Below are 52,795 nucleotides of genomic sequence, written 5' to 3'. Positions count from 1 at the left end.
CACTTTAAGTGGCTATAGGGGCCTGTTCCAGCCCGACGTTATTATTTTTTTGCGAGTTGACGGAAAAGCAGTGATCTCAAAGACTCAGTCCGAAAATGTCAATGGCTACGGACATCACGTGAGGATCGTGATGGCTCGCTATTAAGCGTTCGATTAACACGGTTTTCATGGCTAACCCGTCTGCCTTTACCCGAGTCGACCCGGGTGAGCTAATCGAACGCACCCATACCTTGCGCAATGGTCTCCACTGATGAAGGGTGACTCATGTGTGTATACAGTGATCACATGCCTGGATTCGTCCATAACGAGAAACAATAACGAGAAAGATGTAATTTTGAGCGACACGCTTTAAGGTGTTTAAACTGTCCCGGTCCCTGCTATATTTTCCAATTTCACGCCGGAAATATATGAATGCTGCTTATCAAATAAAATAAGTCACTTTTGAATAAGACCTCGACCAAAACAAAAATGCAGCCCACGTTTAGTAATATGGAATACCTTACAAAATTCGAATTTCTTACTTCCCGCCAATAACAAATCATTCAGTTCTGGCAGGGCATAGTCAATAATGTGGGGACCGAGAACTGGTCTATATTATTATACCCGTAGGGCGCATTTTGTTTGTGCCGGAAGCGACCCAAAATAAGTTCCTCTTTGCACCGAGGGTTACAATCAAAGTCAAATGCAGGATGCAGCCCTGACTGACACCTGAGGTGGTGGGGAAGGAGTGGAGATGTCGTCTCCGACGCGCACGGTGGATGTACTGCCCTCGTGCACGTCCTGAATCAGGTGAAGCAGGAATGGCGGGACCCCGGTTGCTTTCAGGGCCTTCCTTAGAGTTTCCCAGTCTACTGAGTCGAAAGCTGCCTTGGTTTCAACGTAAGCAACATAGAGAGGTATCTCAAACTCGCGGTTACGTTCTGACAGGACCGGAGTCGGAGGGCAAGCACCGCATTCATGTTGACCGGCCTCTCGTGACGCCAAATTGCTGGGGGCGGCGGTGACGGGTGAGTCGGGGCTCTAGCTTCTAGGCGAGATTGTAGAACGTGGCTGATGAATACCTTTCCGGGGATTGACAGCAGGGTGATGGGCATGTAACTGCTGCACTGATTTCGTTGACCTTTTCTTTTGTATAGGGAGATGATGACGCCGTCCCTCCATTCAGCAGGAACCCTGTCTGAGGACCGGACTTTGAGAAAGAGTTCGTGGAGGGCCACACTAATTGGGACCACTGCACACTTGAGCAGCTCAGGAGGAATGCCATCAGGCCTTGCAGCTCGTCCGTTCTTAAGCTTCCTGAAAGCGCGACGTACCTCAGCCAGGGTAGGCCGCGTCCGAGGAGACATCCGCACCAGGGACTGCGCAGCTGATGCCTGTGAAGTGAGGTCTGGGCAGGGCGTCGCTATATAATGAATGAGTGGTTCTAGTTGATTGTAGAAGCCATCCTTGTCGGCGGCAGAGGCTAACTCGTTCGGTGCGTAGACCACGATAATGATGATGTATCGATGTCTACAACGCAACTTGATGAATGATCCGGTTAGAGACCAGTGCCCATTGTACAAGGGATTAGCTGACTAATTTTTGTTGAGGAGCAAGGCGACTCCCTCCGTGTAGCCTGTACCACCTGAGTGATACATCATGTACTGGTCGAAAAGGCGTCCTCCACTTCCTGGGATACGAGCTTCAGTGTGAAAACGTTCCAGGTAGCGACACGGCGACATGATCTTAGCTCCAGCTTTGGCCCCGATTTGGAGCCCACTGTCGGTCTGGCACCCTCCCCTGCGGAGCTTGAGGTGTCAGACGTCATGCATTGAATCACGGCCAGACGGGGCATGTTGTGATGTTGTTCCTTGTACGGGGCCGGGGTAAGCAGGGATGTTAACCCCGGGTGTTTACTTTTGTGCAATTTCATCGTTGGTTTGGGTGATGCCCCTTGGTGCTCTGCCTCCTTGGAAGTTGGGACAGGGGAGACGTAGAGTGCACTATAAACGAGGGTCGCTGCTGTTAAGTCAGAGCGCCTCTCACGTTGTGTCTGACAGACCGATAGGCCGTGTTACGACCTCATCCGCTTCGTCAGCGTTGTCACGGCTGCGGCCCCGCGCCTCATCACCAGAGCCTAGTTGGCTGGCTGTCAGAGGGTTCGGAGTAGACCTTCACGGCTCATGAGGTGGTTAAAAGGTACAGGCCCGGCAGCACCGTGCTTCATCCTACCAAGCAATCCCCTGCTTGGGCCGTTGCTCGTCTTCCACGCGTGTGACGAGGACATGAGGGTGGACTTAATAATGTCAACGACCGTGAGAAAATGGCGGTCGCGCATCGGCTGAAGAATTTTTCAACACTTGATGTTTCTGGGTTGTTTTTATACAAATGACTGTGATATTGTAGACTTTAGGACACCTTGCATAATCGCCATTATTATTGTACAATGGTGACAAAAGCGACAGAATCGTAAACCAACATGAAAAAACTATGCAATGAAAATTAAATTCAGCAGGCACAATTGCAGAATACCCCGCCACTATTCTGCAATTACTCCATTCAGCACTCACAGTTTCGTTCTTCCGTTTGGTTTATATTACTTTACCACACTACGACAAAATTCTAGCGATGGGCTGGTCCTGAATAGTCGACCAGTCTAGACTGTCCAACCATCGTCGACAAGCTGCGTGAGTTCGATCAGGTGACAGCGGTTAGTTGTGATAACGCCCTCTTTCGGCGTGTGATCGTGTATCTACTATACAACAACAACGTATTGAACCATATTCTAAAACGACCAAATGTGTTTCACCTGATGTTCTAATTTGCTCAGTATAGATTACCACGAACACAAGATGGCGCCTTATGAACAATTTTACCACACACAACACGATTAAAAGCACCACACTCCCTGAACTTTCTGACCGCAAACTTTGTAATTGAACGCATGAAAGGCCAAAAAAACCACCCAACAACAACAACAACAACAACAACACAACGTTAATGCATAAACATAATTGTGGCGTATAGTGGTTTTAGATGTCTTTGTTAGAGACTCATTAATATACCAAATAAAGGAGATCAATGGACTTATCAGACGAGCTAGCAAACGAGGAATTGTCTTTCTTTAGCCATGTTAAAATCGGTGAGGGTGTCACTTTTATTTCAGATTCATGGCTGTGGAGGATTTTCTTTTAAGGGAAGTAAATTTAGTCCGAGAACAATGCCGTCAACTGCACTGACGCATGTACGAACGTATTTACTTCGCTGTAGAAATATTAATCGCTCATGATTATTAGCGTAGCGTCACATCAACCGCCCTATTTATTAGGTCAGAAGTAAGGGGTGGGGGGGGGGGGGTCCATAGCCTTAATACCCCTAAGGAGCCTTAGTACCCCTAGGCAGAACCGGCAAGATAACAGGAAATTGAACTAAACCGGCCCTCATCCCTGTGGAACTTTTTTTCCTCTTTCGAAGTGACCAACGGCCCCGCGTTTCACATAAATCGTGTTAATTTTCGGGTCCTAAATATAGCACCGGACTAATCTTAGTTGTGCTAACAAGATGCGACGCCGAAGAACTGCGGCAGAGAACGCCCCTTTTGTTAATCGTGATAAAGCCGTGAGAACGCGAAGAATGTAATAGTTGATCTTCCAAATGGGGGCGCTCTTCAAAACTTACCATTATTATGTATACTATATTCTTATATGGACAATTTCACGGCGCATTGTAATGGTTGTTGAGCGGGTTTCTTTGGTGGGATTGATGTCAGAACAACTCTATAAACACTTCAAATCATTGCTGACAAAAAAACATTGTCCTCCATTCATAACACCCATAATCCCGTCTAAAAAAAATCGCCAGCGTTGAAGTCAGCTTATAACTGTTTGGTGTAGTGTGGCATTTAGACTTTATGGCATACAAGCTCATTGGTTGTATTAAGCAATGCTTAAGTGAAGATAATTGGGACCGTAGGGTCACGTGTGAGGATAAGGTAAAAGCAACCAGATTTTACAGGAGACCACATTTCATATAACACCGGTAATTCTACAAACTTTCGAGCGCTAAGTTTTGTCCTCGTAATTTTCTCGTACACCTCTGAATCGACTGATGCATTCGCTATATATCATCGCCGGCTGACTCAATGAAACGTCTATTTTTAGCGCTTATGTGTGTGACAAATCATTAGCGCCGTTTCCGAACTGAAAAAAAAAAGAAGCACTGTTGAGTGTTGACAATTTTAAGTATTCAAAACGCTGGTAACCGGGTTGCATGGTGCAAAGTTAGACTTGATATCAGGCTTTCGCTTTACTTGATCCTGAATTTCTTTATAGGCGCTGGCAGGAGCTATACATGTCACTTAGTCGGTCGGATGGTCTGTCTGTCTGTCAGTCTGTCCCCGGAAAATTGACCAAAAGTATGTTGTTCCATAATTGAGTGCCATCGGCGTCGCATTTTTTTGGCGTCACATTTTTCAGCTCTGGCAGGAATCGTTTCGATTGATTTCATGCACGACTTCTTGCAACACGGCCAGAGCTTATTGTGCACTCACACTTTTTGGAAAGAGCAGTGCCCTATTAATGTACAAAGTCACAATGCACAGTAAAACGCCGTTATAACGAAGATTTGGCTATAACGAAGATTTGGATATAAAGAAGATTTGGCTATAACGAACATTTGGCTATAACGAACATTTGGCTATAACGAACATCCCCTTTTGCTCTCAGAGCTAACGAACGCCTACTATAAGGAACTTTTGTTATGGACCCCATATCGTGTTCGTTGTAGTTAAGTTGTATGAGTGGACAAAAACTCTACTGAGGAAGCCATTTTAAGCATTTATTTCCAAAACGCAGTTTACCCATTAAAAAAACTTGTAAGTGAAAAAGTTTCACGAATTTGAAAACTTATAGAACACGTCACAGTTAAACAAAGCTGTTTTCAACTACATTTGTCACTTTGGAACAGTGTTTAAGACCAGCTAGCCATGTCTTTATCATCCGTTTATAAGACCGGCCACGTGACAGGCTCTGGACCAATAGGAATGGGTAGAACTGTCTTAGGTATTTATGAATTGTGTTTAAGTATAATTATAACAGCCATCGAAACTGACTTTGGACGACCATAGAGGGCAGGATTCTAAAAGATAACAAAATAGAGCTTCGCGTTTTGGACAAACTCTTTTTCTTACAATTTTGGAACTAAATCAAAGAGCAGTATTCAAATGTCATTGGCAGAAAACAAAACAATTAAACAAGCATTTTTTTTCAGGTATTTATCGTCATGTATGAATGACTTTCTCTTTTATTGAAGCTCGGACAGGTATTAACAATGAACATCATTCGACAAAGCGTTATTACAAAGGCACAGATTATATCTAACAGTCACAACGAAGGGCAAAATGCACGGCTTACGTCACAGATTCGTGGAGAAAGGAAACAACTCGCAAACAAACCCATATGAAGTTCAAGGTGGGCATTTCCCAAGCCTCGTTTTTGTTTAGGGTTCGGCTCTAAGGTCCTGGCTCCAGAATCATTGAGACGACTTTAAATGTTCAACTCAATCTCAGTGGCCTCATTTCGTAGAATTCGACAATCCCGAAGCACACAACTGACATTACATTTAGTCATAGTCCCCCAATTCAGGGGCTAAATATCATGAAGTCGGATCCGAAGCCCAGAGAAAAAGCCGTCGTTTGGTAAACCATGGTAAGCCTCGTTTGGTAAGCCTCGTTTGTTTCCCCATATAATAGCGCATTTTTTTTCATACCAAGAACCACGTACGAGCTGAGACAGTTGGCTATACAACAATCATACGTAAAATTACCAAAATTTATCAAGGGGCAATGCAAGGCGTAAAAATTACCACTATTTTTTTTTTTTACACGAAAACATATACACATTTACAATAGACTTGTTGAAAAAAAAATACCATAGTCTTTGTTTTCACTTACCAGTGCCAGCACCGGTGCAATTATCCGACAAAGCTAGAAAACAAACCCCGAAAAAAGGACAAAAAAAAATCTTTGAAATAATGTCTTTTTCTTAAGCAAACAGAGAATCAACATTTTGATTTCTCGCCGTTTAAACGTCAGAACCATAAACTACAATTACAATTTGCAAACACCGATAAACGACTGGTACATACACAATGTATGTCATCATTACGATCCACAGACAGCATAGAGCAAGCCACATAACTGATTATAATACCGCACAAATTGTCGCAAGATGTATAGACGTACACGGTGTCTTCCAAAAGTGAGGCAAAAACCAATCTATACTACAACAAGAACATTCGGCTAAACAAAAGAAATCTTGCCATCGATTTTTTTTTTAAGCAAAATATGTCAACATTCAACAGTCTGGCTGTGAATTTTTTCTTTGTACAAAACTTCGTGAAAAAATTTCAGACGAAAAAATAGAGCATCGGTGTTTATATAATTGTATTGAAAACCAGTTGTAAAAATATGAGCTTTTTCAAAAAACATCACCAATCACCATCGATAGATAGTCTCTCCTACAGTCGTTATAAATGACCCCTGACCTTCTCTACACTGATCAGAGGCAAGAAGAACAAAAAAATTACAAACATGTACATGAAACTTGTAAGAAATGCCACGAGAGGGCGCACTGTAATGCGCAAGTCAGGAGGCGGAAGATTTCCAAATCTGCTTCAGTTTGGCCCGCAAAATACAGATTTGAGATCGTCGATACTGTTTTCCCTTTCTTAAGTTGATACTACAACACCTCATACATATTCATGAGCAAGAGCTCATGTTAATATGTAAACTTACTTATTAATACACAAAACTGGACATGTATTTGGAGCTTAAGTTACATGTGATTTGACTCGCAAAACTATCAGAAAATACAAGTGTGTGATACAATTACATTCCATCGCAGTTTTTTTTCTTCTGGGCGATTATCATTTTCTAAGAATTCATCCACAAAATTGTGTTTTTAGCATCTGGCTTAACTGTGGTACACTTTGTAGTGTCGACGATTAAAGGGGTGCGACACACTTCGAAAGGTCACACAGATATGTCTCTTCAACTTATGAACTAATCACTGGCCAAACTCTTCCATGATTTTTGTTGTTGTTGATTTTTCGGGGCTCAAATCCTTGACCTGTACTGCGATCATAAAACTGTTTGGACAGAGAAATTTGTATTTTACAAGTACATCGATTAATATGTGATTTTGTTCGTTTACGATTCAGTTTTCAAACTAAAGACTAAGTACTAACACTAGAAAGGAGTTTATTTACAGAATAAAACTGTACAAGGTTTCCATGGCAACCACCAGTCTCCGGTAAAAACCTCAAACACTGTGTTTGAATACCCACATGGAAGCTAAACGGCTATGTCGCTAAGTCTAATAAAATCTCGGAAAGACAACGAAAATTTGTGATGTGCAGAGGAAAATCAGTCTGCATAAAATAAAATTGACTTTTTTAAAAATAAATTAAAGACACTTTGACTACTTTTTTTTCAACTTCAATATAAAAGAAAAACTAAAAAGAAAAGAAATTACACTTTGTATGCTTTCCTGCTCGAATTTACAGTACCAGTAGAAAAATAGTTCAAGCTAGAAAATGGAAAATCTCTTTTGTTATTTCAAAGGAATGCCTCTTGTTTCATAATTATATCATTAAAAAGCACCATTCGTTCTTAATGTTGTTGTTTTATGTGAAAAGTACATGAACTTTTCAATAGTTTCCCTGGATTTTGACAGTTGCTGCCAATATACCGGTAAGATGCATGAATAAGGTTCTCTCAAAACACTGTATCAAACAAGTACAGAACTGCTACAACAAAACTTAAACAACTGTTATATCCATACGTAGAATCCAAAAATAGCTGCCGATTTTTTGTGCAGGTTTTGTTGTTTTCGAGACAGCAGTACAGTGGAGAAAGATCTTGACAAAATTACTGTGCATTACAAAACACAACACTTTGATTTTCTTAATGAAGACAAAAATAGTGAAGTACATATAGAACATGTACATTCTTTCCTTAGCACCCCTGTTTTGGTAATTACTGGTTGTCACATCCCACCGCTGCCACCGTTTTAGCATGTGGCCTGAGGAACGGGAATGCGCCCATGCTACTTTCGCGTCACTTCTTTAGATCAGCCATTCTGGGAAAGTGTATAGCGCCCTCTTGTGACGGTGGAGATGTGACACTGGTCAACAGTGGCACAGTCATAGTCTTCTTTTAAGATTATATTAATTTTTTTTTTAAAATTTAAAACAGAAATCCTCCACAGAATGGTTTACACCAGGGAAACATGGCTTTTAAGGCCATCCGGCCATTTAGATCTGTCAATGAAACGGTCCGGCCAGCAATCATCTGGAACTGACCAATACAAATGACCGGCACAACTGACCGATACAACTGTGCCGCAAAGGACGTACATGTATATATATATACACACACAAAACGCAACTAGCTGTAGCCAGACAGATTCTGGCCAGCTGGCATGGACAATAAACATCAGATAAAGCACCGTCTATCAGAGCAAAGAAACAAATCAAGGTTTACTTGGAATGGATAAACGCAAATGGTCGCACAGTGGCGCTGTTTCTGCTTTGACCGACCTCCCCTCCAAAAAAAATTAAAATTACCAGAAGAAACTGATCAGCTGAGTGTCTTTCATCAACGACTTCCTTATCTTCTGCTATCCAGAGGAACACCGTAGGGGCAAAAGTTGGTTCTGTTTTTATCAGTCAGTGATTAAGTCACCTGCTATTCAATGAAGCTCATGCAGGGAGTACATCCCACAGATAAGTGGGGCGGGCTTCCCAAAAGAGCAAAAAAGAGTGTCCCATTCACCATAAGTGGGTTAGTCCAAGGATTCTCCGACAACTAGGGCCATAGCAAGGTCGCGCAAGGACTATAGTTGACCAATGGTTAACTAACATTTGCCCGAACTCTGTCTAGTCGACGGTGGTTGACTACGCTAGTCGACTATTTGGAACCAGCCTACTGGGGTCGGTTGCTTCGCTGGTAACCAATAGCCGCGCGCATTCATAACGCAAGCAGAGAGCCAGGATCCAGAAGTTTTGCGGCGGCATTTTGACCAGCGTTTGACTAGAGACGTTCGCACGTTGCTATCAGTGCGCAGGCATAAGGTACGTCACAAATCAACCACTGGTCGACTAATGGTCCTTGCCCGAACTTCGCCCAAGAAAACAAGAGTTACGACAAGCGCAAGGTGTAAACCCACGGCCTGTCCAAATAAGAGAATGGTGCTGGGATTAAAAGTTTCAACGATGCAGTCATCCAGGCTTCGGTGCCTCTTCAGAAGTGAGGAAAAGAGAAACACGTTGAGGGAGTTTTGTGGAGGAGAGATCGGTCTGCCGCAGCCGGGGCTTCATTCAGTCGTCATCCCGGGCCGGGCTGACGCCCACCATCTCGTGCAGCTCCTCGGGGGTGTACCCCAGCAGGCTCTGCAGGTCGCAGACGAAGCGGTAGACGTAGCGCTTGCCGGCCGTCTTGTGGATGATGTTCTTGTCGTAGTAGTAGCGCAGGCCCCGGCTCAGCTTCTCGTAGTTCATCTTGGGCTTGTTCTTGCGCTTGCCCCAGCGCCGGGCCACCTCGTCCGGGTCGGACAGCTTGAACTCCCAGCCGTCCCCGGTCCAGCTGATGATGTGCTGGCAGGTCCGGTCTGTCAGGAGCTCCAGGAGGAACTGCCAGAGCTGGATGGGACCACTCCCTGAAGAAAAGCAACAACAAGACAAAAATACATTAAAAGTTTTTGTTCCGAATTTCAAATATGATAATTTTCGGCACCACAATGTGACACAAACTGTTAACAGACTTTGTGAACATGAGAACAAAAATACATTAAAAGTTTGTGTTCCGAATTCAAATATGATAATTTGCGGCACCACAATGTGACCCAAACTGTTAACAGACTTTGTGAACATGTTCTCTACGGTGACTGCTCTATGTTCCGACACCCCTATGTTCCGACAACCTAGATTGTGTTACTCCCGGTTAGGGTTAGGGTTAGGAATAGGAATATGTGCAGTCGGAACATAGGGGTGTCGGAACAAAGAGGTGTAACCTTCTCTACTATGTGGTGCTACAACAATTCACAATATACAACTTTGCAGAAACTACATGGGGCAATTTACATCCCGAAAGGAAACTTTATACTTGGTTCATTTTTTACTTGAAATAACACCAGTTTTGTACTAATCTTCCAGAACTTTCCGGAGGATTTTAAGAAATCTCCAAGAGTTAAGGATATAATATTGGTGACAATTACTGACTTCCCCTTATTAATACAAAATAACAAGTAAAAAAAAAAAGATTAAATCCAAAACACTGTCCTTCAAAATAAAAAATTGTTTAGCAGGCACCGGAAAATTGCCCTTCACAGAAAAAGTCTCCAATTTTTTTTGGACAAAAACACAAGGTTTCCGGAAATCAATTCTGAAAGTTTTTTTTTCCAATATCTACCTGCATATGTAAGCAAAATATTTCTGTAGTTGTCTGAAAAATCCTTCAAAACTATTTTCTAATAAAAATCATACCATACCTAAAAAAATAATTGTTATCCACACCTTCCGACAAACAATGTCTAGACAGTACAAGCAGTCACTAACAAAGACCTACAATCATTGCCAAAAGACCCGCTGCAGAACAAAACAAAATCGGTCAATTTCGTCTCTTGTGGTTTTGTTTTTTTTCTCACCGGCGCTTAATGAGGCGCCCTCCCACACTCCCCAATTAAACAAAACACTAGGCCAAAATAAACTGATCCAGTCACAAACATGCACAAACACAAACCACAACACTTTTATACACAACAGGACTGCTAAACGGGGACCTCAGTGTGTCAAGGATACAACTGAAAAACCTGGCCGGCACATTGTTCTGGCCTCTGTTCCCCCTGCGGCTAGAAGCCCTACAAGTTTCAAGATGAAGCACCTTACATGCTTTATTCTTTTCCCTTTTCCAACCCAACAAAAAAAAACCTTACTCCATGATTTAACGAAGCAACACAGAGTGGTGCTTATGGTTAAGCTGTTTACTTCTTTATGGATAAATAACTTGTCCAATGTTTCCACACTAAGGGGGTACAAAAGTGTGACATGGGATTGGAAAATGAAGCAGGATAATAATATCAAGTAGTTTGTTTCTCTTTTCCACTTGAACATTCCCACCCCATTGTTGAGGATTGTAATTTTGAAAGAATTTAAGACTTTCCAGGCAAATTTGACAAGATATTTATGCTCACAGTGCTACGTACGTAACATGGACAGAAAATTTGTTAATACTGATAGAAAGTTATAATTAAAATAAATGTCTTTATCAAATATTGTGCCTTTTCATTCTTATCCCTACAGCATTGTTACCATTGTAAAAACCAAGACAATCGACTGTTTATTTCAGATGTTACAGAGTATAAGGTTCAGAATATTACGTACATAACATGGACAGAAAAAATGTCACATTTCCGTCCACGTTACGTACGTTACCTATAAGTGTCTTAAACACCAACACAATTGTGTTCATTGTGGCTATAGCACTCCTAAATGGGTTATAAATATTCATGCACATGATAATTAGTGTCATGTCAATTTGTAGCAAAATTTCTGTCTTTTGTTCAACACAATTTTTATGATGACCCCTGCAATTTCTAAAGTACCGATACAGAGAAGGTTTTCTATAATTGTTTGCACACATGATCATTAAGGTCTCAGGAATGCACAGAAAACAACTGAACAAAATATCTTGCTTTGCTGTACCCTCCAGTGTCCCCCTCTCAAATCCCAAATTTGCAGTCAATTGTAGCCCATTACTGCGGAATTCGCTAAATCTATGAATGCGTAATTGCTAAATCTATGAACTCTGCATACAAATGAAATCAAAACCAGTTCCACACGAGTTTTGAATTATCTCGCTAAATTTCGCCTTGAGAGAAAGCAGCGATAGAGGTTTGTAACGATTTGCGAATTGGTCATGTGCACTCGGCGGGATGCCACCATTTTAATTAAGTGCACAGGTGCTACATGTACATGTGCAAAGTAAAATCAACAACGAGTGCATCAAACTAATTACCTTGATGGTTGCATTCAAGATCAACATGTAGCACACATGTACATTTACATGTACAAGTACACTTGACACACACGTGCTGAGCATGTACATGTACTTCAACTGTAAACTCGTATTGTGTGTTAGCACTCTAAACCTCTTATTCTTTACATTTTGGGTGAACCCTTTTAAAATGGTAAGAATTAATCATTTCTGTTTCTTTTTTTCTTCTTCTGGACAATAAGTCTCAACAGGTTTTCTCCTAAACGGTTAATGGTATGAACTTGCAACTTTGAACATGTATCGACCCTGATCCTGAGTGGTGCATATAACTCTGACATCATGATGACGTCATCAGGTATCAAATTACAAGCAATTTTTGTTTAAAATATGACAAATTTCTGTCATTTAGAACTCATGAACAAAATGAACGATTGTTCCCATGAAAGAGTTTTCGGCCTGATCACCCAGCGTTTGTAACTCAACGCAAATTTCTAGTTTTTAGCTTAAACCTTTATCATTTTTTTTACTCTGGAGTTAGTTGTACACATATGTTATAATCAAACTGGTGAAGTTTATTTTGGAATATTTTTTACAAATCTCTTATTTGTACAAAGAACAATCAGTGACTACAATCAGTAAAGTTCAGAACAGTATATTAAAAGAACAGTATTTCCGGTTGAGATTGTTTGAATTCCACGATCATTGGAACCGTTGATTTCATTAGAAAACAACCACACGGTGTATCCCTTTTTTGTCGTCCCAACAAAATTCTACAGCATTTCCAAAACACCAAGAATTTTCTGTGTAACTGTATGTCAGTATTTTCCAGGACTTTGCAACACACGTCCAAATTCGGAAATCTTTTTGGTGCACGTCTAAATTTCCAGAATTTTCCACAAAATTATTATCTGCATTTCCAGGATTTTGTCAATTCCAAACCCAATTTGGCTTTTCTGTGCAATATCCATGAAAGAACTTTCATGGAAGAATTACTCGTCTTCCATTGCTCCATAAATTTTCAAAAACATGTTCAAAAATGACATAAAATTACTTAAAAAAAACTAAAGAACGAAGCTTGCTTTCAACAAATATTTGTCAAGTTTGTTTTGTGTCTATTGCATATTTAGGCCAATGACAGTTGACACTACATTGTATATTGAGAGAAAAACTCTCAATGGAACGGCGGCTTTAAGAGATGAGATTCTCATTTTAATAAAGGTCTGAATACTGGATGAACGGTCCTAAAGATGCATTTCTCTCTATATCAATGATGTCTTTCTCTCAGATTCAAAAAGTTTGATTTCAGACCAAACTCTGAAAAAACTCACGCCTAAATATCCAAGAAAACACACCTGAATAGCCAGCGAGCACAGCTGCAGGGATGACGGGGTTTGAGGGGCTCTCTAAGGGGGAGTTGGACCTCGTGACGTTGTGGACCAGTCCGTTGAGTTCGGAGCTTGTGCAGCTATCCGACAGCGACTTGCAGATGGGCACCTGCTGGTAGCCATTAGTGGGGGTGTCGAAGGCGTCAAAGCCAGCGAAGTGATCTGCACAGAGAGAAATTAAGTAAGAAATACGAAGAATTCTCATTAAAAAGTCTTATCACCTTATAAAATGGTAAGAATTAATCTTCTTTGTTTTTTTTCTGGGGAATAATACTCCGCCAGTTTTCTCCTAAACGGTTTATGGTATAAACTTATAACTTTGAACATATATCAACCCTGATCCTGAGTAGTACATATTATACTGACGTCATGATAACATCATGAGTTATCAAATTACAAGCAATTTTTGTTTAAAATATGACAGATTTCTGTCATTTATAACTCATGAACAAAATGAACGATCATTCCTATGAAAGAGTTTTTGGCCTGATCACCTAGCGTTTGTAACTCAACAAACGTGAATCTCTAGTTTTTAGCTTAAAACTTCTTTACTCTGGAATTAGCTGTACACATATTATCATCCAACTGGTGAAGTTTACTTTGGCCAAGCCACCTAACTTCTATGATAAATTGAAGTCGTCCCATGGAGCAGGATTTTAAAGCAGCTTCTAAATTTCTTACTTAAAAATATTTACTGAAATCAAACTTTCCATCTTTTTTTAAATACCTTGGCCTCAGGATACTAAGTTTATGAATGTGACAAAATATAAACAGGAGTTTGATATTGTTAACCAGCCAAAACTATTTTTTTTTCTTAATCACACAAGAAAATCTTAATACACAAATCTCGTTTGTCTCGCTCAGAGAAAGAAAATGTCAGACCAAAATTGTGTTCTTTCTTTCTTTTTAGACCTAAGGAGGTATTTTTTTTCAGAATGAATGTTCAAATAAGTTACTCTGAAAGAAACTTTTTTACAAGGTCAAAGTTAAAGACAACACAATGGCACTTTAAAACCCCCCCTTTGATAGAACATCTGCACAGGAAGAGACCCCTAGCCTGTGATGTCCTGCCCTAGTAAGCCCTTCCACAGCAAAGAGGAAGACTGCGGTTAGCATCAGGCACTGATGTCATTTCCTCTCTCAGGAAAAAAAAAAGAAGAGAAGCATCGGCTGACATTTGACTTAAAAAAAAAAGTTACTGTTAAAACACCCATGTCCTATGTGTGGTATTAACTGCATGCACCCACACGCGTACATGTACTCTAGTGTGTGCAATGCAGCTTGTACTTATGTAAACTTAAGTTGTAGGTCAGGGATAGTTTTTGTAACTTTTCTTAACTTTGTGCAATTCAAAACCAACAAAAATCCCAGTTTACATTGCCATATTATTTTGTGATTGCATTAAAAAAGGCAGTTTATCATATATTGGTTTAATTTGTTTGAAAGAAGCGGCAACATTTTGCAACTTGAGACCAACAAACAGAACAGTGTTCAGTGGGAATCTTCATGATTAAACATTTAACATTTCTTTAATTTCTTGAGTGCCATTTCCATACCAAATTTCTTTCAAAAGCACTGTACAATTCAGCATTCTGTTATATACACTTATTTATAGGACTGCACCAATTGAATACGGCAAAATGTTCTACATGATTGAAGTTAGAATTAACTTTCAGCTTGGAACTTTTATTCTGATTGCCACAAATGTGATTGAACCCAAGTCAAATTTTTGTCCAGAGAAAAAAACTATTGTTCATTTCATAAATTAATTCCACGCTTAAAATTGAAAACTTTAAAGCGTCAAAACATTGTTTAAGTTAAAAAAACCTTTAAATTAAAAAGATACATGTATATATTGCCGAAATTGTTTGAGTTATGATCCTCACAAGTCTCTGTTTAGCCTTGTATTTCTGTTAACATTTTGCTGAAAGTTGCATTCCATGTACTCTTCAACAAATTCAATTTTTTTTTTCTCTTAATAAATTTATCAACTTGTATGTTTTTTCTTCCAACCATAAAACTCCTTTTTTCTTTTGGATATCTGCAACCCTCTGTAAACAGGTTTTTCGTTTGGCCAAAAACTGTATCAATCTCCTTTGCAAACACACTGGCTCCTGGTTTGTACTACTGATTTGGGTGGGAACCAGCCTACCCTGCGAAAACAAAATTATTGTTGAGCTGCAAGTAATTCAAAATTTGCAAAGTAATAATTCAATAACTAAACATGCTTGACTCTTAGTTTTATACTCCCAACAGTGCTACCCTTTTCAAGAATTCATGCTTATTGATATCGACTTTGTTTCGCTGAAAAATAGATTCTGCATCTACCGGTACCAGTAAATTTTATTTCCCAAGATATTTTCATTGCACACAGGAAACCTGCCAAATAATCCTCGAAGATCTGATTTTCATGCGCATACACTGACCTAAAACTACAGTTAGACTGTGTTAAGTGACCATAGAGTGCATGCTTGTAATCCACTGATTTCTTTCAAACAAGAATTGAATACAGAAAAAATCTAATTTTTTTTTAATGAAAAGCTGTTCTGATTTTCTTTGGTCCAAATGTATCAACTCTTTGACTGCCTGTTCCCAGGAGTGCCCAACTTGATATTCGCCAGCCTCTGTGTCTATATGATGAAAAAATATACCATGTACTTTTGTTCTTTCATTTTCATGTTGTTTTACCAGAGTATTTTTCTTTTTTTGGAGGCGGAAAACTGTTTATTTTTCTAGGGATTTTCTGCTCGAAATAACCAACTATAATGAGGTTGTCGAAATTGTCATATGTTATGAACATGTAGGTGTACGTTCCATTGCACAACTATAATAATGTCGGGCATCTACTTGTACTTTCTATGTCTTTTTATTCAACATTTAATCTATTTTTCACTAAAGTATCTAAAATGTTGTAAACAAAATCATGTACTCATGCTTTGAAACTTTAAAAATGTGATTGTGGTGTCTTCCATCATTTAAAACCTTACTTACTCCAGGTAATTGAATCATTTCCATTGAATCATTTCCCAGGTTCTTAGCCCGTTCCCTACCCTTAATATGCCTTTTAAAATGTCATACATTGTTACAAAAGTGAGGTAGATGTATGTTCACATGCACTGCATAAATCTGATACACTGTGCCCTCTGGAGACATGCACACAATAGGGAACAAAAGATTGTATACGTCTCCACAGGGCAATTTCTATAGATGAATACGTCCCCACAAGGTTTTCACACAAATAGATATATGGATTTTACTCAAAAACTAGGAATTTCCAAGGTGGGTTGATCTGTCGCAAGTGGAAGAGTTTTAGAAAAGAGATATTACGTCCGAATTTCAGCCAAGGAAATTAATTCTGGTTAAAGTGAGAGCATTTTGAAACTACAATTTCAAACACCAAAACTTTACTACACGAGAACAAAGAAATGCCTCCACAAGGATACAAATTTCAATGTGGGTGAGTTCATAATTTCAAGTCAATTCTTTATTCGGAGGGGATGCAGCGTGACTAAGACGGATTGTTTTGGGATAACCTAAGTCAGATGACTCAACTGCTGATTCGGTTCTCACTCCCTCGCTCTCCCGCGCTCTCTCTTTTTTCTAAGCGCAAGAAAAACTTCCCCGCTGTGTTTGATGTTGGGCAGGGTCGCTTCCAACGCTAATTGAAAACTTCCAGGAAGGAGAGGAAGGGGGGGGGGGGTATTACCGAGTGCCATACATGTGCATGTACGCATAATCCTACGCGTACGTGTTGTGTGAGCGGACTGCTGATTTATGCGTAGGCTTATGTACTGTACGCTATGATATGGGTACTGGATAGTGGTCAGTTGAAAACCACTTTGAATTAGACGGAGCATGAATAATTGTATCTATTTTGATTACATGCACATGTATGTACTTTGCAAAAGGATATGTTACCCAATGAGTCACAGGTTTCATAGTTATTAAAGGCATCAGATTATTTGCATTTAGTCCAAAAGTAACTTGCAAGATTGTTATCAAAAAGCTTACTTGGATTAATGATTGTACTGGTACTTAAGACCCCCCCCCCCCCAAAAAGTCTCCGGTTTCTGGTATGCGCGTGCCTCGCCGTAGCCATGCGCGTCGGCAAAATGAAAAAGTTTTTTTTCAATGAAAGATGATGTCTCAAAACTGCCAAACTCACTGGTTTGACTGGAATCCTGTTGCTGCACAATTTTAACGTGTTTTTAGATTGGGTTATGGTCGAGAAAAAGCTTTATGTTGCTTCTCTGGACTCCCATATATTTGCACTAAGTTTAGTTGGGCACCATTTGCAGTCATCAGCACACATTTGAAGCAAAAAAATCAGGTAAAAAAAAAAAAAAAAAGCCGTGTCGCCGCACCACTTTTTGGGCAAGCTCCATACTACAAACCGGAGACTTTTTTTTTTGCCTAACACCACATGAAATGATTCCATCTGGCTTGATGTTATTTGTAGGAGAAATCAAGACATGTTGTGATTTCCAAGGATCAGTCAACTGACTGATTTTTGGAATAGAGAGTTTAAAGGTTTGCATAACTTTTCTGCACCAGTTAGCACAACTTTATATGCTGATATAGAAGGAGCGCCACTAAATCAGACCCAAGACATACATGTATGGGTCATTCTAAAACTTTTACGGGTCCAAAGTGTGATATTTTTCCTGTCCCTGTTACCTCTGAACAGGGACAGGAAAAAAGTTAAGAATGACTTCCAACCATTTTTTATTTGTTGGGTAGGAAGTTTGCTATTCATAATCACTCTTTGAAAACAACTGCATTAAAGGCAAATTACATTATTTTGCAGCTATCCAATAACTGACAAAAATAATTGTTGAAAAGCAAACTTGGTTTAAAGATTGAAATGGGACTAAACTCCCTGTGAAATGATTCTTTCTGGCATGCTGTCATTTTGAAGGAAACAATAAAAGAAGGCCATGTCCAATGATGCTCCAAAAGACGTAGTTCGTTTTTTAATTTGGCGAAGCTGTGAATGAGTGCGCGTAAGCATTGACACGATGCACACGCTCGCAGTTGCTACTATTCGTCAGTTTAGCGCGTGACATCGCGTAGCTGCAATCGACTGAATGAGAAAGTTTCCCGAATGCTGATTTTGGGCGAAATTCAAAACATGTCTCAGCAACTTTTGAATTGAAATCGAGATCAAGGAATGTTGTTTTCTCAGAATATACAGCATTCACGGAACTGAAACTTCATCAGGTTAGTTGTTAAGCACCCTTATTTAGATTTTGTGTACTTTTGTTGCTTCAAAAAAAAAATACACAAATGACAATTGATGTACTCTACCTTTCGGCCCCCCCCCCCAAAAAAAGGATCCGGTTTCTGGTCTGCGCGCATGTCGCGGTAGCCATGCATGTCGGCAAAATTAAAAAGTTTTTTTTTTCAATGTAAGATGATGTCTCAAAACCGCCAAACTCACTGGCTCGACTGGAATCCTGCTTCTGCACAATTTTAACGTGTTTTAAGATGGGGTTACATTCGAGTATAAGGTTTATGTGGCCTCTCTGAGCTTCCATACATTTTCCACTTAATTTTAATAGTCGGGCACCATTTGCAGTCACCAGCCGACATTTGAAGAAACAAAAAAGTAAAAAACAAAAAACAAAAAAAAACCAAAAACAAACTGGCGTCGCCGCACCACTTTTGGGGCAAGCTCCATACCAGAAACCAAAGACTTTTTTGGGAGACCTTAAGGACTGCATCCAGATTGATAAAATCATGTAACAAGGACAGGAAAAAAGCGGACCCCAAATTTATAGAATGATCCATTATAGAAAGAGACTCACTTTTACTGTAGTTGTTGTTCTGGAAGTATGTGGCGTTGGGGTCAAACATCATAGGGTTGCTGTAGAACTCGGGCGTGGCCGCCTCCAGGTAGTTGTTGGAGCTGGGCGAGGGCTCCAGGCTGTAGTAGTCCGAGCTGCTGCCGGGGTCCTCCTGCTTGATGTTCAGGATGTCCTCCGCGTTGAACTCGTTGAGGGTCTGCAGCGACTCCGAGATCTGGTACATGCCGTCGCTGAAGGTGGTGGGGGTGGTGGCCACGGGAACCGCCTGCGGTTGCTCCACCGAAAAACCTGCAGCGGACCAAAAAAATGAGACAAAATCATAAAAGCATATTTCATGGACCGTACATGTACATGTATATGTACACTGTACATGTAAATCAAATGAGGTTTTGCTCTTCACCGACGTACATGTAGTCAGTCTTGTACATGTATTTCTTGAGAAATATTCTGGATCAACTTTCACGATAAGATTGGGCAAGTCCGTCATTTTGGGAATAGATTCCGATTCAGTCCAGGAGTCGCAATTCTGTTCTGATTCAACTTAAAGGGAATGTACAACGTTTGCTTTTGCTGCTCTTTTCAGAAATAAATGGATTTGGAGGATTAGTATGTTATAGCAAGTATTGCTAAACTGACTTGTTTCAGGGTTTGGGCTTGTAGATGCTGGAAAAGCCAAGAGAACCAATCGTGTTCTTGTAGTCTGGTTCCTTGACCCCACTTAAGATGAAACAGAGCAATTTGTAGACTTGTAAGAGAATTGTAAGGTCAGAGAATCAGTCTGGCAGGTTTGTACCCCTTCACAGGAGTGTAATCAATTGCAAAGAAAATGTGGAATAACTAAATATGAAAAATTAGGTGCAGTTTTTGAAAAAAAGCCAGTTTTCTCCAACACTGGTCGGCCGACCAGCGTTGGAAAAATACAAGTTTTCTTGCAAATGGCAGCACACCAGGAGCCACGATTTTACAGGATGCTTTAGACTGTCATTTCTTAGCAATCCAGTAAGGTATTTCATGATAATTTGATCATTTCGATTTTTGATGTTTGCAAATGTTGTATCTTCCCTTTAAACTATATCGAGGAACAAACACACAACTATAGTCATACATGTAGATCACTATTGCAAGATTGTTACTCTCCCAGAAACGACACAAGTCTAGTTCTGACGAATCTTGAATGGAAGCTCTTGGGAACTGGGCAATAACAGTGACTCTGATCCAAAAACTGGAGTCAAAATTCTAGTTCTAAGTCTGAGATTGATTACATGTATATTTGGTTCCGGCATGGATTTGTCCACAACCACTTAGTTTCCACACCCAAAATTCATAGTTTGTTCGGAACTAATTCTTTCAGAATTTTGAGTAAGGCTCACTTGACCCTTAACAGCATGCATGCTCTCTTACCCTCTCTCAGAATTTGTCAAATTTGTTAAAACCTTCTTAATTATAGAACCTAAAACCCGATGTTGCCATTAAATGGAAGATATTTTTTTTACACTCACCGAGGTCAAACTCCATATTTCGAGGATTTCTATGAACGTTGGTCCACATTTGGGTTTAAGTTCTGTAAGTGTTTGATAGCGATCTGAAAATGCCAGGGGGGAAGGCAGAGATTACTTCAGGACTGATTCCCAACTGGATGTCGATCGGTCATCCACTTCTCGTTAGCTCTTCAGGGATCTTATAACCCGTTGGAAACCATTTGTTAAAGATGGTCCTCATGAATAACTCAAGGATCTCGAAGGCGTGGTCAATTTGATGCTATTTTGAACCTTTGTTGTAAAAAAACTGTGCTTAGCTCCTTAAATTCTTTGTCTTTGAACTCAAGTAAACCAGGGTCAAGGGTGAAAGTTGGGAGGTTGCACCGCCGAAGGATATTTGGTGATTCAAAGAGATTTGTTTTTGCATGGACAGTGACTGCAGTGGAGTCAGGACGATCCAAAACTCGGCGACTCTGATCGGTAATTTCCTGTTGAGGTTCGGGGTAACATCAAAACAATGGGGCCAAATCAAAGCCAGCTGGGCCCGGCACGAAGAAGACCGAGAGCTCGATCAACCGAGTAGAGAGCCTGAAGAAAAACAGATTCAGGATCTGACAGATCTTTTGTCGAGTATCCTTCGGGGAGTTGTTGCTTCGCAGAGCCTGACGGAGCTGACCTACAAACAATAAACTGCATGCCCCGGGCTACGTCAGGTTGTGGACTTGGATGTCCAAAAAGCGCATCTGTATACGAAAGCAGACTCCCGAGCGATATACTAATCGGCTTGCTGCGCTTCCGGTTGCTCTCCAAGTCTCCAACAATGTCCGGAGCCTCTCAAACCGTCGGATTTTCAGTGAATGCCCACGGTGTGATTTGAAGCTGTATTATTCAGCTGAGGACTCTAGAGACGGATTGAAGTTGAAATCGGGATTGCGACAGAAGTGTTTCCCCCTCCAAGTTCCAGAAGCTGCAGTAAATTTTCAGAGTTCAGCACCGATTCATCATTGACTATAATACACGTTTACCTAATTTCCTCGGATAATTTCAGTTTCTTCGGGGAGCCGCACTCGGATCGCCAACAAGTCAACCTGTTCGACCGCTTGCCCTGTTATCATCCATCCACAGGTTGTCGATGCATTTAACTCAATTTCTTGCTTACACCGACTGTCTCTTTCATGGAGAGCCACAGAAGTGGAGCAAATATCACAAACTCTGTACAAATCACAGGTGAACTTGGAGAAGCCGCATGGGTTCACTCCTGCGACAATGGGGCTTCATCCACCGCGTCAGTGATGCGCGTTTGTCAACTACAGTCCACCGACTTTAAAAAACTTATGTCTGACACCAGCTCTAGGTTGACGTTACAAGCGCGTACATGTACAACTGTGCACGCACTGCATGCACAACTTACACCGGTCGATGCAAACTTTAGCACTGGCTCTAAAACAACAGAGATCATCCCACAGCTTCCGGCTGACTTCTGGTCCCAACTTCTGGTTAACAACCAGTCACCCTGTGTTTTTTTTTCTCTTTTCTTTTTCAGCGAAACTTTTTTTTTCTTTTTCTTCTCTGAGTGGTATCTCTGGTGACGTGCAGGAAGTCGGGCCCAAAGGTGGCCGAGATAGAGTCGCTGAGGATGCTTTTCCAGCTCTACCAACAGGAAGGGGCTGGGCCTACCACCACCACGATGGTATCTCCGATCAGCATGCCACTCGGTATCACGGCCATACTGGCAATGATTGGCAGTCGCTGGCGGCTGTGTTACCCATGATTAGAGAGTTACAAGGACGAACCGGTCGATAATCGCTGGTAGAAAGTTTTCCTTTTTTTGTTTTTTGTTCGGCACGGACTGGAGCTCACAACTGGGCCCAATTTCATGGCGCTGCTTAAAAACAGTAAGCAGAAACTTTTTTCTTTAAATAAGGGGAGAACATTCTCAATAAAGACGACGGGGCTTACAAGCTCCATAACATCTATGATAGACTAGTCCAAACCACACCCACAACGCCCTCTATGACGACCAAAAAAAGGGTATAAAAGGCAGTTGAGCATTGGACACGGTTGCCAGTGGGTAGTCGCTAGTGTTGAAATTTCTGCATTGAAGTTGCCGATCGACCCTCTATAACAATGGACCCTTTGCCATTTATAGCAAATCCTCTTTGGTTTTGTTTAAATACTTTTTTTTTTATTATTTCCTATTCCATGAACTCCTATTTGTTTTGGCAATTCAAATAATCAAACATAACCGAAACTCAAATCATTTTTTTATAACAACAAAACATAGGTTGGGTTAAATGAGACTAAAAAAGAAAATTGGTTTTGGATAGTGTGTTGAAGTTACATCAAGTATTAATTCTTGTTTTAACTGGGCAGCCCATTCAGTTGCATCCACTGATCTCCCATGGGCCCAGTAAAGAGAAGACAATGTGAAGAAATTAACACATTTGTAGACGTGGGAGGAAACCTCAGAAGAATATTCTGAGGAAAACCCACGGAATCATGTAGGGACTGAAAACCCAATCCACACTTTGGCCCAGGCAGGATTTGAACCGAGTCACAGCGGTACTGGACAGTGCATAGTGCGCCCTCTAATGGCACAACAATTAGAATCTGTGGTCCTACTCGCACTAAACGTCTTGGCCATTGCTTATCAGCACTTTATTTTTTGATTTTCTGCCTAGGCTTAGGGAACGAATGAGCGATTAAGAACAGGTTCAATGGCTCGTCCAACGCTTGTAAACATATGCGCTACGTGTAGGCCAAGACTACACACCTTGAGCTGAGCCAACTATACCGAACAACCGAACATATTTGTTTGCCAACCGAAAATCAGAACAGCATTTTTTTAAGTTCATTTTTCTGATTTGGTGGCCAGGTTTGAACCCGACGCATGTCAAACTTGATCAGATCATTTGTAATATTCAATTATGCGATCAAGTCCAAGTTTATAGAACAATCAATCACTAAAATATTCGAAGAACATGCACAGCCCAAACAACTCTAAATGTACACCGTGTACGATGCGACTTGCTCAGGTGTCAGTCATGATTGATTACAATGACAAAAATGCCTCCTCCACAATGTTATGAAATGCTAGCATGACCAATCTGTCTAGGTTACACCACAAGCCAACACCGGTTGAAACTCCATATTTTCTACACCGCCAGCCTGGCTTATTCCATCCATGCATAGATATCATAGGCACTATTTCAGTGTGTGATAAAGACAAGCTACCACCCGCAGGTTGTGTGTGTGTATGCACCTTGTCTTGTTTGATTGGCACTGCAACAATACCTTCTCCTTACAAAGTTTTGCAGTCAGTTTATCAACCGCGTTGACAGTTTGTGCAGACCCGATAAATTGCCGCTAAGTTCAGATTTCAAAAACAAAGATTCCTGATCTTGGCTTACAGTGAAAGAGAAGAGATAGAAGCAACTCCTATGACCTAAATCTTTTGTTGGAATGTCACGATAATTGAGTTACATGTACTTCAAATATAGCTTGCACCAACACGTATTTGTGACAAAAATGCATTCAGTAATTTTTTTTTTTTAAATCAATGAGGTTTAGAAGATGTACATATACCGGTGGATCTGCTAAAACTAAAATTCCATAACATTAGAGTATTACTTATAGTATTACTACACTCATGAGGACAATGCTTTGTGTTTCGCTTTGTCCCTGTAATATATCACTCTCCCATAGACTAAGCACACAAACTTACTACAGAGGACTGTTTCCAACAAAAAGGATCTGTTGTTCTCCCTGTGTGTGTCGGTCCTCCGGGGTTATGTAGAACACATACAATGATACACATAATTTGCAGCAAGGAGCAGGCTGACCAAAACTCACAAACATGTTATGTGACCTAATTCAAACATTAAGTACATTTTTGTGGTAAAATAATAAACAAGTAGATTTGCCAAGTTTATTAACTTTAACTTTTGAGCTGAAAGCTGCATGCATGTCCGAGCAAGCCCAGAAGTCACTTTGTGTCCGTCCCTAAGACAGCTGGGCAGCTGTTGGCAAAGTGCAGCCCCCGTTGCACCGCGGCCTCGCTACTCCCACTTTGGTCCAGTGCCAAATGCCTGTCCTGAGATCTAACGCTCAGGGCACGCTAGAAGAATCAATTAAGACAAGTGTTTTTTCGCCGCCCAATAAACAACATCTTTGAGGAGGAGAAAAGAACGGAAAAAAAACCCACAAAACAAGAAGAAAAAAAAAGAAAAAGCAAAAAAAAAAAAAAAAAGCTGGCACTTACCATGACTGAGAAAGTCGTCGAAGCGCGGCATGCAGCTCGTGTAGGCAGATTCTAGCTTGACGTCTGCCTGTGTCGTTGTCACCGTCGTCGCTGTGGAAACCACGGGCTCGGATTGTGGCGGTGGGCTGGCACATTCTACAGATTTTCGAAGAGAGAAAACAAAAATCAAGTCAGACACAACTTTGCAAATACGTTTCAGAAACGCAAACTCTTCTGAGTAGTTTTCTTTTAAAGGTAGCGTAGACTATTTGCATCTATCCAAAAAGTAGATCCAGAAAGTTGTGTTTTTTTCCCAAAATATACAGCATTCACAGAGCTAATGCTTCATCAGGTCAGTTGTTAAGCACCCGTCTTTAGATTTTGAGCACTTTTGTTGCTTCCAAACGAAAAAAATGCACCAATCACAAATGGTGTACTCCACCTTTAGGCCCCCCCCCAAAAAGTCCCCGGTTTCCAGTATGCGCGCGCCTCGCCGTAGCCATGCGCGTCGGCAAAATGAAAAAGTTTTTTTTCAATGAAAGATGATGTCTCAAAACCGCCAAATTCACTGGTTTGACTGGAATCCTGCTGCTGCACAATTTTAACATGTTTTTAGATGGGGTTATGATCGAGAATAAGCTTTAGGTGGCCTCTCTGGACTCCCATATATTTGCACTAAGTCTAGTCGGGCACCATTTGCAGTCATCAGCCGACATTTGAGGCAAAAAAATCAGGTAAAAAAAAAAAAAAAAAGCTGCGTCGCCGCACCACTTTTTGGGCAAGCTCCATACCAGAAACCGGAGACTTATTTTTGTTGGCCTTAACTAAATTAAATAAATTAAACAAAGAATTGAAGATAATCCCCTGAATGCATAAAAAAAATGTAAAGAATCATCAAGAATCATCCAACACAGCTCATACATTAATATCGTGCATTTGGTACAAGTACACATGTATACAAGCTACATGTACATGTCTGTTGCCAGTGTACCTTTCAAACACAAATCAAACATGTCCCGTACCTTTTCGGAGCATGTCAATGTGCTCCCACAGAATGTCCCCCATGAAGGGCGGCACCCGACTGAGGAAGTCGGCCTTGTCCAGCGCACAGAGCTCGTGGCCCGGGATGCGCAGATTGGAGACGGAGACACCCTCCAGGCTGAACTCCTTGATGGCCCACAGGACCCACGCCACCACTTGGCACTCCGTCCATTGTGTTGGGTCTGTTGGAACAAACAGTTACAGTCGGCTCTCGTTAAAGGGAATATACATCATTTGCCTTTTGCTGTAATTTTCAGAAATGGATGGAATTTGGGGGTTGGAAATATATAGCAAATATAGTTATGTAATACACTGACTTTTTTGAGGTTTAGGGTTCGAAAATGCTATAAAAACCCAAGAAAAACAATCATTTTCCTGTAGTCTGGTTCCCTGACTCCATATATAAGAAGAAACAGAGCAGTTTACATACATTGGGGAATTGTAAGGTCAGGGAACCAGTCTAGCTGGCTTGTACCCGTTCATAGGTGTGTAATCGATTGCAAACAAGTGCGATGGTCAATTGGGGCCAGTTTTTGAAAAAAAGCCAGTTTTTTCCAACGCTGGTCGGTTGACCAGCGTTGGAAACTGATACAAAAATACCACTTTTCTTGAAAAACAAACAATTTGGCTCGGTTCGAACGAGTTTGTATTAACAAAGAATACATGTACTAATAATTTGGGGGATGGTTCATTATTTCTTTTTGCCATTTAATACTTTTAATTTGCAAAAGAATGTGCGAAGTGAATTCGATGCCAAGAAAAAGTTGCTAAGAGCCAAAATGTGTTATTAAAGTTTTGTTAATTTTAGCCTGAATACTTGCTATGGCACCAAAATTTATGATGAACTTTGGTTTAGCATGAACAGACCGCAAGACTTAAAGCTGATGTGTATTTTCAAACATGAAGTCTCCATAAATCATCTAAATTTGAGGAAATCAGGTACAATGCGAGATCAAGTGGCTTCAGTTTATGAGAATAAACATGAATGAGATTTTTCTGACATGAAGCGCCTAAAACCTCACTGTCTATTACTCACTTTAGGGTCTGTTGGAACAAGGGTATTAGGATAGAGAATACAATTCTCCTTACACAATACTGTTTGTTGCACTTCAATTGGACATTCCGTTGACAAGTTATGGTTGTTAAAAGTTCGCATTTATCAACATGTCAAACACTAAAATACTAAGAAAAAGGTCTTTAAAGTGTCCAATTTTGTATACATGAAAATGTAAGTTAAGAATTGTTTTCCTTAGAACCACTTTCATTCTATGGTTCTTAAACTATTTCTTTTAAAATATGTGTAGTAGACACATCACAGATTACAATATCAATCAATTGGAAAATCGGGGGGAAAAAAATCACCCCATTCGTTTTTTTTTTCTTCATTTTTCTCCTCAGCAACCTGTGCCCAGTTCCCGTCTCATTTTGCGACAACGCCTCACAAATATGATCGAGCTTTTTGACACATCCTTTTATAATAAAAGAGGCAACTGGTGATGTCATTAACAAAGATGACAAAACGTACGGACATTAAAAAACTCATAGTTGCACTGGCGTCTAAGTTTGCAATGCAAAACACTGACTAACTGATATAACTTTTGTACACAGATGGGAAGATGTGTAAAAACAGAAGTTCTATTTTGATTTCATTTTGCTTGTGGAAATAAAAAACGCTTCAATTTGTTTACTCTTTAGAGGCCCAAGGCAGTGGTGGGCGTGAGTGGGCAGGATCCTGAACTAATTTTGGAGCCCATTTTGTCCCGTCGTTTTTTTTTTGGCTTACCTCGGGGGATTCCCAGCCGATCTTGCTCCTTCTGGAAACTGCTGAAACTCTCGCGTAGACAGGCATTCATTAACGCGTTGGTGCCCGGAGTTGGGGGCGGCACGGCCGGGTGTAGATCTGAGAAGAGAAACAGAAAAGACGGGACATAAAGTTACAAAAGTCTAAATGCTTTGAAACAGTTTGTAATCACTACATGCACATGTACTGTGAATGTGAACTTGTTACTATAAAGTAACACAACGTCTATGTAGAACGAAACTTTTGTAGATCTGCATGTACATGTGTTCACATCCAAGCACACATGTAATTTGAAAGTGAATTTATGATAATAAATCATGACAAAAATTTCAAAGTGGTTCAGAGCTTAATTTGCGGTCAATTACTGTAACACTCGAATATGCAACTGAAACAAGCGGAGCAAATTTGCATGTTGGACTCGTGAAGACTCAAGTTTCAGATGTAATGCACGATTTTGTGTTCTTTTACTTTTGGTTTTCATCTGGCTTGCCCTGCCCAGTTTGCTCTCGAAGTTAAATGGCAAATGTTCAGTGCAAAAAAAAAAGGGCAAAAAACTACAAATCGTTGGACTTTATATCCCTTAGAAGCAAGTTGTGGAATGCTGCCAAGAGTGATCCAAAAAGGAAAGAAAGAGTGATCAAAAAAAAAAATAAAAAAAAAAAAAAATAAAAAATAGAAACAAAAAATAGAGAGAAAAAAAAAAAAAAAAATTGACAGGCTTCTGTCTAATGTGTTTACCGCAGAGCCAGTAATCAAATGTCTCACAGCAATTTGGTAAAGCTCCTACTTCTCCGACCATTTTCCCGCTTATTTTTCTCTTCAAGTTCTTCTTCGGGAACTTTTAAGACAAAAGAATCCCCAGCTGCGGTTCAAAGTGTGAGTCAACAACTCTGCTGGGCCCCAGCTCGTCTGTAAAGCTCTAACTTTCGGATTAAAACCAGCCGTGGAGTCTACACCGAATATAAGGTCACTTGGTTTCCAAACAACAATAGAAGAGATCACTACGATGTCTCATCACTAGCGGTCACCCAACGAACCCAACCCCAAACCCCCCTCCCGTCCCACACCTCACGCAACCAAACAGGTGCATTCTGTGTGGGCCAAATCTAGCTTTACAGGAGCGAGGACAATCGAACAACAGGGCGATTAAAAGATTTGACGGTGCACTTTTTTTCTGGTCAACTGTGATTATCATCGGAGCTGTTGCTTGCCTTTATTTTGTAAAATTAAACGCAGTTCTGTCCAACGCACTCGGACAGCTCTGTGATTTACAAGGTGTCCACAGATCACTCTAACTACAGGAACAAACTTCACTTTATCCTGTTCACACCTTAGGTAAGTCTGGTGTCCGTTCTGACAGGCAGACCCCACAGAATAACCCTTCAGTTTGCCGACTGCGGCATCTGTGAATTTTAACCCAATCTGGCATTTCTGAGTGGTCCAACTTAGGAGCAATTTGGACCCTTTTGTGGTATTGTCATGACCAACTAAATCCCATTCAACAACACATCATTTAATGGCACACCTCTTAACCATGCACATAATATTAGGGCTGTCCACTTTCAAAAAATTTGGTATTCGATTACTCGAAACTGTGTCTGACCGAATATTCGGATATTTGAAACTATCAGCGGCAACTGCGTGCCACGCCGGTGAAAAGTCACACGCAGAGCGCGCCAGTTAAACTTTGCGTGCGGCGATCCATATGGAGTGTTTTGCAGTAAGTATTATAACTGTCCAGGGTTTTAACCAGCTAAAAGGATAGAAATAATGAACAGCCGTCGACCCAAAAGTTACCATTGACAAAAAAAAAGGTGGCATCTTGACAATAAAATGCTGCAACTTTATGATAAAGTTACATCACAGTCGTTTTTTTGTTTTTGAATATTCAAAGCAGCAAAAATCTTTTTGAATAATCAGTTGATGATCGAGTATTCAAATATTCGGAATATTTGGAACAGTCCTACACAGAGTATGAATTATTCAAACGAGAAGGGTCTCGAAGGATTGCAGTAAACAAGACCACTACTTTACAAGAACATTAAAAACTCTATGTTCTCTATATACATACATTTGTACAATATTGAACACATTTTCAATGATGTCCCTAAATACAGTTCACTATGTGTAAAAGTGCATACACGCACTACATGTAAAACTGATGACTTCTCATAATCTCTCAGTATGAATCACAAGATTCAGACATGACTGGCAAATTCAGACAGTGACATCAACGATATCACAGCCAGATATCGGTCATTTGTAGTGCCATTTCCCCTCGATACTAAAGTGCTAAATCGGCATATCATGCGGCTGGGCAGAAACAGAGAGGGGGCGTCATTCATTGGGCAGAGTTTTTGTGATGCACTCCTTAACCCTTACCGCCCTGATTCCTTCAAAATCCTCTTTGCCAAAGTGGAGGAACTTTGAGGATTGAGGTTACATGGCAAAAGTGCGTTACTGATTTCATAGGATGCACTGTTTCAAGGTCTTGGGCCGGACCTTGGGTTGTTTTTGCTCAGCCATGTATAAATATAGTCCTGGATTATGCTTGAAATCCTCCGTACTGCTCCAGGATGTCACTGGCCAAGCCTCAACATTATATTGATGGTCACTGCCGCAGGATTTTGCAGGATTCAGGCAGTGGTCACCCCTCCACGGACTATACAAGAAATAATGGAAGAATTTGCAGGACTGAGGCTATATGCTATTTTTCCATGAGGCCAATTGGAGGATTTTGCAGGATTGAGGCTACATCCTAGCAAAAAGGCCTAGGGAGTTTTAATGCAGTTGTTCTCCAAGAGTGATTATGAATTTAGCAAACTCCCTCCGTAACAAATACAAAAATCGTTTGGAGTCTTTCGTAATGAAAATTTGGTTTGATAAATTGCCTACAATGTTGGCCAATGAATAAGATTTTCCACCTACGTGTACATTACTTGAATTTAACCTTTGCAAATAAACAGCCTTTACAATTCAAACTGAAAGTGTGTGTAGTTGCTTTTTATTCCTCTCAATTTGGCACTGCTCTAGTAAAATTTTCGACCTAACAATGTATCCCCGAAAAAGAAAAAAAAGGTTTTCATACTTAATGGCGCGTAACTCTTCCGCCGATTTTGTGCTCCAATAGGTAAGGAGCAAACAAAATTGGTTGGAGTTTGGTGTAAGGGAAAAAAAGCCTATAGATTTTTTTATTGGGAAATAGGCTTTGATAAGAAATAAATAGTAAATTTGCCTTGGGGAAACTTGCAACCGGATACGTTTTTTTTATTTTATATTTCTATAGGGAAAGAGTTCATCATGATACTGTAAAAAAAAGAGTAGATGCAATATTACATATCGAATTTGCCTGAATCTACAGGAATCAATTTGAATGTGGTTTCTATCCTCATGCAAAAACTGGATTTATTAAAAAAAAAAAAAAAGTACATGTCAATGTACGTCATTTGTGGCCATGGCAGCTTTATTAGTGGAACAGTTGCTGGGTATCCATGGCAACATGTAAGTCATTACTGAAAATGAACCGAACAACCATCCAACTGGGGATTCTTTTTTTTTTTTACGTGCAAACCCTCGTGATGTGGATGGGACATAGATCAGCAACGCATACTTTTTCAAGAGGTTCCACGAACACATATTGGATGGATGCACACGTACACGTAACAAGCATTTTGTGGTCACTTGAAAAAGATTTGATAAAAAAAGAGACTGCCTTTCAAACGTACGTAACTAGAAACGTAAAGGTGTATTGCTCTCAAGAAAAAAAATAAATAAAATATGTTACCTGTACGTTAGCGTCGTCCATGTTATTCGTCAAATTCAGTTTCAGATGTATTTGTAATACACTTCAAAAGCCGATTAATAACAGTATTAAGTAATTAACCAATTAGCCCTCAAAACACCTGCAACCACCCTGCCATTCACTCTTCAAATCGCCCAGACTGCCCCAACACAGTTTTATTGATTTTTGGAGGAGTAATTACAATGTGATATATTTATAATATATGATTTTGTGACTTACATATTCTTAGGTTTTGGTGAAAAGTGCTATTTTCATTTCATGCAAATTTATTTTCTGAACAAATTATCCCACAATAATTTATTCATTTGTATACTGCGCAAATTCCATATATGTATGAATATGTTTAAATGCGCATCACATAGACCACATACTCCGAACTGGATGCTCAGAGAGGGCGCCTTCTCTTTCACGATAAGTGTCCTGGTTGTTTTATGTGCATTACACAATGCAGAGGACCTACAGTTTAACGTCCCATCCGAAAGACTCAGGCTTGAAGGAGCCTTATCATGTCCCAGACAAGCCACCAACCAGGACAGTATACGGAACGGTCTCCCATCCGACTACTGACCACAGTCAATGGTGCTAGTAAGGCAGTTAAACTACTAGCTCTTCCATTGAGCTAACTGCCAGTACATAATATTTGTTTCATAATAAAGTTCCATACATGTACAGGGTGAGTAAAAAAAAACCGACACCCAGATGTTAGGCCCATTGTTTTAGTGAAGTTCTGCATGTAGCACTTTCAAAATCTAAGATATGAAAGCCCAATTTATAAGCTTTCTTTTAGTACAAGAATCATTCAAATCAGTCATGTAATTTTCAAGTTACGGAATTTTAAACACAACCACTGTGTTAAAGTTCTGTCCACGGATCACAAAAAGGTAAGTGTTCTTTCAGCAAAACGAAAACAAATCACATAGGGATGTGTGTGAAATGTTTTCGTTTTGCTGAAAGAACGCACACCTTTTTTTGTGATCCGTGGACAGAACTTTAAAATGGTGGTTGTGTTTAAAATTCCGTAACTTGAAAAGTACATGGGTGATTTGAATGATTCTTGTACTAAAAGAAACCTTATGAATTTTATCCTAGATTTTGTAAGTGCTACATATGCAGAACTTCAGTAAAGCAATAGTCCCAACATTTGGGTTTCGTTGTTTTTTTGACTCACAGTTTGTATGTTTCTCAGCTGTGATACATTCTCATCTTAATCTCTTTTTAGTACGAATTTTGGACAATAATTACATATTAAAGGGAATATACATCATTTGCTTTTGCTGTAATTTTCAGAAATGGATGGAATTGGGGGGTTGGAAATATATAGCAAATATAGTTACGCTGATTTTTTGAGGTTTTGGGTTCGAAAATGCTATAAAAACCAAGAAAAACAATCAATTTCCTGTAGTCTGGTTCCCTGACTCCATGTAAGAAGAAACGGAGCAGTTTACATTATATTGGGGAATTGTAAGGTCAGGGAACCAGTCTAGCTGGCTTGTACCCGTTCATAGGTGTGTAATCGATTGCAAACAAGTGCGATGGTCAACTGGGGCCAGTATTTGAAAAAAAGCCAGTTTTTTCCAACGCTGATCGGCCGATCAGCGTTGGAAATTGATACAAAAATACCACTTTTCTTGAAAATGACAGTATACCGGGGGCCATGATTTTACAGGATGCTTTACACTGTCATTCACTAACAGTCCAGCAAGGTATTTCAAAATGATTCGGTAGTTTTTTTTTTTGATGTTTGCAAATGTTGTATTTTCCCTTTAAAACAAATTTCCTCTACACATGTATATATTCATCACACAAAATCTTCTCACTTTTTTTTTTTTTTAGAAATCTTTTCCCTTTTTTGGAGGGGGGGGGGGAAAATCAAGGCAGGGGGAGTGGGGGAGCATTGTAAGCATTTTCACAATGGGGACTTTAAAGTGCTTCTGCTCATATTACCACACGACTCTCTGGGAAATAAAACACCTTGTGCCTCACAGGCAAAAGCACGGACTCGGACAATCAACACCCATGACAAATATTATTCCGCTTCTTTTTTTTTTTCTCTCTTCTAAATATGTATGGATCGGTCGGATCGGGTTGTCCCCGACACAACTAAAGCACCACGAACGCCCGTCGGTCGGTTATTGACCCGAGCCGAGGGGAGCGTGCTCAGTGCGATTAATGCGGCCCTGCGCTGTGCGGAGGGAATGAATTAAGCGACTTACATGTACGATTACCTGCAGTAATATGGCGTTGACTTTTACGGCTTCTCCATCAGTGTAACTCCGATTCTTTTGTGTTATTTCTTTTGTGAGGAGCAGATTGCTTGGGATTTATACCTCGATGAAAGTTTATCAGACTCTACAGTGAAAGGCAGAAGTGGTTTGTCGTTTATTTGTAGAAGCAGTGGAGATTTTTGTGCAAGATTGGTCCAAAAATTATAATTTGGGACAGGTTCAGACAAGCTTTTTCTATTTAATTCAAGTTTGAGATAGGCCGGGAAATTTCAGTAAAGGTACACTTGTAATATTTTTCGACAAGCGGTATTCAGGGCTGTCCAGAATATACAGAATATTCAAATATTCAATCGTCAACCGAATATTCAAATAGCTTTTTGCCGGTTTGAATATTCAAAAGATGAAAAAAAAACCATGCATTCACACACACGACTGTGATGTTATTTGTATCGTGAAATTGCTGCGCTTTATTGCCAGTTCCCCTTTTGGTTGACAGTAACTTTGCTTGGTCAACGGTAGTTCATTATTCCCCTCCGTTTAGCATAACTTAAAGCCATTGACATTTATAAACTGCTTACTGCAAAACACTGCTGCGGCCCATAACATCGATCACTGCGAGCTAATTTTAAACAGGTTGTGGAATGCTCGAAGACATTTCCGTCATTTTTGGGGTATATGTAGCCTAAGGTGTGATGAAATAAAAACGACTATTGTTTCTGTCATGAAATGAGTACAAAGGGTACTTTTGAGAGCTATTTTTCAGGTCCTGTTTCGACCCGAACGTGCAATTTGTGTAAAAGTCGTCGTTGCGGGCAGCAAACAAAACACAGTAAATCGTGACGTAATAAACAGGACTCCCGATGCAGAGTAGCATAACCGAGTCCTGTTTATTACGTCACGATTTACTGCGTTTTGTTTGCTGCCTGCAACGACGACTTTTACACAAATTGCACGTTCGGGTCGAAACAGGCATGACAGGACTTGAAAAACAGCTCTCAAAAGTACCCTTTGTACTCATTTTATGACAGAAACAATAGTCGTTTTTATTTCATCACACCTTAGGCTACATATACCCCAAAAATGACGGAAATGTCTTCGAGCATTCCACAACCTCTTTAACCTGCGGGCTTTCACATGCAACTTTTGACAGGTGTGGCATACAGTTGCAGCTGGCATATGTAAACTTGACTTATAAGTTCTGAATATTTGAGTATTTGGTCAAATGCAGTTTTGAATAATTGAATACTAAATTATTCGAAAATGGACAGCCCTACATAAAGCAGTGTCCAAATTATTTGTAGACCAATGGATGGCTTGTAATTTTAACACACATAGCTTCCCAAGGCTGATTCTACTTCCCATGGATGCATGCGAAACTGTCAGCCATACAACTTTATCATGCTGCCGCCATTTCAGTCATGTTCCCTGTATCCAATAACAGTACTGAATGATAATATTTTTTGCGCAAAAAAGGAACCAGACTATTTTTCCTTCCAGCCTCGCTTTGGTTAGTTGATTTGAATGGGAAAAAATATCAAGATGGCCGCAACATGATAATGGTCTATAGCCAGTAATCTGGATAGGTCTAGTTTCAGGCTTAGTTTGGATGAATCCTTAGTTTCATAACCAAACAATAAAAATAACAAACTACTGCTAATAAAAATGATTTTTGGCAGAATCGCTATGAATTGTAGATTCATAATGAACCTGAAAAAGTATATTTCAAAACAAACAACTTCAAAAGAACAAAACTATATTTCAAAACAAACAACTTCTAAAGAACTTTTAGCACAGTGCTTGCTTTCGGATGGCTGCACAATCATGCAGCTTGATTAAATCCATGGAAATTCACTCATTAACGTAATCCTTAGGGGACAGTCAACATGGCACCGTGAAAACCACAGTCTGCCAGGCCAATTTCAGGTCACTAGATTTTCAAAAACATGAAAACCAATGCATGTTAATAAACAGATTTTTCTGGTGCACTGTACTATTAGTGTTCAATGTTCAGTTGTATTTTATACATGCATGTATGTACGGGCGGGCCGTCACTGTGTTATGGGGAAGTTTTTCATTGTTTGGGTAATTAGGACCGAGTTATGGGACTTTCTGCTGTCCCCACAGCATCTTCTGTCCCCATAGCGTCTTCTGTCCCCATAGTACCATGGGACGACTCGTGTGTAGTCCCCACAACTACGGAGCAAGAATGGGTGTACATACCGGTACATGTACATTTACATGTACATCAGAAAGATGACTAAAATGTAGAATTGTTTTCTTTAATGAAAACAAATGGTTTCATCACTTTACTCTTACGCAATGACAATCATTTTTTAAAAAGTTTATGACCTGCCATAGCATAATGAGGAATAACCCCACCTTTGACTTTTCACATTACATACATCATGTTACAGCGCAAATCATTGCTTTCCAATGATATACCAAATTTATTTCTGTAGCTGAATTTATTCCAAAGATATGACGCAGGAACTTCAAAAAGGTCCTGCCAAGTTTCGCTACCTCATTTTAAGAAAACCGCTTTGAAAAAAAAAAAGACATGCATTGTGACGGCAGTGAAATAAATTTTTTTCTTCAGTTTTTCTACTTTTTTTTTTTTTCCCAAGAAAAAATCATAGTGTGAATCTTGGATACTTTGGCTACTCAAAAATACAAAGCAATCAATATAGATTTTGACAAGATTTTTCTAGTATATATCTGGCTTCGGGCATTGATTACTCAAAACAAGGATTTGGGGGACATTCCTCATTTTGCCTCAGTAGGTCATGTCTCTTTTCAAATATTTCCCTGTAACATACATGTAATCATACAATGTTTTAATTTCCATTAAAAAAAACAAAAAAACTGGGCCATGAAAATTGTCATGTTGAACAGGATGATATGATAATCATGTACCCTACTTCAGTTTTGTTTTAAACGTGTGCTGCAAAAATATGATTACATGGACTTCATAAGCAATACATTTTACAAACATGCAATTTGCCCCACACGCACTGCCACATGATGTTAATGGCTCATTTCCTCCAAACTAATTTACATATTTTCATTCATACAAATCATGCCATTGTCCACACGTCCATATACGGTATTGGCAGCGTGGGTGGTTGCCCGGTTGGGGGCGTGGCTTAGCATCCGACACAGTTCACTGGCCGTGCACTGCACTGACACGACACCGCTCGGGAGCAGTGAGTAAATTTACACAATAGATGCCGCTTGATTGGATTCCTGGTTTTTTCATCACGCCACAAATCTCGATTCAGCGACAGAGTGGGAGTTTTTTTTATACAACTGTTCTGTCCAAAGTAAACAAAGTTTCAAAGCCTGAACAATAGGGATTTTCCCATAGAATGAAAAACCAACGAAAAAAAGAGCCGTTTCATCGTGGGTACAGTTTTAACTGGATTGTATACAAATATGGCAAGGTTATGATGTTTGGAAGTCCCGTTCTGTTAAAAGCAAAGCAGGACGAATTCATTTTAATTTTTTTTCCCTACAATCTCTGATGTGCTTTCTTACTAAAAAAGAAATCAGAAAAACCAATCTTCACTGTCCAATACTGCCAGGATGTACATTCCTTGGCAGTGGTGGATACAGCATTTACAGAAGGGGTGGGGGGGGGGTGCCAAAAATGGAGGCCAAACCTAACGTACAAGTGGGGCATGTATTGGCTCATGTAGGTGAAAATTCCTTTGAAGTGATGAAAAAACCATTTGACAGCAGAGGAAACAGGGAAAAATGTCAAGACATACCTCCTAGAAATATTTGAAAATTGTGAAAAATCAGGGGGTGTGCGCCTACTGTTTGGTACTTGATACATTGTGGTACATTTATTATACACCACACTTTCAGATGAGTCATTATTTTGTGAAGTTACTGTATTGTACACTTTGTTGTTTACGGATGTGTCTTACATTATTCAGACCTACATGTAATCTGGATAATTCTCTTTTGGAACAAGATAATTGCTTTCATCTCTCGATAAAATGCACAGTTCAACAAACATTATAATGAAATGCATAAGTGTAAGTAGAAATAGCTGAACTTTCTGTCCCACTATAGGCTAGTGTTCTGATTTGACGGGGAAAAAAGTGCAGTTTTTTAAAGGCATTTTTATAAAAATCTTAATTAGGTCACATTTTTCATGTAGTACAGGAAGACAACTCACAAATTTGAGTAAAAAACAAAAGGAAAAACAAAACAAAAACAAAAACAAATCCATTTTTTGTGTGAACAATCTCTACCAATGATGTGCATTTTGGATTTATGACTTTGTAAACTTGTCCTACTCAAAGTGCACAGTAGGCCAATACATCATCGCAAAGGTATGTGCATAACCATCAATAAGCAAAGGCACAGAAAAAAAATCAATACACAAACAAATCCCCAAACACAATCAAAGGGTATTTGTGATTGAAAATAGTTGCACAACCTAAGCTTGGAGGTCATCCAGCAGTCATCCAGTAAAAACTTCCTCTTCACTAAAAACTTCACTGATCCCCCTTTCATAAAACCTCAACACTCTTGTGTGCTCCCCCTTTCAATAAAACCACATTAGCCACCCCCTTGGCTGCACAATGGACTTGTCTAGACATGGTGTTTCCAATGGTGCGTCCCATTATGTCACAGGTGAGTGGCGTTATGACATGGGCCATTGAGGGGAGATTTGAAAGAGGGGACTAATTAGCATACAACTGATCCTGTGGGTATTACTCAAAAACCTCAACACATTGTGCATATAAGACCAGGTATATTTACAGAAAAACAAGATTTGAGGTTTTTTCCCACAACTAACTTTATCTATATAAAGTCTATTTGTTGATCTGAACATCACGCTTGTTTATTGGGGGAAAACCCCCTGAAATGTCTGTATATTATTTTGTCAGATTTTGAGATTCCCGCACATGAACTGTAATTTACCGTAAAACGTGTACAGTCTTAAAGACTATGTACACTTTTGCGCCGGCCCCATAATATATACAGAAACACTTTAAAATTACTTATCAATAAACGAAGATTGCATTCATCCAACACAACTCTAAAAGTTCTTTTTTTTTTAAAGGAAATTGGGGTCTTTGTTATTTTTCATATGAAATTCACTTTCATATCAAAAGTAGTTGCCTATAATTTCTATTCAATTATGAAAATTCATACTCGAACTGTTGTACACAAAAAGCAATGCAGAGCAACTTCGGTAAGGCCTTTCCTATCCATTTTTGTTAAAGGTTAACCCTTAACAAATTCAAGATGATATGGGGAGCAACAACTTTGCACACAAATATATATCAACTGAGATGACCTTAAGTAACAAAGGATAAAAATTCTGGGGTCAGTGGAAATTAGATTTGTCCTATTTTTTTTTTAATACGTGGGAGAGAAATCTTTTGATACGTGCCGGCTGAAACTGTTCATCCATTGAAAAAAATGGAAAAACAAGCTGTACACAAAAACCAACAGAGTGTGTCTACATGTATCTTAATCGTAAACATATTTGATGTGTGAATTGAAACGTTAAATTGGAAGACTTTATTTTTCGAAGTCTGATATATCTATTTGAAAAAAGTGAATAATGATGTACGTTTATGAACATTTTGTCGCAGAGCTGCTGACATACCGATGAATAGGCGAAAACCTTGTTTCGAGTAATTCGCGTTTGAAGTTGGGACATTTTTCTGGGCGCCGTATTTTACCCTTAATGTTTCGATACATACCCTTTTAGTATATATTCTGAATAAAATAGGACACTAAGTATCCATCAGGTCACTTATTTAATCGGATAAGTTGTGCGATATGATTTTATTTGATCGTAAACGTATTCATCAGTTTGTCAAGTTACATTAATCTCTAATAGTCGGTTGTTCTTCACACTGTTTGTGTGCTATTCGTCAGTTTGTCGGATCGCGCGTGCACGCGCGCGCAATCCGACAAACTGACGAATAACCTTTGTTGGTACTTTGAACACACACCTTACATAAGCTGTTACCAGCGAAATTCCGTATTCTTTACTATGTCAAATTATGGATTTGTTTTTGTGAGTGAATCGCCACAAGGGGGCTCTGAATCTCAAAATCCAGAAAAATATTAAGAATTTTGGCATAAATACTTGAAAGAGCAACCTTCATAAATCCTAAAAATAACAAAATCTCGAAATCGCCAAAATGGTCGATTCGCCAGTATGTCAGCTCTGCGACGATTTATAGAACATACATAGTATAACTGTTGTTTCTGAACTACAGGATGAGTAAAAAAAAAACGCATCCAAAATGGCAGGACCATTTTTTTGAATGAAGTGTTGCCTGAAGCACTTTCAAAATCTAGGATGTGAAAGCCCAGTCATTTAAGCTTTCTTTTAGTACAAGAATCATTCAGATCACTCACATATTTTTCAAGTTAGGGAATTTTGAACACAAACATCGTTTTAAAGTCCATTCCATGGATCACAAAAAAGGTAGGCCTACGTGTTCTTTCAGCAAAACGAAAACAATTCACATGCATCCCTTTGAGAATTGTGTTCGTTTTGCTGAAAGAGCACGTACCTGTTTTGTGATTTGTGGAATGAACTGTAAAATGGTGTTTGTGTTCAAAATGCCGTAACTTAAAAAGTACACGAGTGATTTGAATGATTCTTGTACTAAGAGAAAGCTCATTGATTGGGCTTTCTTATCCTAGATTTTGAAAGTGCTACAGGCAAAACTTCATTCAAAAATTGGTCCTGCCATTTGGGCGTGATTTTTTTTTTACTCGTCCTGTACATTTTTGCTTTACTGTTTTCTGACATTGTGTGACAACAGCCGTTGACATTGCCTTTGGGCAGCCAGGCGATGGTGGAATTAATACCGAATGGCGATTATTGCCTGTTGGAAACTCTTCAATTATTTTCAGATTTCAGATAAATTACAAGACGTATTTTGTTAAAAAAATAACTTTCTAGTTAACAGAAAAGAAAGCGACTGATTCACAAATGTGCTAATTGATTTGAAAAACATAGGCCTACCGGTAAGAAAACATTTTTGCGTTGTAGTTGAAATGTAAAGTTGACTTTTCAGAAAAGACAAATTAAGTGTGAATTTTAATATTGTGAGGGGAAAGATAGGGAGTTAGCCCATCCTTTGAATACATCCATTCTCTGAAAACTGAGCTTATATAGATACTGTCATTTGAACGATTGCAGTTGATGGCAACGATACAATACTGTCCAATTAAAATAATTTAAAAGGCAAACATTTCAGGGGTTATTAAAGGGAAAATACAACATTTGCAAACATCAAAAAATAAAACTACCAAATCATTTTGAAATACCTTGCTGGACTGTTAGTGAATGACAGTGTAAAGCATCCTGTAAAATCATGGCACCTGGTATACTGTCATTTAAAAAAAAAGTGGTAATTTTGTGCGTTGGAAACAACTGTTTTTTTCTCTCTCAAATACTGGCCCCAATTGACCATCGCACTTGTTTGCAATCGATTACAAACCTATGAACAGGTACGAGCCAGCTTAACTGGTTCCCTGACCTTACAATTCCCCTATGTATGTAAACTGCTCTGTTTCTTCTTATATGGAGTCAGGGAACCAGACTACAGGAAAATGATCGTTTTTCTTGGTTTTTATAGCATTTTCGAACCCAAAACCTCAGAAAAGTCAGTGTAACTATATTTGCTATATATTTCCAACCCCCCAATTCCATCCATTTCTGAAAATTACAGCAAAAGCAAATGATGTATATTCCCTTTAAATCAATCAGAAGTTTTCCATCATCTCTTTTGCGAAATCTTCCTCCCAAAATGTCCTTGATTCAGCCTTTTTTGGGCCAAGAAAGATGAGTCAGTGAATCTACGGGGCTGTTGTTGCTAGGCAACCACCAAAACCACCTGTCAAGCTCATTCCTTCGATTGGATGCGCGTATGAGTCAAAGTCACAACCAGCCAATCAAACGCCACAATGAAAAAAAAAAAAGGAGATCAGGAGAGGGAGTTAATTTTAATCCGTGAACATGAGGCCCAAAAAAGGGTACCCTGCAAAAAAAAAAAAAATAAAGAAAAATAAATAAACAAAACAAAGCATGTGTGCGTGAATGTGAAATGACACATTTCATAAAATAACAACAAATAAGCGGTTAGCTCCGCAAAACTTTTAAACACATTTAAGAAAAGGACAGTGTTTCAACTCTCTAGGAAAAAAAAAAGCAAAGCTAGAACAGCACGACCATAAATCTGTGACCGCAAACAGGCCTAAAGGAAACAGATGCCTTCCCCTGATAAAATCACCCCTTTTCCTGCCTCAAGTTTGTTAAACTGGGGCCTCCACCAGTAAACTTTTTTTTTGCCGTGTGGCCAGGACGATAAAATTAACAGTTTATCATTGAATTGCAACAATCAGCGACTGTCACAAATCGCTTTAGTAAAATGTGATAATTAATAGCAAATATGGCCTATATTGGTAAGGACACTTGTTGCGTTTAGATAAAAAATTCAATGGTTTAAGTTTGCATTTCTTCCAATGCACTGATAGACTTTAATTTTTTAAATGTGTGGTTTTTTTTTTTAAAGTAGTGTTACAACAGCATGGCCATAAATCAAACAATTTCGTCAGTGAAAATGTTGGAATTAAGTAATAAATTGCCAAAATGAAATCTGCTTGAAAAATCCCCCAAAATATGTATGGTAAACATATTATGTTAACCCTCCTGCTATCTGATTAACCACAGACAGTCAAAAAATTAATCCTTTTCCCCTGCCATGCCTTTTACAAAGGCTAGTCACCAACAGTCAGATCATTATTCCAAGCAAACACTGTGACAAGTCAAAATCAGTCAACAGACAAAAGCAGACAGGTGCCTGCACAGCTGGCTTATCAATCACCTACAGTCAAAGGACAGCTGTATCAAGTTACATGAACAGTCACAGCCAGTCAATCCTGCTTTATGATGTAGGCTGGGAGCTCTTAACAGTTGAAAATAGTCACTTGATTGATTTTGAACAACAGGACAACTTGGCACAGAATGTATGCTTAAATAATTTGAAGAAAAAAAACCGGTCGGATACACAACCAAATTTTGTTTTTCAAACTGCAAAACAACAACATTTTCTCCAGTGGCCTAAATTACAAGGATTCTAAAACGGAAGCAGGGTTTTCCACCCATGCCCTCAATCGACCAATCATCTCGCGATTGAGTTAAAGGTTCCACACGCGATCCCTTATTACGCGGACTTTACTGCGAGGAGGGGGAAGGGGGGAAACGCGAGAAATACAGGGGGGTTTGTTTTGACCCAGCTGAGAGAGGAGGAATAATGAAAAACATCCACTTCACAGCCGGTTCGGAAGCGATGGGTTGGCTTTTCCAAAACGGACTCCTAAACTGACATTCTGCGGAAGGGGCCCAAAATAAAGGGGGAGCGACAAAAAGGGGCGAGGGTTTGGGTCACATGACTTCTTTCTTTAACTCTGATGATAAGTCATGCAACTTAAAATATTAAAGGCTTATTACTCAGAAATGAGCTAAATTAAGAACTGGCTCATAATGCTCCGCACAACATGAGGGTAATTTCGGGACAGTACATGTAATGCATTCAGATTTCATGAACTCTCTCAGGGTTTACACTTTCAAGTAAAGTACATGTACATATGGGTCATTCTATAAATTTGGGGTCCAAAGTGTGACATTTCTCCCGTCCCTGTTACCTTGGTACTTTGTAATTTGCCATTCAAACATCATTAATAGTGACTTCAAATGATTGTTTATTTGTTGGGTAGGTAGTTTGCTATTCATAATCACTCTTGGAGGATGACTGCATTAAGGAGTGCATCAGAATTATACAATCATAGATGTCAGATGTAACAGGGACGGGGAAAAAAGTGGACCCCAAATTTATAGAATGACCCATATGCCAACCTATTAAAAGGTACATGTCAGAATGTTTTGACTGAAGAGCCCTCTATTGTTAAACGAAGGAACCCCATTCCTGTACAGGTCTCTGTGTCACTTTCCGGGAAATGTATACATCACACATAACAGTGCATTTAAGTTGGCAGGTTCGCCTGCGTTTGGTTTCTAATGCATCCAGACACGACACCGTTCTTCAGATTTAGCTTCTAAGGTCACAGACAACAAAAGTTTGCAGACAATAAACCCTCTATTGTCTGATCCAATGCAAAAACTCCTCTACTTTTTGGAGTCATGTAGCCTACACTGTAACACCTACAGTACTGGCCGTACTGAAACGGAATAGATCTGTCTGCTATCAATGAGTGAACCTTACATTTCAACTTGTGTGATATTTGACATACATTTACTCAAGGTATTCTGAATAATCGGTCGTTGGCCGCATGCATGGTGCATTGTGGGTACGGTGCGTTACAATATGCCTGATAGAAACCACTGGCTAATGTCACAGGTTCCCATACTAATGTGGTGCACCTAACTGCATTAACGCTTCACTGGTTACCCAGATAGGCAGGAGATTTTTAGTTCATAAGATTGTTGATCTATCATGCGTGGATGAACTCAAGTCGTCAAGCGCGTAGGGTAATGACATTGTCGACAAGTTATGAAGCCTGCAATAAATGTGCACCTTGACTTCTGCGGAACTGATATACATGTTTTTAAATTTCAAACATTGTGAGAGAAATTATGGGATACCTGTAATGCAGAGGGTTCAAAAGACTCTTTGAATTTGAGCGATTCACTATTCAGTGCGCCACCAAGAGTTTGCCACGGAGGTTAATTTTTTTCCAGTGCAAAGTGGGAGATGTTCAACAAATTCGCAGCTCGGGACATTTAAAATTGTTAGTTTTTCCGGTCAGTAGTTTCGTAAGCGTATGATTCGAGTATACGTTTGCCCCTTTCTTTCTTTTTTATCAATATGGAGTTTTCTGTAAGGCGGCAGAACGCTATGCCTAAATCTATAACAAATTAGCTCAAGTTGTCGACTAAAACACTCATTCAAATGGGTCGTGTTTTGTCGACCGTAAACTTGAAAAATGGACTCTGCATGGCAAACTCTTGGTGGCGCACTGCGTTGTGAACCGCCCGAATTTGGCAGACATCTCTTAGGTGTTTGCACAGCTTGCCTCTCTTTAGCCCTTTTCACTCCAGACAAATCTCGGGTTGACGCAGGGTTGAAACATGCATCGTTTCACACTTGAAGAATTTCAGCCCTGCGTCAACTCTGTGTCAACCCAGAGATCGATTTCGCCCCCGGTTGAAACTCGACCCTGCTCCAGACCAGGGTTGAGATTTTCAACCCGGGTCGAAATTCTTGCCAGTGTTCAAAACAGTAGTAACTGAGCATGATAAGCTTGATTTTGCATGAAACAGGTGTGAAACGATGCGGGGTTGAACGCGGGGTTGAAAAATCAAAAACTCAACCCAAGGTGGCACTGGGTTCGCCAAGGGTTGAGTTCAACCTGGGTTGAGAGGCTCTAGTGTGAAAAGGCTGCTAAAGATGGCTGCCATGGGAAAGGATGTGTACATCTTCCTGGGAAACAATCGAGCTCAATGACTTCCACAGGAAAGGATCAAAAAGTGATTAAAAAAAAGAAAGAAAGAAAGTCACGGATGGAGGGACACTCACCAACTGGGCTTCCCGACAACTCGTCCGGCAGCTCGAACCCGGTGGGCACTTCCTGGGCATTGGGCTCGGTCTTCACAGCACTCGTCGATTCAGACACGTCGACCATTCTGCTGTATCGGTCCGACTCCTTCAGCGACTCACCGGGGCTGGCCGCCTGCACACGACAGGCCATGGCACGCAACCGAAAATCAGGGGGCAAGGAGTGGAGAAAGGGGGGGGGGGTGGTGGGTGGTGAGGGAGAGAGAAAAAAACACAAAAGAAAAGAAGCAGTTAATGTGTGTGTTGTACGCTAAGAGAAAGGCAGGAAATTAAGTTACAGGAAGGAAACGACGCTGATTTAGCAAATTAGAATATTCAACGGGTGGGAGGCTCGGTAACAAAATGTGGCCGGCTGGGGGCAGGAGAGATAAGAGATGGCCTGTAAAAACGCAACGGCCTTAATGACTGCAAGGTGAAGGGGGAAAAGGGCGATCCAGGCTGACCTCAGGTTTATTCTAGTTTGAAGGGGAGAGGGTACCGTTGATTGGTGAAGACGAAGCTCAGCTGTGCCACTGATAAAACTCCCTTGGAGGTTTAGTACCCCACGAGTCCACATGGTCAACCCATTAACTTTCTGACAGACACTGACCCAAGAAAGTTGCACTGGTTAATGTAATGGGATTTCCAGATCCAGGTTTTGGAGGTGAAAAATTTTCTATCCACTAACTCTTATCACCGCGCTTTTCAACATTTAGAGGAAAAAATATTAAAACTGCTCAAACAGGTTTTAAGATATCCACCACAGCTATAGTAAGCGAAGCAAACCAGCAGTACGTAGCAGAGCGCAGTACAGCACCGCTGACTAAGTCGGGAGAACACTCACAAAATATGACGACGCACAAAACTCAAAACTCACAGACAGCGTTTTTGAAGTATGATCCTCCGACGCCACAGCCATGAAGAACTCCACAAGAAAAATCTTGAGAATTTCAGCGCCGGCCAGTCAGTCGGAAAATCAACACAGAAAAAAAGAAGGAGATCCCTCACACTGCCTTTGCTGGATTCGCCGCTCTACGGACTGACACTGCCATGGCCCAGTGAGCAGGGCCCCAAACCAACTCTTCAGCTAGCAGTGTGCATCACACACACACACACAAGTGTATTAAAAGTTGTGAATCAATAACATCTGGGATGACTCATTAACAAGCCGCCTGATTGGCCAGAAGATAATTGGCAACAGTGCTCCAGTATGCTAATCAGGTGACCCCGGTCCCAGCAGAAGGGGGAGTCTATTTTGACGAGGGGGTGTAACTTGCTGAACTTTAATTCGCTTTCCTCCGCTCTCTCTCTCTCTCTCTCCCGGACACAAAAAAAACTCAAGAACTGTGAAGTACGCCACTCTACTTATCACAAACAGGTGGGCCTCCAATTCCAAGTCCTAAAAAAAGAAGTCCTGAGCTAAAAATAGACCCCAGGTGAACAAGTAGGCGTTGACAGACAGCCCAAGTTTAAAGTAACCACACTGATTGGTTGCATGTGATTGGTTAAAGTTGAAAAGTTGAGAAATCCAAATATAGGTCTTTGCCTGCTGTGCCTCTGCTGGCATGCCGTTTCTCCCCGTTGTGACAAATTAGGCCCCTACGTCTGTTCTGCAGCCACGTTATTAGTTTTCAGCCCGCATTTCTTACTTTTTCCGAGAAATATATGTTCGCCATCTATGAATAATGGGCTACGGTCTGGCATCGCAGCGATAAAATATGTGGTGGCCATAACAGATTTTTTTTTTTTTTAAATATGCAGATATTTACACACCAAAAAGAAAGAAAACTTTCTGAATAACTCAGAAATCCCGTTAGTTGATGTTGTGTTTTCAGGACATTGAACTCTGTCCATTGTCTGCCCATCAAATCAATTATCACAAGATTAGCACTGATAAGCGAATGTTTACCAGCTTGGGGGTGTGCACAGTGATACTGACCAATAGGAGAGCTCACAGTGGTCTTTTGTTGACCCAAGTGCTCAGAATTAGCCTGGTAATACCCTGTTAAGTACACAACACTTATGTCTGGTTTTCAGAGAAATCAGAACTCCCGATTTTTGAAGTGTGAATGAACTTCAAGCAGGCAGAAAAGAATGAAATAGTTTGGGCATTACTCAATCCTATCTAAAAAACTGGGCTGTTTACATCCGAACAATATGTCCAAAGTACAAGAATGTTCAACACACAACCAAAACAGGCATTTGCGTTCAATATTTGTTGATGTCAGTTGACCAATTTCTTTACAAAAGTGTGGGGTTAACGGAGGGACAAATCGTTTACACGAGGTCAACTTTAATTGCATATCTGCTGCACTAGTACAGCACAATAATGAGAATAACTCATGCATACTAAGAACGGAACAAACAAGTATTCAGAAGCATAACTGCCTTTGTTCGCATACTTTTGACTGATTCATACATAATCAGCATTTAGAGGAAATCTTTTCCCTTTCGAAAATTTGTTTTCTTATAAGTCATGCACTGCAATTAACATCATTTGTTCACTTTTTACGACTTTTTATACCAGTCAAATGCCCAATATGAAAAATTCATATGGAAATTATGAAAATTTTAGTAAGAGACAAAATTGGAGAGATTTCATTTTTGTGTTTTTCTTCACACTTTGGCTCTATAAGTCATGCAGTTGTTCAAGTTTGCAACCTGGTAAAGTCAATCACAGTTTTAAATATTTTACCCAGTTAATGCTGAGTTTATACTCCTGGGTGGAGAGAGGCAAGTGGGGGTGAAGTGGCTTGCCCAAGGACACAACATACAGCCAGCAGCTGGATCCGAACCCCTGACCCTCTGATCAGGAGTCACAAACCCTAACCACTAGGCCACACTCCCCCCCCCCCCCCCCCCCCCCGGTAAAAAGTGAATTTAAATTCAAAATGAGACACAATGATGAAAGATTGTTCTTGTGACATAGCCTAACATGTGAAAATGGAAAAAAAAAGTTCAAATGTATAATGTATGATGCAAAGTCCCTGCAACAAATCACAAAGAATGAAATTATGATCCCACTCCAATCCACTTATGTACAGAGTCAATCAAGTATATTTATAGATAGGCAATTTCTTTTTTTAATGAAAAATGACCACAATTACCGAAATAAACCGACAGGACACAGATACAGGAAATTAAACTTGAGAACATTTTGGACCAACAAAAAGAAGAAAATTGAGAACATTGGCGTAGACTATAATCAGCAAACACTGCACAAAGGACATGTACATGCATAGGCCTACTATCACCGTTACACTACATAGGGGAATTCCCTTAATAATACAATGTATAGACATTGCTTCCTTCCGGTTTGCCACATCAATACAATGTATTACAATGCTTTATACAATATCTTTGTATTACAATACAAAGCAGAAATAAGAAACAGTTTAGCCATGGGTTAACTGATTGAAAAGCGAAAGAGTATTCTTTTTTTTTTCATTGGTGAGATTTGCTCTGGGACCCCATGTAGAGCATTAGGCTACATGTTCACTAACCACAATCCTTTGAATTGGGAAAAGTGGATTTCTGGGATTAACATAATCCTTTCCTTCCAGGCAAGCGCTGGGAACTACAGTTATTCCTTAATCCCAATTGTTGTCGCTTTTCGTTACTGTTAAACCTGAAAGGTGTTTTATCGGGTCGGATTATTGGGGTCTGCATACACTGAGCTGGTGGCTGTGGGGTGAGGTCATGATTAGGTGAAAATAATCCTTTCATAAGTCTAGGAACATGCCCCTGGGTGATGCGAACGACACTTTATTAGAAAGCTTTCAACACTTCTATAGCAAGTGTTAAAATCTTGCGATAATTATCACTACAGGTGTGTGCACTGCAGTGCTTACTTGCAATTGACACAAATCGAATCTCACTCATTTCCTAATTTTCTTTGAACGGATGTTCACAATGTCATCTCTACTACCCGAGTGACGACGAATGTTGTGTGAACCCGACCCGAAACCAAAACCGACCCGAAACCAAAACCGACCCGAAACCAAAACCGACACGAAACCTACCCAACCTGAAACCGACTTCTGTTCGGATCGGGTCAGTTTTTCCATCATTTCAGTCGTGTCTGGTCAGTTTCGGTTTTCATTGGCGATTTTTGGATCGGGTTGGGTCGGTAAGGGCTAGGCCATCTTGTGAAAAACCCGAAATAAACCAAATGAAAAAATATTGCAACCTGACGCCACCTTTTTCATCACGAATCATCTCAATGAAGGTCATTCTTTGCAAAAATGATGATAAGACATGAATCTGGGACTGAGAAACATTTCCAATTTTGTTAGGAAATACTTAGAAAATGTTCTTGACTCTCCATAGACTTTGTATACAATCGCGGAAGTGGCGTCAGGTTGCAACATTTTTTTCCAAACCAAAAGAACCCCTGAAACAGTACGGAAATTCACGCGGTGCAATTATTGCAGAGTGCAAAGGCCATTTAAACTGGGTGTCAAATAGCTATTTGTATAGGTCACTAACAACATTAGTTGATTGATGTCGAAAAAAGGTGGGGCGATATTAAGAGCTTTTCTCGGCCGTAATAATCATCCATTTCCTTGGCATGTTTATCTGATCTAAACAACGCATGATGATCTTGGGAAACAAAATGGTCTGACATCCCCAAAAATCCGAGATCAGTAATTTAGCCAAATATTCCAAAGCGGGAAACGCAAGTTAAACACCTACACTCACCTTGTAAAACCTCACCATCTCCAGCGCTCTCGGTCTGGGCTTGCCCGGCCTGAAGCTGTCGTGGCTGTGACTGTGGCTGTGGCTATGTATAATAATATGCGTCTTGTGCGATGCGTCCAACATGGTCATGTCTGGTACGACCATCGCGGAGTCCGCCTCGAGCCCGTTGTGATACATTGTGGGGAAAATCCTACACGAAAAGAGAAAGCGGGTGGACATTTTACATGAGAAAATGGGTAATCCTTACTTTTAGGACACCTCTATTTGTACGAGTTCTGTTCAAAACTGACTTTTGCAGATGACTGTCCAGTACCAAAGTGACTTTTGCAGGCTAAAGAAGTCTTTTTTCTTCAGACAAACTCATGTTAGTTATAATTTTGAAAGCACTTTCAAAGAAAATGTGACTTTCCTACCTTTTTTTGCAGTTCGCCATCTTGCTTTTTAAATTTATTTTCTGTTTGTCATCGTCGTCTTTAACCCCTCTTAAATCAAAACCCTGCCCTCTTTCTACAAAATTAAACCTGCTGATATTCAAGAGGTGTCATTGCCAAATGTTCAAATGTGTCAATAAATATCAGAATGTCATAGTCAGCTGTTTTGGTGAGTCTTTTAACCTTATATAGGAAAGGGGTCCTAAAAGTAAGGATTACCAGAAAATGATATATTTAACGGAAGATTGACAGGAGACGCAACCTTTCATGCTGTGATTAAATGAATGAATAAGAATGATGACAAAGTAAAAAGCTCTGTTAGGGTATAAAAGGTACACATAGCTCATATGATTTATGGAAAAGGTCGGTAGCAATGAAGAATAGTGTGCGACAAACGTCAAAAGGCTTGAATAGACAGTGTATTGAAGTTAGTAGGGAATTCAGTGTTAAAGAATTGTGGTTTTTACAATCGCGGTTATTAATCGAGGATGACAAGAATTTCAGCACATGATAAATATCAATGACCGTGACAGCAGTTACGAGATAACTGTACAATGACGGCATCAATAAGATCGAGTTGCATTCGTTATTGTAATCAGACCCAATCGTAATGACAAAGGTTAAGGTATCGACAATGTAGTAAAAAATAATCAAAATGATTTAGGGTGGAAACAATATTTATTGACAACATTTTTGTCACGGAAGACAAATATATTTAATGATCAAGATAAGACTGGATATCTGACAAAAATTTCTAAGCTATCAAAAAGTTCATGGAAACAATGAAATACCCTTTAAATAAATAAAACAACACATACACAAAATATGTCAAATAAGTGCAGGAAATCTAAAGGTAAAATAAACTAATTTTAAATTATAATTTAAATTTGAATTTAAATTTAATGTAAATTCAGAATAAAATATAGATCACCCTTCCCATATTTTATCCTTCTTTCAATTCACTCAAAATTATTGGACCAACATCTGTGAAATGAATCTCTACTCCACTGTCCCAACACTTCAAACACATCGAATTCAAAGAATGAAAATAACCAAAACAAAAGCGCAGAAACGTAGAAAAACGTAACAATTTTTTAATGAAACTGAAAGGCAAATTACAGATTAACAAAAACCGGTAAACATCAGAACTGAAGTTGTGATCTTACCTTAAAAAACTACGAAGTCATGCAGGATACAGCGTCCGTGAACCCCGCTAGAGATGGGACGGGGGCCGGAGCGCGATCGCCTCTGCAGCTGGTCTCGCCAAGATACCTGTGGCTTGTGTATACCGCGCCGCACTTCACCGCTCGATCGACCGGCCGATGACCCAATTACTCGTCCGTACTCAAAACTTGGCTGGCCGCTGGTAAAATCCAGAGTAAAATCGTCTGGCAAACCGCGTGAAATTGAGAAGGTGAAATCAATCCACTTGTTCGTAACGTGTCTGAGATGTGTCACGTCGGTAATGGGGCTAAATGGAAGTGTTTTGATGTTATGAAATTCTCCAAAATAGAGCATTCATGTGCACGAGGGTACACGCTGCTTTTCCGAGTGTGGTATACTGTCCGTGTACATGTACTTTAGCAATGACACATCACACTGCACATCAACGAACGACAACGTGGTTCGTTTTGATCGTACACATGCGAAATCAGTCCATTCACAAATTTTTCCCAATGGTGTGTGGGTCATTATTCCTTTTCCTAATTGGTCAATATTGACCCGAGGGCGGGGCTTCTACGAAACGGCGCGCTGACGTTTCCCGCAACGTCATCATTGTAAATATTCTGCCGAACAAGTGCGGCGCGTTGGCCAATGAGAGGCCGATTGAAAAGTGATCGGCAGGCCACGTATATAAACAGTCTGACGTGCGCCGATGCATAGTAACGCATGGCTTAATATGGATTTTCATCATGTACAATACGTGTGTACGTACAAGTACATGTACAGTACATGTACACTGTACATGCAATCTCAGGGAGAGATACAAATTACAAATGCATATGTTTATTTCGTCGATGGTCGAACTAAATTGAGTTTAATGAGAAGGGTAAATTCCCTCCTTTTTTAAGGTTATTGTCAGGCATCAATGTTTATCCTGTTTTTACGCCGGACCACACTTTCCATGGGAAATTTACGCCTTGCATCAGGCTTCTGGTTCTCGGTTCGAGGATCTCGCCACAAATCTGTTGCCATGGAAATCTGTGCGTCAGCAATCTGGTTATCCATTTTAGGCACACTTGTTACGTG

The 52,795-nt window shown here is 40.0% G+C and overlaps 1 protein-coding gene across 2 annotated transcripts; it reads right to left on the bottom strand.

The window, feature by feature from the left end:
- Positions 1 to 9,076: 9,076 nt before the first annotated feature.
- LOC119735414 (protein C-ets-1-like) lies at positions 9,077 to 52,224 on the bottom strand. 2 transcript variants are annotated; one of them, XM_038209111.1, is made up of 9 exons: positions 51,712 to 52,224; positions 50,115 to 50,304; positions 45,396 to 45,549; positions 27,766 to 27,882; positions 25,964 to 26,164; positions 24,963 to 25,097; positions 19,224 to 19,511; positions 13,384 to 13,578; positions 9,077 to 9,695 (listed from the first exon to the last, which is right to left on the bottom strand). In XM_038209111.1, exons 2-9 carry the CDS (start codon positions 50,289 to 50,291, stop codon positions 9,358 to 9,360), a joined length of 1,605 nt encoding a protein of 534 aa, XP_038065039.1. In that variant the 5' UTR covers positions 50,292 to 50,304; positions 51,712 to 52,224; the 3' UTR covers positions 9,077 to 9,357. The 2 variants fall into 2 exon arrangements, with proteins under 2 accessions (XP_038065039.1, XP_038065040.1); XM_038209112.1 differs by lacking the exons at positions 50,115 to 50,304; positions 51,712 to 52,224 and adding an exon at positions 46,291 to 46,494.
- Positions 52,225 to 52,795: the final 571 nt, after the last annotated feature.

The sequence above is a fragment of the Patiria miniata genome, unplaced genomic scaffold, assembly GCF_015706575.1.
Source record: "Patiria miniata isolate m_02_andy unplaced genomic scaffold, ASM1570657v1 HiC_scaffold_29, whole genome shotgun sequence".
NCBI lineage: Eukaryota > Metazoa > Echinodermata > Asteroidea > Valvatida > Asterinidae > Patiria > Patiria miniata.
Note: the sequence above shows the minus strand (reverse complement) of the source record. Positions and strands in the feature narration are given on the sequence as shown.

Bases quoted from the DNA above. Each gene is read 5' to 3' on its own strand.
- LOC119735414 (XM_038209111.1), bottom strand. From the start codon at position 50,291: ATGTATCACAACGGGCTCGAGGCGGACTCCGCGATGGTCGTACCAGAC. The intron at 27,883-45,395 runs GTGAGTGTCCCT...TTCTCTTCTCAG, and splicing joins GTTGTCGGGAAGCCCAGTTG to ATCTACACCCGGCCGTGCCG. The intron at 25,098-25,963 runs GTACGGGACATG...GAAAATCTGTAG, and splicing joins CATTGACATGCTCCGAAAAG to AATGTGCCAGCCCACCGCCA.